A 69,953-nucleotide genomic window follows, 5' to 3' on the forward strand; every position below is an offset into this window, starting at 1 on the left:
GAGAGTGGAGATTAATTTCGACAAGTCGTCAATCACTCCCGACCAAGTACGCTACTTTCTTGTTTCATATTCTCCAGTATTTTTTTCTTCTCAAATGGGAAGTAATTGATGGCTACAACCTTAAATTCATTTGTTTGTGCATCTGTTAACGATAGTTGATGAAAGTGTTCCGGAAAAACTATGATCTTCTGCTCGGAATCTTCACTCCACAAGGCTGGCTCGAGATTACGTATCCTTAACCATCCTTTTATTTGGTATTTTTGAGTTGCTAGCATTGATTTTTTTCGGACCTTTTCTTAATCCAATCCCCTTTAGATATGTAGATGATGGCATGAGGATAGGGAGGGATGATAAGGGCAATATCTTCATATTAGAGAGATCAGGAGAAGGTGAACCTTAGCCTCTCCATGTTAGAACGTGGTCACTTTGGCAGGATTTAGTTGCTTAACAATCAATTTGCTTCAAATATTTTTGAAGCTTACATTAATTTCCTCCCCTTCTGCCATTACAACACAAAATTTGGTCATGATATGGTATCTGGTACAATGCCAAGCAAAAATTACCTTGCCTCTGACTTCAATAAACGTTATGCAGAAATTTTAAAAGAAAAAAGTTCAAAATATGATCCATTTTTAAGATTTTAACATCTCAGTGTAATTAAATGCTTTTATATCTTATTCTCATTATTTTCTATTGTGAAAACGATAATAATAAAGTAAAAGTAAATAAGAAATAATCAAATAATCAATCACACAATAAAAATTTACTTGGTTTGGCAATGTGCCTACATCCATTGAGTTACAGAGGATTCTGTTATGTTTAGGAATCACAAGATACAATAAGAAGTGATTTTTCATTGTTCAAAACAGCCATATTGTACAAAATAAGCATATTTATAAAGTTATATGGTGAAAATCCTAATTTTCAGGTTTTTGCAATATTTGATTGAGTGGAGTGTCGAGCGCGCATCGAGCAAACTCTCTGTCTGAGTTTCACTCGAGCACTAAGTCGAGTGATTGCCAAACAAATTCTTTGCTTGGGCTTCAAGCGAGACTTGAGCGAATTTTCTGTCTGATCTTTGCTCGAGCTGAAAGTCGAGCAAGCTTTTTTTATCTTGGTGCTTCTTGAGTGAAAAACAATGCCAGAAAATGCTTAATTGAAAATTCACTCAAAAAATGGTAACGAATTATTGAGCGGTCATTACAATAAACCAAGCTCCACAAACCCAACAATTCTTCCACTTGGATACTGGTATAGCCAACACATCACCATCTACCCCCAAAACTAATATCCTCTACCTCTATACCTTATAGCCTCTGTCTTCAAGCTAGAAGGTCAACTGAAGTTATTCAGTTTCTCAACAGTAACACCATTTTGTCAACATATCAACAGGCCTGGTTCTTACTTCTACAGATCTTCTCAAGTATCAACATAAAGTAGAGATTGAATGAAATGATACCTTATCTGAATATGCTTAGTCCTAGAATGAATGTAGGATTCTTGGCAAGGAATATGACACTGTAATTATCGCTGTAGAGAGTGCATTTCTAAATCTTCTTACCCAACTCCTCCAAAAAGCTCTATAGCCAAATCATCTCCTTTGAAGCTTTCGATACTGCATCATACTCAGCTTCTGTAGTAGACAATGCAACTGTCTTCTATAAGTTAGAAACCTAAGACACGACAGTACCACCCAGAGTGTATACAAAGCTTGTGGTACTCTTTTTGCTGTCAGTTTCTCCAGCCAAGTTAGCATCAAGATAACCATGTAGCTCTAAACTATCTCTAGTGAAACACAAACATGTTTCTGAGGAGTATTTTAAGTACCTTAGAATCCATTTTAAAGCCTCACAATGTTGTCTTCCTGGGTTGCTCATACTCACAACTCCAACTGCATAGGCAATATTTGGTCTTGTGCAAACCATAGGGTGTGACCACTGGTTTGGTCTTGTCCATATTGAATCTGCTGTGTACTTTTTTCACATATTCTGCTTGTGAAAATCTCAATGTGCCATTGATTCTGTCTTTGACGTTTCTCATGCCAAGGATTTCTTTTGCAGCTTCCAAATCCTTCATTGCAAACTGCCTTGACAGCTGCTTTTTTAGATTATTAATCTCTTCAATGCTAGACCCTGTAATGAGCATATCCTTCACATATCACAATAGAATAATATAGGAATTATCAAAGTACCTAACATAGTAGCAACAGTCTGCTTGACATCTAATGTGCCCTGAACTGCATATGAAATTGTCAAACTTCTTGTACTACCGTCTAGGAGCTTGTTTCAGGCCATATAAACTCTTCTTCAATTTGCAAACTTAACTCTCATTTCCTTATAATATGAATCTCTTAAGCTGGTGCATATATATATCTTCTTCCAAATCCCCACAAGAAAAATGTTTTCACATCTAATTGTTCAAGATGCAAATATTCAGTAGCCCCCATTGCTAGTACTAACCTGATGGTCGAGATCTTCACCACTACAGGAGAGAAGATCTTGGAGTAGTCAATGCCCCTTTTTGTTGAAAACCTTTTACAACAAGTCTTGCCTTGTACCTTTTACTACCATCATGCTCAATTTTCATCTGGTATACCCACTTATTGTGCAACGCCTTCTTCTCTAGTAGAAGTTGTGTCAACTCCCATGTCTGATTCCCTAACTCCCACTTGCACAAATTTTTTATTCTGCAAGGTTTTTCCATAACTTTGGGACTCCCCACCATCTGTTAGCAGAATATAGTTCAAGGTGGGTGAGAATCATTATGGGGGTTGGATAGTCCAGGTATACCTACGAACTGCAACTGTAGGTGTGGACGACTCTAGATCTGACTGCTAAATAATAGGAATGGATGCACTGGGTGTACTCTCCTCGCCACTCATGTCTCTGCTCTGTAGTATAACCTCTGGTAGGTCATCCAGGCTTACGAACTTAGACTCATAAGGAGTCGCATTAGCTATTGTATTGCACCTGTCATTGTACATAACTTTCTCATTAAAAACCATGTTTTTGCTCCTGATGATTTTCTGACTCTGTTCATCCCAAAATCGATAGCTAAATGCCTCATCTCTAAAATCAATAAAACAATATTTTTTAAAATTTTGCCTCAAGCTTGTTACGAGCATCAAAATTAACATGAACATAAGAAACAAAACCAAAAGTTTTGAAATGAGAAAGTTTAACCTCTTTTCTACTCCAAGCCTCCTTAAGCAGCTTGCATTATAATGGAACTGACGGTCCTTGATTGATCAAGAAAAAGGTAGTGCTAACTGCATCTGCCTAGAATGTAGGTGGTAGCACAACATGCATCCTCATGCTTCTAGCAGACTCGTTGATGGTTTTGTTCATGCGCTCAGTAGCATCGTTATGTTGTGCGGTCTTGGGGATGGTCTTCTCTATTCTAATATTGTGAGCTGTGCTATACTCCTTAAACCCTTTATTAATGTATTCTTCACCATTGTTAGACCTCAAGCATTTCAGCTTTAGCACTGTCTCTATCTCAACTAGAGCTTTCCACCTTTTGAACACATCAAACATGTTAGATTTCAATTTCAAAAAATAGACCCATACCTTTATGCTATAGTCATCAATGAATGTGACGCAGTGCCAATAGCCTCCAAGAAATAATACCGAGGAAGGCCCCCACAAGTCTGTATGTACAAGTTTTAGCTTTCTCAATCTAAGGTTCTACCACTCTTCAAGAAACTGGCATTGTTCTACTTCCCCCCTGAGGAGGCTTGGAGTAGAAAAGAGGTTAAACTTTCTCATTTCAAAACTTTTGGTTTTGTTTCTTATGTTCATGTTAATTTTGACGCAGCCTCATGCTTCTAGCACACTAATTGATGGTTTTGTTCATGCGCTCAGTAACATCGTTCTGTTATGGGGTCTTGGGGATGGCCTTCTCTATTCTAATACTGTGAACTGTGCTATACTCCTTAAACCCTTTATTAATGTATTCTTCACCATTGTTAGACCTCAAGCTGAAAACCTCAAGCATTTCAGTTTTAGATCTGTCTCTATCTCAACTAGAGCTTTCCACCTTTTGAACACATCAAACATGTCAAATTTCAATTTCAAAAAATAGACTCATACCTTTCTGCTATAGTCATCAATGAATGTGACATAGTACCAGGAGCCTCCAAGAAATAATAATAAGGAAGGCCCCCACAAGTCTGTGTGTACAAGTTTTAGCTTTCTCAATCTAAGGTTCTACCACTCTTCAAGAAACTGGCATTGTTCTACTTCCCCAGTATACAACTCTCACACATACCTAGATCAATTGACTTTAGTTCTAGTAGCTTGTATTTTGACAATAGTTCTTGCATGCCTTTCTGACTCATATGGCCAAGCCTGTAGTGCCACAACTCTATAATGCTCTCTACTGTATAGAGTACCTATCTTCTTACCCCAAGCTAGCACCATTGCTCCTCTAGTAACCTTCCACGTGCTATCTGAGAATACTATTGAATGGCCACAATCGTCGAGTTTTCCTATAGGGATGAGACTTATCTTTAGCTCAATAATGTGTTTGAGTTTCTGCAAAGTCCACACATTCCTCTTAGAGAGTACAATGTCAACCTCTCTCATTCTCACTAGTTTCAATGCCTCTTCATCAGTCAAGTACACCTTCCTGAAATCACTAGCGATGTAGTTCTACATGATCTCTTAGTGCAAAGAGGTGTGAAAGGAAGTCCCTGAATCTAATATCCAATCATCCACTGAACTGTGAATTGCAAGTAGTAGTGCATCATGTACTTCTTCGGTTACCACGTTTGCACCATCATTCTCCGTCTTCTTTGAATTTTTACAGTTTCTTTTTATGTGACCAGTTTTGCCACAATTCCAGCAAGGCACCTGCTGTCCAAGTCTTGACTTGTTCTTGCCCCGGTTCCTTGATATTGATTTGCCTCTATTTGAGTTCTTGTCATGTGGCCTCCCTTCTGCACGCCTCTTTAGCTAAAATCAAATTACGAATATCATCATATCTTAATTTCATCTCCTCGGCAGAATTACAAACAATCATTTTCATGGCTTCTCAACTATTTGGTAGTGATGCCAATGGTATCAATGCACAAATTCATCATCAAACTCAATTTCAACATAAGATAATTAATTAGTTGGTGATAGTATTGAACTCATTTAAATATTGGGAAACAGACGTATCTTCTGCCATCCATAGATTGAGTAAATTCTTCATTAAGTTCACCTTGCTATTAGTAGACGACTTTTCATACATACCTGATAAAGCTGTCATGATATCCATTGTGGTCTTCTCCCTGATAACGTTATATGCAACTGATAGGTTCAGCCGAATAACCCCCATGACCTATTGATCTAACAGGTTCCAATCAGTATCCTTCATATTATCTGGCTTCTTCTCCAATAGTAGAAGATGGAGTTTCTTTTTATAAAGGTAGTCATTTATCTGCATCCTTCAGCATCCGAAGTCTGTGCCATCAAACTTCTTAATCCCAAATACATTCACTTCTTTCCTAGCCATCGTTCTCTCTCAGACCCAAACTTGGCTTTGATACTAGATGTTACAAAAACGATGACAACAAAATAAAAGTAAATAAGAAATAATCAAACAGTCAATCATACAACACAAATTTACGTGGTTCAGTAACGTGCTTACGTCCACAGAGCTGTAGAGAATTTTATTATATTAAGAAATCGCAAGATACATTTTGGGGAGACTTTTCACTGTTCAAAATGGCCATACTGTACAAAATAAGCATATTTATAGGGTTACACGACGGAAACCCTAATTTCCACTTTCCTACGATATTCTCTTGAGCAGAGTGTCGAGTATGCATCGAGTGAACTCACTGTCTAGATTTCGCTCGAGCGTTGAGTCGAGCAATTGTCGAGCGAACTCAATGTTTGGGCTTCACTCAAACCCACAATTGAGTGAGACTCGAGTAGAATTTTGGTCTGATCTTCACTCGAGCTGAAAGTGGAGCGAATGTCAAATGAACTTTCTATTTTGGCTCTTCTTGATTTAAAAAAAAAAAAAAAAAGAAAGAAAAAAAAACATTACCAAAAATTGCCTTATTGAAAATCCACTAAAAAACTGTAACTAATCATTGTTGGGCCATATAATCAAGTCAGGTCGCCACAATAATAAACTAGGCTCCACAAAGCCAACATTTTCATATTCTTCTCAATACCAATGTGGATTAATTTGACCTTAACATCTGCCTTTAATAAAGCTTGAATTAACTACTTATGTGTAAAGTAAACCTCAAAAAAAAAAAAAAAAAAAAATAGCATTTCCTAGTGTTTGCCTAGATCAGTAGGAGTGATATTGGGTGGGTTTTTCAATATTTATTGTTGTTTAATATGTAAGTTTTTCATGTGGCATTAAATTTTTTCTAACGCTACAAGATTTATTAATGTCTCTAACTTTCTCTCATTATATACCTTAGAGTTCGTCCATAAACTCTAGACGAGGGATTGAGGATTTTAATTTTTTTTTATAAAAAAGAAAAATATAATGATGACATCTAGGAGAGAGGGGTTTAAAGAAATTTAAAGAAGAGATATAATGAATCTTCACAACTTATTTAAATCTCAAAGGGCAAATTATAGTTAAAATTTAGTGTCATCGAGTTATAATTGATCAGTTAAAATGAGTTGGGGTCAAGTCTTGCTGACATTATAATAGAGGATTTATTACAGCAATTTTCTAGATACATGCAAGGTATTGGTGCTTGAATGAGTTGCACAGATCAAAGGTTCCGAAACATCACACTCTTCAGGCTTGAAAGTCTTAGAATACATGATTCACTTTTCATTCTAAGATAGTGATGATGTGGCTCAATGTTATTGGCCTGATGTAATAGTTAGTTACTTAGTTACATTCAGCTTCTCTTCTATAAATATTTTGATGAAAACAGCTGTACGCAACTCAGTTTTATAATACAGAAGAAAAGTTTAGCACGACTCTGCTTTTACTCTTTTCATTGTTCATTTTACTTCAACATTCCATGATTAGATTCAGAATTTATCATGGTATCAGAGATTTTCTTTTATTAATCTAATTCTACGTGGATTCACTTTTCATTCTAAATGACGGATACGGATACGGATTCGCCTTCACCTCGCAGCATGACTCCACCGAATCCGATCGAGGATTCTTACTATTTGCATCATGGAGAAAATCCAGGTCTGATGTTAGTATCACAGCAGCTAAAAGGTGACAATTATCCTACATGGGCGAGGGCTATGTCCAAAGCACTCAGTGCAAAGAACAAGATGGGGTTTGTTAATGGAACCCTAAAGAAACCTGCAAATACTTCAGATCCGAAGTTCTCAGCATGGGAAAGGTGTAATGATATGGTATTATCCTGGTTAATCAATTCAATCACCAAGAATATAGCCTCGAGCATTCTGTATATCGATGTAGCGGCAGATGTTTGGAAGGATTTACAAGAAAGATTTTCGCAAGGGAATCGACCTCAAATTTTCCAATTAAAGAAAGCCATCAGTTCCTTAACTCAAGAGCAACAATCGGTTAGTGATTACTTTACTCAATTAAAAGCATATTGGGATGAATTAGCCAATTATCGCCAATTGCCACAATGCACATGTGGAATATTGAAAAATCTTTTAGAATTTCAGCAAGAAGAGTATATTTTACAATTCTTGATGGGATTAAATGATTCATTGACTAGTATAAGAGGACAGATTCTATTGATGGATCCTTTACCATCCATGAATCGATTTTTTTCCCTTGTTTTACAAGAGGAAAAACAGAGAGAAATCAAGATGAATTCTACACTGAGCTTTGACTCCATTGCTGCTGTGACAACTAAGAACACAAAGAATGTTAACTCATTCAACAAACAATCTGGATCTCGGAAAGATAGACCTGTATGCAGTCATTGTGGATATACGGGTCACACCTCAGACAAATGTTACAGAATCTATGGTTTTCCACCAGGATTTAAATCCAAGAAATTCAATGTTCACTCAGCAAATCACGTATCCTCTTCTACAGTTCAGGAAAGTAATGAGATTCCACAGTTATCATTCACACAAGAGCAATGTCAGCAAATTCTTGCCTTAATCAATCACTCTCCCAAATCAAATTGTCCTAGCTCATCAGTAAACCAAGTCTCCAATTTGGCTGCAGAAATACCTAACTCATATGGTATTCTTCCAACACCAAATGTCAAATATTCTGAAAACCTTTCAGGTAAAATTCCTTCTATCTCTGCCTCTGTCAATTCTCCACATATTCCTTGGATTATTGACACTGGCGCCACTGACCACATGGTCTGCTTTACCAGTTTCTTTTCTTCAATTAATTCTTATGTTTCTTCATTTGTTAAATTGCCAAATAACAATCTTGTTTCAGTTACTCATATAGGAACTGTAACTCTGTCCAAAGACTTGGTATTACACAATGTTCTTTGTGTGCCTTCTTTTTCATTTAACCTCATATCAGCAAGTAAATTGACCAAAGATACTCATTGTTGTCTTGTTTTCATCTCCAAATTCTGCTTTGTACAAGGCCTATCTACATGGAAAACGATTGGAGTGGGTGAAGAAAAAGCTGGTCTATATCATCTCTTGCAGAAACACTCGGTTGGTTCATCATCTATTGCTCTTTCAGTCAATAAAGAATTCGACCTTTGGCATTACAGATTAGGCCACCTTTCTTTGTCTAGGTTACAAATTTTAAATAAATCTATACCAGATATTAAAATTTCCAATTCCTCTCCTGTACTATTTGTCCATTAGCAAAACAGAAATGTCTCCCATTTGAACTCAGTAATAACACTTCTTTGATTCCTTTTCATCTTGTGCAGTGTGATATATGGGGACCTTTTTCAGTTAATTCTTTAGATGGTTCAAAATTCTTTCTAACAATTGTGGATGACTTCTCTAAGTGCACTTGGGTGTATCTTATGAAACAAAAATCTCAAACTAGACAATACCTGCAATCCTTCTTTTGTCTTGTTGAAAATCAATTCAATCTCAAGATTAAATGCATTCAGACTGACAATGGGGCTGAATTCCATATGCCTGAGTATTATCTAGCTAAAGGTGTAATTCATCAAAGGAGTTGTGTTGAAAAACCACAACAAAATGGTGTGGTTGAAAGAAAACATCAGCATTTGCTGAATGTTGCTAGATCTCTTAGATTTCAAGCCTCATTACCATTAAAGTTTTGGGGTGACCGCATTTTAACAGCAACACATTTAATCAACTTAACTCCTACACCTTTATTAGCTAACAAGTCACCATATGAAGTCCTCCATTCTTCTCCTCCTTCATATACTCATCTAAGAGTATTTGGATGTTTATGTTTTGCATCCACTCTTTCCAGAAACAGATCTAAATTTGATCCTCGAGCCAAAAAGTCCATTTTCATAGGATATCCTTATGCTGTGAAAGGCTACAAATTGTATGATCTTGAATCTCATACAACATTTTTATCTCGTGATGTGATATTTCATGAGTCTATTTTCCCTTTTGCATCTATAAATTCAAATCCATCTCATGATATTGATCCTTTTTTAGTATTACCTAATATCATTTCTGAAACATCAATTCCACCTGTTGCAGATAATTTTCTGTTTACAGATTCATCATCTCTTCCTTCAAACACTTCTAATTCTGATTCAAACAATTCTCCTTCATTCCCACCTCCTGCTCCCATTCCTTCCAATCAAATTCCTCCAAGACAGTCCACTAGACAAAGAAGACAACCTAGTTATTTGCAAGACTATCATTGTCAACTTGCTTTGACAAACAACAATCATGCTTTTCTTCACTCTCCTCAATCAGATTTCATGGCAGAAAGTTCTCAAGGTACATGTTATCCTATCTCTAATTTTGTTTCTTATCATAAACTCTCACCTTCTCATAGATGTTTCACATTGTCAATATCTTCCCACACTGAACCAAAGTCATTCTCTCAAGCCATAAAAATACTTGAATGGCAAGAAGCCATGAATGCTGAAATCAGAGCTCTTGAACAAAATAAAACTTGGACTCTTACTTCCTTACATGTAGGAAAGAAACCTATAGGCTGTAAGTGGATCTATCGTATAAAATATAAGGCAGATGGAAGCATTGAGAGGTATAAAGCCAGATTGGTGGCAAAGGGATATACACAAGTTGAAGGATTAGATTTTCAGGAAACTTTTTCTCCTGATGCAAAGCTGACCACAGTGAGGTGTTTGCTAGCTTTGGCTGCTGCTAAAAACTAGTATTTATATCAATTAGATGTAAATAATGCTTTTTTGCATGGTGACCTCAATGAAGAAGTCTACATGGACATACCACCAGGATTTGCAGAAAAAGGAGATTCTCAGGTTTGCAGGCTTACCAAGTCACTTTATGGATTGAGACAAGCCTCACGCCAATGGTTTTCCAAACTTTCCTTTGCTATTATTGAATATGGATTCACTAAGTCCAATTCTGATCATTCACTTTTCATCAAGACAACAGATACTTCTTTCATTGCTTTGTTAGTTTATGTAGATGACATAATACTAGCAAGCAATAACATGGATTCAATCACTGCCTTGAAGTCATTCTTAGATGATAGATTCAAAATCAAAGATCTGGGGGTATTGAAATACTTCTTAGGTCTGGAGGTGGCTAGATCTGACAAAGGGATCACTTTGTGCCAAAGAAAATACACATTAGACATCCTACAAGACTCAGGTTTACTAGCTGCAAAACCTGTCCAGTTTCCCATGGAACAAAACATAAAATTATCTTCATCTGAAGGTGATTTAATTGAAGATGCTTCCAGCTATCGAAGGTTAATTGGTAGGTTGATATATCTTACCATTTCTCGGCCAGACTTGACTTATGCAGTTCAAGTTCTTAGCCAATACATGGATAAACCTCGGCAACCTCACTTAGATGCAGCTAATAGAGTCCTTAGATATTTGAAGGGAACACCTGCACAAGGGTTATTTTTTTCAGCATAATCTGATTTGCATCTCAAGGCTTTTTGTGACTCTGATTGGGCAGGGTGTGTGGATTCTAGAAAATCAGTAACAGGCTTTTGTGTTTTCCTTGGTAATTCACTCATATCTTGGAAATCTAAAAAGCAACAAACCGTGTCAAGATCTTCAACTGAAGCTGAATATAGAGCCATGGCATCCACCACTTGTGAATTGACATGGCTGCTTGCCTTAATGAAAGATTTTCAGATTGATCATCACCAACCTGCTCTGCTATTTTGTGATAATAAAGCTGCTTTACACATTGCAGCAAACCCGGTGTTCCATGAAAGAACAAAACACATCGAAATAGATTGCCACATTGTAAGGGAGAAAATGCTGGACAACATCATCAAACCACTACATGTTGCATCTGCTCATCAATTAAGTGACATTTTTACTAAACCCCTTGGCTGTAACCAGTTTCATAGCTTGCTATCCAAGATGGAAATTTTAGACATCCATTCTCCTTTTTGAGGGGGACTCTTAGAATACATGATTCACTTTTCATTCTAAGATAGTGATGATGTGGCTCAATGTTATTGGCCTGATGTAATAGTTAGTTACTTAGTTACATTCAGCTTCTCTTCTATAAATAGGTTGATGAAAACAGCTGTACGCAACTCAGTTTTATAATACAGAAAAAAAGTTTAGCACGACTCTGCTTTTACTCTTTTCATTGTGCATTTTACTTCAAGATTCCATGATTAGATTCAGAATTTGTCAGAAAGTGCTGAGCCAAAAAGCTTGCGAAACCTCATGCCAAGGCTTAGCTAGAGCGAAAAATTGAGATATTCAGTTTGTATCACAAGACAATTAAAGCTACGTTAATTTGGTCCTCTTGACTGTTTCATTAATACTAAAGAGTATTATACTTACGAAGAACCCGCGACTCCACATGAGTACCTAATTAATTACGTACATGCTAAAAAGATGCAACGTGCATGGCATGTCAAGCCCTCCAACACTACACTACTTTTATTTTTTTAACGAGTAAGTCTTCATCCATGTAAAAGTTATTTAACTTAATATATAATTGATTAATGAAATTAAATGTAGGAATAATATATATATATAGATATTAATTATGCACCCCAAATTTAATATATATTGGTTCAAAGCTGATCGATCGAGCAGCAGCATCAACAAATTCAATCGCAGGCCGGCGCCACCCCCACTTCGACTCCTGATCTCATCAAGACTTGCGAGGAATTAGCTATAGGATCGTTATAATTAGTGCAACTAGATAAGCACACTTCTAGAAGGCCAACGTACGTACGACGCATGTATGCAGGAAATTATGATATCGTTATAGATTTCTTCGTCAAGGAATTCGTACTGTTGTCGATTTGTTTTGGACCAAGTCCACGCCAATATATAATATCGTCGTCAACTCGGCACAATCTGAAAATAATTAATGAACTACATCGATGAGGTAGCCCAAGCTAGGCCAATATAATATAATATGTCACAATTTCTATGGACAGGAGTACTGAAGAATATATATCTTCTATATATAAAAAGTGTGTATGAAACGGAAAATCTTGTTTTAACGGTTTTTCTTGTTTTTCCGTTAAAGTTAACACCGTTTATTTTAACGGTTTGGCACTTAAAATGAAAACATAAATGTTGAGAGAGATAGCATTCAATGTTGTTACATGATTTATTAATCTCAATAATTATAATACTTAATATTTTATATAATAATAGGTAATTAAAGATTAGTTATTATATTTTTCTCTTTCTCCTTAACATATATACGTGTATTAGGTGCATAAGACGTGAATCCCTAAGTATAATATACGTGTATTATACGTTTCATTAACTCAGATTATTGAGTATTCCAAATTTAAAAATCTCATATAATATATAATATAAGTGTGTTTAATCAAAGTGTTTTTTTTCTCCATGGTAGTAGGACGTAGCTTCTGCTAAGTCATATTCCATACGTGGGCTTGCTATGATAGGCACGTGACAAAAGCCGTGACCCTTGAGCTAATCAAGAAAGAGTAAATTCGGCCAACAATTTCAAAATATATTTTATGATTTATATATATGCTATATATAGAAAATATTATACCACGAATTTTATAAAAAGATTATGTTTTAACTTTATATTGTCCCTGATCGACTCAACCAACAGCAAAATAAGAATTTCAATGTTGTCTCTATTGATTGTCTACAGGATGACATAAATTGATGAATTATAATACAAACATCAAACGATACATATTTTGAACTACCGTTTATGTTAGACTTTTATTAAATTTTTCGTATACATCTTTGTTAAAATTATAGATATTATAAACATGTATTGGATTATATGATACTTTGAACTAATTTTTTTATTTTCTCCAATATGCCTTAAATTATTAAGTGACATCAATAATTTTTATAAAATATATATTATTTTTTACAAATAATCATTTCATAAAATTAGACAAACGTGCTTTGCACGTTAATCTCACCTAGTATATATATATATATATGAAAAATATTTATCATTCCCTGTACCAAACATTAATATCTAATTTATTATTTTATTTAAATACATTCGTATTAATGTATAAATATATGTATTTAAATAGAATAATAAAAATAATAAATTATATATTAATTTATAGTGTTAGAATATTAATAATAAGTAGGATTTCTCGTATTATGAACAGTTCCATATGGATTCGACTCCCGTTGGATATAGTTCAATTTTCCCCATAGGATTTAGTCTCCTCTCTATTTTCTTTCTAGGAAATAGAGGTAGTGTTTGAGTGGTGGTGTCTGAGAGGGCTAGCCACCGTAGATTGAGTCTGTGCGATGGAGAAACTTCAGGAGATGTGGGAAACTTTTCAGTTGAATGATGAAGAAGGGGAGGCAATAGAGCTTGAGGAGGAAGGTAGTTCGGAAGTGCAGAGAAAGGGTGAACGCAGTTTGATTGGTAAGATATGGTCGGAGAGGGTGATCGGGAAGAATATAGTCGAAAATACTATGGGCAGGGTGTGGAGGCTAAGTAAACCAGCCATTTTCACAGAAGTGGGACGTAATGTTTTTGTGATTACCTTCGCTACTCATGCTGATAAGAACCGAGTGGAGAGTGGGCGTCCATGGCTGTTTGATGGTAACATTTTTGTTATGAATGTGTTTGATGGGTATACTCCCTTGGGTCACATGTCATTTGATAAGGCAGCAATGTGGGTGCAGTTCCATAATTTACCATTGGCAGGAATGTCTAAGGAGTGTGGGATTAGGCTCGGAAGCTCGCTAGGGGAGGTGGAGGAGGTGGAGGAGGTGGAAGTGGATGTGGATGATGTGGGATGGGGGTCTTTTCTTAGAGTGAGGATCTGTTTGGATCTAACAAAGCCTCTAGCACGAGGTCGTACCATTAAACTGCAAGGAGTTCAAACATGGGTCCCGATTACTTATGAAAAATTGCCACGGTTCTGCCTTGATTGTGGAAGGATTATCCATGGCGAGATGAAGTGTAACTCTGCTGCTGGAATTAAAAGTGATACCAAACAGTTTGGTAGTTGGCTGCGCGCGGATGGAGGAGTACGTAGATTTCCATATAGTCCTCGCCGAGGAGATACCATGGCTGGTAAGAGTAGATCATCGGAGGAAGGCCAGCCGGAGGGGTCGAAGGAGGGAGACAACAGTGCTGTTAATGTGAATCGTAACGGTGCTGATTTTCAGGAACCGTTTGATCAGAATGGCGAATATTCAGGACCTTTTGATTGCGGAGTGAAGAATTCTAATGAGGTGGCAGGAGGCTTGATGGCTGAAGCTGATTTTGTGGGAAGGACTTCGGATCAGATGACTCGTCGCGATTATGGCATTTCAGTTACGCAGGTCTCGGAGGCTGAAGGTAACGGTAATTTGAATGTAATACGTGTGGAGTCTTCTGTGGTGGGCCAGGTGACAGTTGAGGCCTCTCAAGCCCATGTTTCTATTGGTAACCAAGCCCAGTTGCCTGCTGGAACAATACATCCTCCGAGAAGATCTACTCGATCAACCTGGAAAAAACGTGCTAGAGCCACAGGTATGAGTACTTTGTCACAGAATGCTAATACCTGTAGGAAAAGGCAGGCTGATAATGGTGACAAGGCTGTTTACACAAACTTTGTGCATGATAATAAAAAGAAATTAAAACTGGCAGAGATGGATGTAAGAGGGAAAGGAAAGATAGGAGAAAGTATGGTTAAGCAGGTTGGTGAGAATAAGTTGACATTGGCAGAGGCTGTTATACAGCCCTGCCGACCTCAATGATTCTCCTCAGTTGGAACTCCCGTGGGCTTGGGAACCAACAAGGAGTTCGAGCTCTCTCTGATCTAGTCAGGGAGGAAGGTCCCAATGTCTTGTTTTTACAAGAGACCAGGTTACAAGTTAAGGCTATGGAGAACCTGAAGTATAAGCTTGGGTTTGATAATTGTTTGGCAGTAAGTAGTGAGGGGAGGAGTGGTGGTCTTGCCTTGTTGTGGAAGAATGATGTAAGGTTGGCCATTAAGCATTACTCTAAACACCATATTCATGCTAGCATTCAGGATTCTGCAACTGACTATGCTCCTTGGCATTTTACTGGGGTGTATGGCCAGCCTGAAACTAACAGGAGACATGAGACGTGGCAGTTACTTAGATCTATTCAAGTTCCTCGTGATCAGGGCTGGCTTTTGATGGGAGATTTCAATGAAGTACTCAGTGGGAATGAAAAGGTTGGTGGCAGAGTAAGAACTGATAGACAGATACAGGAGTTTCGAGATTTGCTTGATGATTGTGGTTTACTGGATCTGGGTTATATTGGTAATCCATTTACATGGTGTAACAGAAGGGAACCTCAACACAGCATTTGTGAAAGGCTTGATCGAGGTCTTGCCAATCTTGCATGGAAGAATTTATATCCTATGGCAACTGTAAGTCATGGAAGTGTGTCATATTCTGATCATGTGCCCATCATACTACAACTACAAAAGGATAGAGTTCAGAGGAGAGGGCAAAAGTTATTTCGTTTTGAGGCCATGTGGGTGGAAGATAAAGGCTGTAAGCCACTCATTGAGAAGGCTTGGGTTAATATCAATGGGGATAGATCTATGGAGGGAGTCCTCAAACAGATTCAGCAATGTGGTGAACATCTTGCAAAGTGGAATAAGGATTGCTTTGGTAATGTGCAGAAAAAGCTCAGACAGGCAAAGGAAACTTTAAAAAGACTTGAGGCTTCTGATCCAAAGGGTCATAGAATCAATGATTTAAAGAAAGCTCGAATAGATGTTCAAAATTGGTTGGAAAGGCAAGAGATCATGTGGAGACAAAGGTCAAGGGCCCTATGGCTGACTGAAGGTGATAAAAATACCAGTTTTTTTCATCATAAAGCCTCCCAGAGAAAAGCAAAGAATATGATAAAAGGGATTAAAGATGATATGGGTAATTGGAGAGTGAATGAAGATATGGATGAGGTTATACTAAACTACTTCAAGAAGCTGTTTACATCCTCAACACAAAGGGGTAGTATGCAGTTCCTAGAGGCTCTAACAGGTCGAGTTACAGCAGAAATGAAATAACAACTGGAAATGGAGTTTGTGGCAGATGAGGTTGATGTAGCTTTAAAGGAAATGAATCCAACAAAAGCTCCTGGTCCTGATGGGATGGCTCCATTATTTTACCAAAAATATTGGGCCATAATGGGTAGAGATGTTACTAGAGCTGTTTTAGAGGTGTTGAACACTGGAAGTTTTCCTTCATTGCTAAACCACACTTATGTGACATTGATTCCAAAAAAGAAAAAGGCTGAGTTGGTCTCTGATTTCAGGCCAATCAGCCTTTGCAATGTTATTTATAAGTTGGTGTCAAAGGTTCTTGCAAACAGATTAAAGAATATTCTGCCTCAGATAATTTCAGGTTCTCAATGTGCTTTTGTCCCTGGAAGATTAATATCAGATAATGTGTTAATTGCCTATGAGTTAGTGCACTTCTTTCGAAGGAAAAGGAAAGGAAGAAAAGGTTACATGTCCCTAAAGCTTGATATGAGTAAGGCTTATGATCGAATAGAATGGGATTTCTTGGAATCAGTTCTGAAAACTATGGGTTTTGGTGATAAGTGGACTAGTTTACTGATGCTGTGTGTTAAACCAGTCTCTTTGTCTATTTTGGTGAATGGAGAACCTAAAGGCCCAATCTATCCTTCAAGAGGGTTAAGGCAAGGGGATCCCATCTCCCCTTACCTTTTTATTTTCTGTACTGAAGGCCTTATTTCCCTCCTTAAACAAGCTGATGTCAAAGATGTAGTGGAAGGGATCTGTGTATGCAGAGGTGCTCCAAAGATTAACCACCTTATGTTTGCCGATGACAGTGTGTTATTTTGCAGGGCCACAGCACAAACTAATAGAAATATCCTTCATTTATTGGAGGTTTATGAAAAGGCTTCAGGGCAAGTGGTGAACAAAGAAAAAACTTCTATGGTTTTTAGCAAGAATGTCTCCTCCACTAATAAAGCTGAGATTATGCAGTTCTGGGGTGTCCAACAGCAGCAAAATTATGATAAGTATTTGGGATTGCCTCCAATGGTGGGTAGAGGAAAGCATCAAGCTTTTTCTGGGCTGCAAAATAGGGTGTGGACTAAATTACAAGGGTGGAAGGAAAAATTGTTATCTCAAGGGGGTAAGGAAGTACTTATAAAGGCAGCAGCCCTCTCAATTCCAACTTACACCATGAGTTGCTTTAAATTACCTGCCTCTTTGTGTTCAAAGTTGGAAAGTTTGATAGCTAGATTTTGGTGGGGCAGAGAAAAGAGGAAAATAAGATTAGTTGGGTTAGTTGGAGGAAAATGTGTAAGTCTAAGTTGCATGGAGGGATGGGTTTTAAGGATTTAAGAACTTTTAACTTGGCTCTTCTTGCAAAGCAGAGTTGGCGTATCCTTAAAGAAGAAAGTCTGCTGCTTCATCAATTATATAAAGCTAGATATTTCCATTCTACAAGTTTTAAAGAGGCCAAACTAGGAGCAAATCCTTCTTTTGTGTGGAGGGGTATATGGGAAGCTAAGCAATATCTCCTAAAAGGTTGTAAGTGGAGGGTTGGAGATGGTAAGGCCATTAATATATGGTCTGATTTTTGGTTACCAAACCATAAACTGGTGCCTGTCTCGGGTTCCACTACTCAGTCCCAATTAAACTGGAAGGTTTCTGAATTAATTGATGACAGAACTCGAAGTTGGGATGTGGAAAAGGTTAGAAGATGTTTACCTCCAAGGGAAGCTGAAGAGGTGTTGCATATGGTGTTAACCTCTATTAGTAGGCCTGATGAGTTGGTATGGGAACATGAGAAGAGTGGTCAGTTTAGTGTTAGAAGTGCTTATAGACTATTCTTGGCTGATGCTGCCAGGAACCAAGAAGGAGAGGTATCATTTCGAGAAGATCAGACAACAATGTGGAGGAAAATATGGAAAATGCAAGTCCCTACTCGAGTGAAAATTTTTGTATGGAGGGTTTGTAAAGAAGGTTTACCTTCTTTAAAGAATCTGTTAGTTAAAAAGGTGGTGACAGATGCTATGTGTCCATGGTGCAGAATGGAGGAGGAAGATATAAATCATGCTTTGCTTAATTGTGTGACTTTTAAAGATGCATTGTTGGAGCAGCTCAAGTTTCTGCAGGGAGCTTCAGGATTATTGGACTTTGTACAGATTATGCTTCAGCTGGCATTAAGCAAAAAGGAAAAGGAGATGGAATCAATGGCTTTATGCACATGGGGGTTATGGCACAGAAGGAATAAATTTCTCTTTGAGCAGCAAAGATTGTCTCCTCAGCAAGTTATGGATCAAGCTTTTTCACTTCAGCAAGAACAGAAATCAGCTCTAGCAGATCAGAGAAAGGGAGTAAAGCCTGTGTGTAATTGGATAGCTCCACAGGTAGGTGCCTTGAAGCTTAATACTGATGGTGCTATCTTTCAGGACCAGTGCAGCTCGGGAGTAGGAATGGTTCTAAGAGATGAGAAGGGACAGGTGATTTTCACAACCTGTAAACCAGAACATGAAGTAACAGACCCAATGGAGATTGAATTTCTGGCTGTGTTAAGAGGCCTTCAGATTTGCTTACCTCTGGGAATTGCTGAGCTTGAGGTGGAACTAGATTCCCTTCTGGTGGTACAAACTCTTGCTACAGATCAGGATTCTATCTGGGGGAACTTGGTCTTTGAGATCAGAAGGCTCTTGCAAAGATTTCCTAAAGTTTCTATAAAGCATAAGGGTCGGATGGCCAATGCTGTGGCTCATTGTTTAGCTAGACATTCATGGCATATAGATGATCTTGTAATTTGGTGGCATTCTTTTCCTGAGTTTGTTTCTCAAGTTATTAGTCATGATGCTTTGATGTAATGGATGTTTTGATGAATAACACTATGTTTCTTTGGTGATCAAAAAAAAAAAAAAAAAAATTTCCCCATAGGACTTAAACAGCATCACGAGTTTTTCGCAGAAGTTGTGATTATTCTAACTTATATAGAATAGGTTAAAGTTCTATTGGACTCATCCGCCAATTAATTCCAAATTCCAAAGAATTAGCAAGCAATGGTCTTGCATGTTTCAAAGTTCAAACTGTGCCTCAATTTGGACCTAATAATAATAATAATAGATGATGAGGTTAGGACGTCACACTACCCAATTCTAGATGATCAGCTTGGAGCTAGCTACTTTCTAGAAACTCATAATTTATAGTTTAAAGAGAAAAGGAGTCACACTAGAAGAAATATGACTTTTGGTGACTAATTTTATGCATTTTCATCGTTTCATTTTCAGCAAAAAAGAATGAGAATTCGTCATTTTGATCTCCCGGTGAATGGAAAAGTACTGTACGTACATCGTCATAGAAAGTTGTGTATATTCAGTATGTATTGATAATGTACAAGAAGGACAACCTAGTATTTATAGTGTACGTAATAAACTTGGCATGTATAATAAAGAAATACAATCAATATACCTAAACACAAAATATTATAATATATAATATTTATAAAATATTACCATACCTATGTTCAGGCTACGTACCCTTTCTTTGGACCATAACAATAAAATTTCTTAGACCACAATCGGCTATATATATATATATATATATTTCCTAGGCAATGGCTGCCATATTTGACTTGCCCACTTTTTCCGGGTCGTTTTAGATCTGGACAACGTAAAGAGAACGTTTCCCTTCAGTCAGCTAGGACCGATACTTTGTATTTAGGCTTCAACTTGTTTATTGGATCCGAAGTGACACGAGTGGACTAAATGTAATAGTTTTCAAGAAAATTTAGATAATTTACTGTACAGAAAGCCAGGATCACAATATTCTATAGCAAACCTGTACCAATTTTCCAACACTTCAATTTTATATATATAAAAGCCATCAATTCCAAGCCATTGACACAACTTTGGTAAATGAAAATATTGTTATCACACCACTCTTGTCGTCTTCGTGGTGCGTGGGATACAGCCTGCTATTTGTCTCCATATATAGATAAACTAGGTACGTATTGCTTGATTCAGCCTTGAGAGTAACTTGATCATCATGGGGCGCTACAGCACCCATATCATCCTTGCGTTTGCTGCTTTCTTCCTTCAAATCTCATTCTTGTGTTGGGGTGCAACCTCAAGTCTTGGCTGCATAGAAGCTGAGAGACTGGCTCTTCTGAAGTTCAAAGACAGCCTCATCAATGGCAGCCTGAATCGGCTCTCTTCGTGGACAGGCAAAGATTGTTGTACATGGGAAGGAATTGCTTGTAACAATGACGCCAGAAATGTTATCAAGCTTGACCTCCACAATCCGGTTCATGCAGATTCGAATGGATACTTCATTGAAGTTTCCAATCAGTTAAAAGCCAAAGCCGTCAACTCATCCTTGTTGGAGTTGAAATATTTGGAGCACTTGGACTTGAGCTGGAACGATTTCATGGGAAGCCCCATTCCCACTTTCTTTGGTTCATTGCAAAGATTACGATATCTTAATCTGTCTAATGCTCGCTTCAATGGAGTAGTTCCTGATCAACTCGGTATTCTCTCTATGCTGCATGATCTTGATCTTAGTAGCGGTCCAAGTGAATATGAATTTCAGCTCTCAGTCCGTAACCTTCAATGGCTTTCCCATCTTTCATCTTTGCGACGCCTCGACTTGAGCTGGGTGAATCTTCAGAACGCCTCTGACTTGGTTCAGGTACTCAACAAGATTCCCTTGTTGGTTCATTTACGCTTGTCATCATGTGGTCTTGGAAATCATGTTGATCTGTTCCATGATTATGTTAATTCCACGTTTCTTGAGCACTTTGATGTCAGTGTAAACAAACTTCAAGGTCCTATCCCTGATATTATTCAGCACATGAGCGCGCTCAAATTCCTTGATCTTTCAACCAATATACTTGATTCTACAATTCCTCTGTGGTTGGCTGACCTGAAAAGCCTTGTGCATCTCAATGTTGGCTATAATAACTTAAGTGGTGAAATCCCAAATGCTTTGGGAAACCTTGCTTCTCTTCTAGTCCTAGACCTGTCTTTTAATTCGTTTGTGGGAGGCATACCAAGTTCTTTGTGGAATCTTTGTAGCTTGAAAGTGTTAGATTTAACCATGAACAGATTGAATGAAACAATATCAGACCCTTCTAAAGATGCATCTGGATGCATTGGAAGCAGTCTAGAGAAACTGAGTTTGAGATGGAACAAGGTTAGCACTCCTTTACCCGATTGGTTTTCTCGGTTTGAGAATCTAAAAATCCTTGATCTTGCAAACAACTCATTCTATGGTCCGATTCCAGCATCATATGGAAGATTGTCCAACTTGAGAATGTTGGATTTTTCTCACAATCATCTAAATGGAACAGTTCCAGAATCTTTTGGGCAACTTTCTTTGCTTGAGAAATTACTCATGTCAACCAATTCCTTGCGAGGAACCATGTCCGAACTCCACTTTGCTAACCTCTCAAGATTAGAAGAATTAGACATTAGTATCAACTCTCTGGTTCTGCAAGTAAATCCTGACTGGGTCCCCCCATTTCAACTCAATTACATAAACATGAGGTCTTGCATTATTGGGCCTCAATTTCCTGCTTGGCTTCAAATGCAAAAAAGGATCACCACACTATATCTCTCCAACACAAGCATCTCAGATGTTCTGCCTCGGTGGTTTCCCAACCTGAAATTTTCCTATTTGGACCTATCCTTCAACCACATCAGGGGCAGGCTGCCAACATTTTTGAAGCCAGATTCTGTCTACATGAATCTGTACTTGAGTTCAAACAAAATCGAAGGCCCCCTGATAGCTTTTCCTTCTATTTTGAACAGATTGGATCTCACTGACAACTTAATATCAGGTCCAATTCCACAAGATATAGGCAACAGGACACCTACATTGGACAATTTACTCCTCTCTGGCAATCAAATAACTGGTTCTATTCCAGAGTCGTTGTGCAAAATAAATACCCTGCGAGTTCTTGATCTCTCAAAAAACAGGTTATATGGTGATATTCCAGATTGCTGGAGCGATTTCAAGATTTTGGTTGTTCTAGATTTTTCAGCCAACAATCTTTCTGGGGTCATCCCAATCTCATTAGGAAATGCAACATCATTGCAGTCTTTGCACCTGAGCAATAACACTCTCCAGGGAGGGCTGCCATCATCCTTGAAAAATTGTACAAGCATGGTTATTTTAGACTCTGGTGAAAATGGATTATCTGGAAATATACCTAGATGGATTGGAGAGAATATGTTGAGCCTTGAAATTCTTCGTCTACGATCAAATAAATTTGATGGCACTATTCCTTTAGAAATCTGCCGCCTCGCTGAGCTTCAGGTTCTGGACCTCGCGCAGAATAATCTATCAGGAACAATTCCTACTTGTTTTGGCAATTTAAAGGGCATGACAACAGGGGTCAGGACAAGTGATATTGGTATCTATTTATGGTCAACTACGTATGGAGAAAACATGGTTCAGTTCATGAAAGGGAAACAACTCGAGTACACCAAGACGCTGAAGTACCTAATTAATATGGATCTCTCGAGTAATACACTGATGGGAACCATCCCAGAAGAGTTGGCAATCCTTGTACGACTACGTGGCTTGAACTTGTCCAATAATCAGTTGACAGGGAATATGCCTGCCATGATTGGCAACATAAGATCATTAGAATCTCTGGACTTGTCTAGCAACCAGCTTTCTGGCTCAATTCCACCAAGCATGTCTGCCCTGACTTCTCTAAGCCATTTGAACTTGTCCTACAATGACCTGTCAGGAGGAATCCCATCAGGCAATCAGCTGCAAACCTTGGATGATCCTTCCATTTACATTGGAAACTCTGAACTCTGTGGCTTTCCGTTACCGAAGTGTGCAAGCGATGAGCCACCTCCATCTCCCAATGAAGTTGAAGATGAAGGAAATGGATCTGAAATGAAATGGTTTTACATCTCTATGTCTGCAGGGTACGTGACTGGATTGTGGGGAGTTCTTGGTGTCATGCTGTACAAGAAGAATTGGAGAGATGCATATTTCAACTTTGTGGATGATGTCAAAGAGAAGACAATCTCAGCATTTAGAAAAAGGGGGGCCACGCCAAGTAGAAGGTCCAGGAGCAACCACATGGAATGGAGCTGGTAAGCAATTGTATTTACCTGCTGTTCATGGGAGGCTGCACTCTTTCATCCTTTCTATATTTGCTCCAGTGATGATATCTCCCTGATCATTTCTTTGTCAATGATCATTTCTTTGAAGCACATATGTAATTGGCCCGATCTCATGGTTCTTGGATTTTGATGTATAGGTAAGCATTCAGGATGAAGATCCAAGGTGAAGAATTGGAGACCAGGTATCATCTATTAATGAGGTAGTAGCTGCTGTGCTGAAATTCTATGTAAATAGAAATGAATGTATTCCAGCATCACAGTACATAGAAAAGCAGTGTATTGCCTGATTTTGGGAGTGAAGGTCAGGTACACGTTTTGCTCTCGATTAGCATGTACTCAGATATTTCTGTCAGTAAATTATAGTTTCAATATAAATTCAAAATTATCAAATAAAGAATCAGCTTCATGCATGAACAATACGTTCTGTAAGCATCATGATTCATTCTTATCAAGAAGGGAGAGACAGAAAGAAATTGGAAGTTGAGTTGTTTCCAACTCCCTCTCAAAAGGATTTTGAGGTGGATACGTTGCTGCAGACTGCACTTGGGAATTTGTGATTGTGCCAAACTATACGAGAGAGATACATTTTTGCCTCTGAGCTAGCAAAGCAGCGTGACACCTTAACTGACAAAAGCATTGAGACAGAACAATTGAAAGTATGGAGTTTGAAAAGCTTTAGATACTAACAAAATCAATCGATAGGCGTTCTTCTGGGAATGTTCAAACTCTTCTAGAATGTATCACATGGAAGACCTCCAAAAGGACATAATCATTTAAGTCAATTCAGATGCGCTACTAATCTCTCTTTAGGCTATTTAGGTCTGCAGGAACATGGTGTCTTGATAAACACAAATATTATCCTGATCACAGGCTAAAAACTCATGTTTTTAACCTAAATATGACGCATGCATCATGTCATAAATTACGTTAATTTATAAATTCTTTTCTTTTTAATCTCGTTAAGGCTTAATATATCTATTTATTAACTATTACATATTAATATCTATATATATATATATATATGTTATTACAGCTTCTTATGGTTTAGCGTCGGATAAAATCAAAGAACAAAGAATATCAACATGGCCGTATCTTCCATTGTTTGATACATTGATTGGTAGAGAGAGAGAGAGTGTGGAAAATTCTTCTAAACTTTCTCATATGGCTCACATTTTCTCTTCAGAATAAATGGTATTACAGATTCTTCGCTGAAATTTAAAATAAAAAATAAAAAAAAAACAAAAGAAAAAGAAATATTATACTAATAAAAATAAAGATAGAAATTCCCTAGGCGTTCGATGTAGAACGATCACTGGTACTCAACACGAGCAAATGCAGTAGCGCACTGGATCCCAACCCATACATTGCTCCCTAAAACCTCATGAGTCTCCTCCGCCGTGGCTACACAGCCTACACTGGTAACACTACCATACCAGACTACCAGTTCGCCAGCTTGCATCAACCCTACACCCCCAAAATGCCACCCACAAAAACCGCTAACCCACAGCGAATTTACTGAAAAATAAAATTGAAACAGAGAGTGGAAAGAAACATGCTTAGAAGAAGACTCGCGTCCCTCGTCTCCTCCTCAATCCTAATATCTTCATTCGGCACCAAAGCCATTCCCCAATCCCAGCCCCTGCAGTTCTTACAGAGACCTTTGCGTATTTCTAGTGTTAACCGTAATGGGCATCTGGCCTTTGACGGTTTTAGGGCTTACAGCCTTCTGAGCCTGAACGATCTGAGGGATAAGGTGCCCAGGAAGCAGAAGACGAGGAAGGGCCGAGGGATTGGGTCCGGGAAGGGCAAGACGGCTGGGAGGGGTCACAAGGGCCAGAAGGCGAGAGGGTCTGGGAAGCTCGGATTTGAAGGGGGTCAGACCCCGCTTCGCCGGCGGTTGCCTAAGCGTGGCTTCAAGAACCCATTTAGCCTTACTTTTCAGGTACATTTTTAGTATTTGTTTGTTTTAGTTTTCTTTTAACGTTTGTTTGGTTGCTGAGAAAGAGGAGTAATGTGAGAAGTGGAATTTTCGGTGTGTTTAATGATTTCTCTGTTTGGGGGGGATTGACAGTTCGATAGTAAATAACCTTTATTGATATAGGTTGAAAGTACGATGGAGCAGGTAGTTAGTCGAGCTTTTTTTTCCTTCTTTTTCTATAAGATTATCGGACATTATGGTTGTCTTTCTGAGAAAATGGTGGGAAAGCAAGGACACTTGAAAAACTAGCTTTTTTTTCTTTATAGTTTTGTCTCTTTTTGTGGATTTGAGATTTGTATTAATGATGGCATTGGAATTGAACAAAAGATGATAGTGAAAGAAGAAAACAGAAATGAGTGTAGTTGTTGCCTTTGTTTTTCTCTGTCTTTAAGCTCTATCATTGAATTCGTCCTCGAATTTTCAGTTTAAACATGAAAAATAATGAATGTAGATCCAGCTCGTGAAATACTGAAATCCTGATTTGCGGATAATGATTCTTAAAGTAAAGAGAGTGCTCTTGATTTAGTAAATATCACTTATGCTAGTGTTTTTCAGTGGTAGCATACAGTTGGTTGAAAATTTGGTATATGGCATCCTGAGCATTGCCAGTCTATGATATCGAACACCTAGTTACAAGTTAAGAACTGGGAAAAGATGCAAGAAAATCATGAATACTAGTCCCATTGAATACAATAGCCAAAGCCTAGAGAAATAAGGTGTGGAGAAAGAATCAATTTGTCCAAAGAGTGTTCTCAATTTTCAAAGCTCTTTCCATTCCTTTTAAGCCGAATGCATCACATGAGACATAAAGGCATCAAATTCCATACATAAGCAAAATGAGAATTGCCCTAAAGATCACTCCAACAAGCAAAAGCTCCGCAACCCTCTAGGCATAATCCATGCCAATACAGACCTTCAAAAAATCTCATCCCATGACACTCTTGCCACCTTGCAATGAAGTATTAAATGATCCACCAATTTGCCACATTTTTTACACGTATAGCACCAATTCATAACAATAAGCCCACACTTCCTTAGGTTTTCAATGGTCCAGATTTTCCCAGGAGAGGCTGTCCAACCAAAGAAAGCAACCTTGGAAGGCACTTTACTCCAAATGCACTTCCAAGAAAAGAATAATGATACTTAAGCAAGTTATTTGTTGAAAACATGGGAAATAACCCTTTCTAACTTACTACCATTGGAATATGTTAATCTAACCAGAGTCCTCACATCGGTTTCTTGTTCCTAACTCTTGGGTGTGTGTAATGTAAATAGATATGACCTGTGTACTTGGGCTATGCCTTGCATTTTTTACAATATTATTGATTATTTATAGAAAATAGATTGGTCACTTTTTCCACGTTAGTTGATAAAAAAAAAAAAAAAATTGATCAAATTGAACGCTCAAATCCAGCATTTTAATATCCATATTTGTTTTCGGTCAGTATTTTAATAGTCATTTTGAATATGGTATTATTCTATACAATCCACTATTTCCTTCCTCATAGAAATTCACATGCGGGAAACTCTTTGCTGAGGGCTTGTGCACCCCGGGATTAGTCGGGACTTTGTTCTCAAACACATGGTGCCAATCAAAAAAAGAAAGAAAGAAAGAAAGAAAATAAATTCACATGACTGATACTTGTACCCCTTTAAGCATTAGAATCCTCTTTGTAAATTCCATTTTCTTAGTTTTGGAGTTGTTGGAATGTCAGATGTTTTGGTAAGCATAAGAACAATGTGCTATAAGACGGGATTCAGCTTGGCCTCCCGTGGTGCTTTTGGTTTGAGCATGACATTTGAATGCAAAACTTCTCTCTGGCTAGTAGAAAACAGAATAATACTAATAGTGATGATGATAATGGTAATGATCTCAATGTTCAAGGAATCTACATGTAGAGCCTAGGGACCATTATCAACTTCTCCATTCCTGTATTATATAGAATAAGTTGATTTATCTTGATCTTTCTCTTTGAAAAGAGGGTTACAGTAGTGTTTCTTTCAATTCACTTCCTGATAGCTGATTGTGCATAAATGCCAATCTTACAAATCTCTATTTTTTTGGGCAGCCAGTAGGGTTGGGAAAAATTGCCAAACTTATAAATTCGGGGAAGATAGATTCTTCTGAATTAATTACAATGAAAACACTCAAGGTACAGCGACTTCTTCTAGTTTTGAACCATTCCTTTCATTCTCTCTTGCTCTCATTCTGGCTATAACTATTACAATAGGATACAGGGGCAATAGGGAAGCAGATAAAAGATGGAGTAAGATTGATGGGGCGTGGTGCTGAACAAATAAATTGGCCAATTCATCTGGAGGTATTTCTTTATTTCAGGATTTCATCTTTATATACCGACAATGCATTTTCTGTCATATGGCTGAGGCATCAGTGTTGATTTGCTCTTCATTGGTTGATCTGCTGTCATTTGATGTTGCTTTTGTTGGTTGAACAATGCCGACATCAACGTGGTGCGTTGAGAGTGCCTTTGAATCAGTTGACTTGAAAAAAAATGATGTCATCTACACGTACATACGTACATATCTATATGCTACTTTTGCATTGATGCTATATAGGATGGCATCATGGTGTAGAATTCGATGGTTTCATTGCATTTGCATTGTGTTCGGAGAATCATATATCAAATTATTTTTTATATAATTCTCTTTTTCAAATTTGGAAGGACTAGTTATCCCTCGGGGTGGGATTGGAGTGATCTATAGACTTAGACATCTTGGGTTTAACTTGCATTTGGGGTTCCCTGGATTATATAATATAACATTCTGATGGGTGAGGTTCTGTATCTATGGGTTACACCCAAGGGGTAGGTCTGAGGGGTCCTGCCTTATTTTATTTTAGTTTTAGGTATTTGTTTGTGTAAAAGTTTGCAAGCAGGAGTGTTGGCGACTCTTGGGGTTTGACATAATTATTTTGTGTTCTGTTTTTCCGACAAGACATCACATGCTCAAGTTGGGTAACCTTTTTGTAGTTCATTAGGGTATCTTTATGTGCCTTTGTGCGCGCACACAAGTCTGTCAATAAAGTATAAACACTGATGCATTTTATCGTGCATTTTTTGTTAAATCGCATGTAGAGCACTCTGCATGGAAATCCAAAATCATACTTATGTATGAAGTTCACAGGTCTCAAGGGTCACTGTTAGGGCAAAAGAAGCAGTTGAAGCTGCTGGTGGGTCTGTCAGAAGAGTTTATTACAACAAATTAGGCTTCCGAGCACTGCTCAAGCCGGAGTGGTTTGAAAAGAAGGGCAGGTTGTTGCCAAAAGCAGCTAGGCCTCCGCCTAAACAAAGAGATAAAGTTGATAGCATCGGCCGATTGCCTGCCCCAACCAAACCTATACCGTTTTCAGTTGACGAGGACATATCCTCCAGTTCATCTGCATAATAAACCAACCAAAGTTTGTTGGCTCATTTGAGAATTTGTATTTTGATGCTGAGCAGTTAAGTTAGCTAATTTGTTCTTGTCGGATTTTAGATGGAGTCCTTTCAGAATCTTTGCACAGCGCTAGCTTTTGCTCTGCAAACCAAATTCTGATCGAAGACGGGGCAAATATTTTTTGAGCAAATCAACAAAAGCCAAGGAAGCTTGTACTCTGTCATTGCCTACCTTATTTCAAACCTTTTTTTTAAAAAATTTGTATCTTGGACGTTTTGTTGAACACTGGGTCAACGGATCTAGACACATTTGGGTTCTTAGTTTCTTGATTAACTAAAACCAGTTTGAGATATAGAAACTAGAAAGTCTTACTTGAAGCAATTATTTCAGGCAGCTTGGTGCCAATCAATTTAAATTTGCCACCACCAAAAATGCTTCATATCGGTCTGGACTGTCCATTATACTCGGCTATGAGAGCGAAATTCTATTAGCAATCCCACTTTGAGACTACATTCCTCTTTATTAAATGAGAAAATATTATTTTAAGAGAGATATTTTATAATTTTTAAAAATTTTAAAGATAAAATTGTTTAAACATACATTGTAGTCCCTAAATGGAGATTGTATATAGCATTGTTCGGCTTTTTGGTTTTGTAGGGTTTTACCCTGAAGTGATGGATCCCTTCTAGAAATTCTCAGGTGGTCTAAAAGCTTGAACCCAGGCCGAAGAGGGGTTTGGAAAGGGTATTCAATTAGCAATGGATGCCCCTCGATTAGAACCTCTTCTAATTGCGTCGTTGCCCCCAAGTGCAAAGATTAGATCTGCCTTCAACTCGACACGATATCATCTTTGCGCTTGGGGGATGACGAATAGGCAATTAATTTTCAAGTCTTATTGATTTTTCTTCCCAACTGAAGAAAATGTTTGGATATTAAAAGTGTTGGAAAATATTTAAGAATTGTGATAATTTATTTAAGTTTAGTCTCATTTGGTTAGACAGTTTAGATGAGATGAAATTGAAATGTTTTGTTGAAAATTGAATAAAATATTGTTACAATATAATTTTTTAATATTAATTTTGTTTTAGATTTGAAAAAATTGTAATAATTATATGAGATGAAATGAGATGAGATTGTTTGATTTTAAACTAACTAGTTTCTAAACTAAGATGAAAAAAACTCAATAAAAATAATTTTTTAAAAATAAATATTATATTGAATTTTGTGAAATTGAATAGGTAAAGTTAAAAATTTGTTGAAATATAATTTTTAATATTATTTTTGTTTTAAAATTTTTAAAAGTTGTATTGATTTTTCTACTTGAGTAATGATTAAATAAAAATTTTAACATTTGAAATAGAATATTTTTTTTTTAATATTTTAGTGATGTTTAGGAAAAATTTTAGAAATTTTATAGTTAAAATGAATTTATAAAAATTACATGACTGATGTAACGAAAGGAGGAGCATCCGATAAATTTTAGGATATCTTTAAGAATACAATTGTTTTTAAATTATTTTATTCTTGTTTATCAATAATTTATTATTATTGATAAACTATTTTAAATGGGAGTTTAGACTACATTTAAATAGTGATGTAATCTGTTAATAATAAATATTAAAGAGTAGTAAATAGTAATAAAAATAAGTAAAAAATTATAATAAAATATTAAATAATATTAAAATAATCTCACTACTCAAACGTAACGTTAACTTCTAATTTGAATGAGGTTAGTTCAAATTATATCATGCAATAAATATTAAAAATAAAAGATAGTACTAGCAGCTATCTAGCACTTATCGTTAGGCATCTTATTACTATAAATATAAGAATTATTTTTATTTTTATTTTTCTTTTTTTGTAAATAATTTTTTAACATTTTTAATTAATAAGAAAAAAATAAAAAATATATATAATTTGAATAATAATACTTTTTTTAACCATTAAGTAAAAAAAAATTAAAATATGTGAATAACAATATTGAACAATAAATTTGAATAATAATATTGAACAATAAATTTGAGTGTATTCATTAATATTTTCTAAAAGAGTTTTGCTATATATAAGCATAATCACGTGTTAATCTGTATATCAATACTGATTTATTCATATTTAAATTTTAAATTAATATTATTTTTGATAAAATTTATTTTTTAACTAATCACATCACATCAATACATAAATTAATACACAATTATAGTCGTAACTATATTTTTCCTTTCCAAAAACAAATGCAGTATTGAAAAGTAAGCCAACGAATCTAAAACGGTGGATTGCATGTCAAGCTTCCCCTGGCCAATAACACTACTGCTCTGAGTGCTCTCTCTCTCGCTTCAGGTGTGGTCTGTACTCTGTTGGGTCTCTTCCTAAGTTTCCTATTATTTGCTTTGATTTTTATTGGGTTTTAGGGTTTTGTTTCAATGTTTATGGCTGTCTCTTGAGGTTTTAGTTTTCCTGTTAAACCTTACCTGGTAATTTCTTCTCGTTTTGTATGCTAGGGTTTTCTTGGTTTTGTTTTTTTCGTTTTTGTTTGTGGGCTTACAATCTGGGTTTATTCTGTTAAGAACAGAATTTGATTTTTTATTTTTACTTTTCCTTTCCATTGTTTCGTTTGAAGGTCGTATTTGCAGCAATTGGGTCATTTCAGAGTAGTTATCTGATATATATCCCCACGCGTTAATAGAGTCTGATTTCTCATCGATTTGGTGAAAGTTCATCGCATCGTTTGTCTGTTTTCCTTAATTTGATATTTTTCGTTGGGGGTTTTAGGCGTTTTCAGGATATTCTTAAAATCTACTAGAGCTTGTCCCACGTTAATGTTATCTGCGGTTCCTTTGAAAAAAAAATATTAGTTGGTTGATTTGTGTTCTTACTTTTTCCCATCAAACAATTCAAACAAAAGTCTAACACTGCTACTGTCTTCCACCAAAACAATCAACTGACAATAATTAGAATGTGACTAGAATGAAACTTTACACAAAAGTAAGGAAAAAATTAAACCGTCAAGTCCAATGCCAAAACAAGATCTTCCAATAGAGCCTCCCCCGATTCTTGTAACCAATATAATCAATTTGGTGCAGTTTTGGTTTCATGAATCGGGGGAGGCCTGGCATTGGACTTTTCATTTTTTTTCTTTTTTGTGCAAACCCTCTTGCATTCTATTTAGACTTAGAATTGTTTTGGTGGAAGACAGTACTGTGGGACTTCTTTATGAATTAATTGATGGGAAAAAAAATCGCTGCTGCCTTTGGGGTTTCAATTTCATCCAACTGATGTTGAGCTGGTTATGTTCTATCTAAAGTGGAAAATAATGGGGAAGGGGTTCTGTTTTGAAGCCATTGCAGAGGTTGATATCTACAAGTTTGCCCCATGGGATCTTCCAGGTACATGGGAAGAGTCTTACATACATGCTTTTGTTTGCATGATGAACGTATTGTGCTTTTGGGGTGTTTCTTACTGTGGTTTGCCTTTTCCTTCATCAGATAGACCAAGCTCGAGAAGTTGTGATCTTAAATGGTACTTCTTTTGCCCAGTGGAGAAAAACAAATACTCAAATGGGGCTATAATGAATTGTGCAACTGAAGTTGGGTACTGGAAAATCATCGGAAAGGATAGGCCTGTTCATCACAATGAAGAGTTGGTTGGTTTGATAAAAACTTCAATTTTTCACAGTGGAAAAGCACCACAAGGGGAACAAACGAATTGGGTTATGCGTAAGTATGGACTGGAAGATAAGAATATGGCTAATAAAGGAGTTATTCAAGTAATGCTTGGTTATTTGTCACTTATACTCGTTTCTTGGATCAAATTCATATATATATATATAAATATATCTATCTGTGTGTGGTTATACTTCAGAGCCACACGGTTTTAAAAACCAAAGTTGTATCTGATGCACACCCATGCACATAACCACACACACAAATGCACAAGGAAGTTTCCGTCCTACTTAGTTGTTTTAGGCATGCTTCAGAAATTGGAAACTACCTTGTTTTTGGTTGAGGATTAATTACTTGTCAGTTTAACGCCAAGTTGTCTATTCTTTTTTCATCTTAATTGAAATTACCTTGGTTTTGGTTTTGGAATTGACAAAAGGAACTATTTCTAGCCTCTTGCGTTTCAATTGCCCAAATGATATTTTTTTGATAGATTGAAAAAAGGATAAAATGTTGTCCTATCTATTTGGATGCTGCAACTATAGATAATACAGTTTGTTCCTCCCCCCCCCCCCCTCTCTCTCTCCTCTATATATATTCTTAGCAACAATGTTTTTCGCTGCATCATTCAGTCCATTCATTGTGAATGGTTGGGAGACATACCACAGCTGGTTGAAAATCATTATCTCTACTTAAAGGTGGTTCTTGTCGATTGAATTTGTTGTTCTGTGGAACCCAGCATAATATTTTTCATCTCATCCTATCCCATCTCATTTCTTTCTCAAACATCATTAAAAAACAAACACTTTCAAACTAATCATTACAACTTTTTCAAACTAACCTTTACAACTTTCTCAAACTTTCAAATAAAAAACAAAAAATAATTCAACTTTTCTAAATCTTAAAACAAAAATTATATTAAAAAATTATATTCTAACAATATTTTAATTTTATAATATTTTTATTCTACTTTTACTCTCTCATTTCCCAAAATCTAGTAAATATTTAACTCAAATTATCTCACTATTATTCACAAACAATCTTACTAATATTAACAAAATTCTCATCTCATCTCATTTCCTAAGTAACCCCTTATTCCATCCCGCATTATCTATTAACCTTTCCATTTTGTAGATGTTCTTGTGCTCTGCCTAATGCTTTCATCAATAAAATTCTTGCTTACCTATAAAAGAAAATTTGTAAATGTTCCATTTTTCCACGTGCTAAAATGAATGTGTACAGGCATGCGACCTTCCATTGTTGTTCCTAAAAGGTTGCATTCTTTAAAATTTGTGAACCTTTAAGGCTAAGTTTATAGAATTCTTGTTCATTGATAAAAAAAAGTCTTAACTACCCTTTTCCCATCTGAAAATAAAAATGGAGCAACAAATACAATAAAGAAATAATTACATCTTGGCTTTGCCAATATGAAAAATAAATAAAACTAGATGGGAGTATCACATATTAGTTATCTTTTGAATCTTTTGGTGGTGCACTGGTGCTTTTTGTCACTGTCTAGACATTATTTCTAGGTTACTTTTCCTGCATATACAAAACTGATTAATGGTGTTATGGTGCCTATATTTGAATTCATTCTTGTGATGATTTTTATCTGTAGAACACGCATGTGCTTTGTATGATTTTCCAGAAGGATGGCCTAGGCCCTAGGAATGGTGCCCAATACGGCACACCATTTAAGGAGGAAGATTGGAATGATGACAATGAAGTCAACTGTGTAGAAGCTGGCCCTACTCTTTGTTTTTCTACACCAACCTGTGTGCTGCTACTGACTGTAACAGTTTGGCTATCACGTGTACCCTTTTTTGGATGGCACATTTTCTGAGTCATGTTTACCTCAAACTATGGCATCTGACAGCAAGGGTCTTCCAGCAGTTACCACTAATGACAGTGTTATAGAGGAGTTATGTATAGTTCTTGGTGATGTTGGTATTCTTCCAGCAGGGCATGCTGATACTTCGTTAGAGCGATTTGGGATGGGGTAGTGGAGAAGATAGAGAAAAGACTGGCTGGTTGGAAATGGATGTACTTATCGAAAGGGGGTCGACTCACTCTTATTAAGAGCACCCTGACGAACCTTCCCACTTATTTTCTATCTTTGTTCCCATTGCCAGCAGGGGTGGGAAACAAAATTGAGAAACTCTTTAGGGCGTTCCTTTGGGGGGGTATGGGGGAGGAGAAGAAATTTCATCGGGTTAGATGGAAAACAGTTTGTGATCCAGTCGTACAGGGGGGGTTGGGAGTATGTGACTTGAGAACTTTCAATAAAGCTCTTTTGGGGAAATGGTTATGGAGATACCAATCGAAGGGAGATGCATTGTGGAAGGAAATCATTGTCGCTCTCCATGGAGATACTTGGGGCGGTTGTGTTCCAACGAAGGGAGAGGGGGGTATGGTGTGGATTTATGGAAGTTTATAAGGAGGGGGTGGTCTTGTTTCGAGAATCATATTCGATTCGTTGTGGGAGAAGGCAATAGAATCAGTTTTTGGCGGGATGTGTGGTGTGGAGAGCATGCTTTGGAAAAAGCTTTCCCAAACCTTTATAGTATTGTTGCTAATAGAGAGGCTTCGGTTGCGGATATGCGGTCCCTCTATAATGGCACTTTTCAATGGGATGTTCTTTTCAACAGGGACTTTCATAATTGAGAATTATCTTCTATTTCAGATCTTTTCAGCCTTCTATACTCCATGGGGACTCCTATGGCACAGTGTGACCGTGTGAAGTGGAGGTTTAATAATCAGAAGAAATTTACGGTAAAGGAGTATTACAAAATTTTGACCACACAAAACCACCCTCCGTTTCCTTGGAAGAATATTTGGCGGTCGAGTGTACCCTCCAAAATAGCATTCTTCGTCTAGAACGCAGCACTTGGGAAGATCTTGACCACGGATAACTTGAGGAAGAGGGGGTGTGTAATGATGAATTGGTGCTATATGTGCAAAAAGAATGGAGAATCTGTGGATCACCTTCTATTAAATTGTGAAATCACAAGGGAGATATGGGATGGGATTTTCCAAAGGGTCAACATTGCTTGGGTTATGCCTTTGAGGGTAGTGGACAGCTGGGGAGTTGGAGGAAGATACAAGGTTGCCAACAAGTGGCAGCAGTATGGAAGATGATTCCACTATGTATCATGTGGTGTATCTGGTTGGAAAGAAATGCGCGCTGTTTTGAAGACAAGGAACGCACTATGGAGGAGCTAAAGAACTTTTTCTTTCAAACTTAATTGCTTTGGTTCTTTGCTATTGTACTAAATGGGGACAATGTTCATGATTTCTTGTCTTTGATTCCTAGCTCGTAGAATGTTTTTAGGTACCTGATGTATACTTCCTGTATACAAAGGCCATGCCTGTTTTTTTATGATCAATAATATTTATCTTTTACTTATAAAAAAAAAAAAAAAAAAAAAAATTATTGGTGATGATGTCTTATTGAAAAAAAAAAATATATTGGTGATAATGTCCTTTCAAGGCTTGCTTCCTTTATGGAAGACAATACTTTGATCTCGAATGAAGATGACAAAAATAAACTAATGAGGATGATGCCCTTTCAATGCTCGCTTCCTATATGGAAAATAGCACTTTGATCTAGAATGAAGATGACAAAAATAAGGTGCGTAAACTTCTTTGCCATTTTTTTCCTTGTGTTTTTCATCTAGTGTGACATTTTAAAAGTATGACATATTTTCCAATGGTCATTGTCCAGTGTGACATTTTTAAGGTCCAGATGTGGCTTGGGATTTCATTAGAGCGTTACAAATGGTATCCGATTCAGGTTTCAATCCTAGGACTTGTAGAATTGGTGACATCCGATAAAATTGGAACGATATGGCGAAGATTAGCATGGCCCCTACGCAAGTATGACATGTACAAATTGAGAAATGGTATCAAAGTTTATCCCAATCAGAAATGTGGGACTTGCCAAGAATATAAGGGAGGAAGATTGTGGTACCCTACATTGACTGATAAGTGATTAGAGTATGTGGTGCATGGGATATCACATTGTTTAGAAATGAGAAGTTCTTTATATAATAGTTCAAATAGGATTCTAATTATATTATTGATTAGTTCTTTTAGAGTATAGATCCAAATGTGGCTTCGGCTTCCATTGACGTGTTAAACATGGTTATGGAGTAAATGATCAGCTGTACTTCATTTTGATGGATTTGATATTTACAGACTTGGGAGATCTGGGGAACACTTGGACCGATGGAAAATGTATACAGCTTCAATTGTAGGAAGCTTATTTCCTCTGGACTCTGGTTTTTATAAATCTGATCTGGATCAGCCACTGAATTTTCCCATACTTCCCCCACAAGACTCAGTATAATTATTGTACAACAGTGTATTTTGTATTGATCCAATTTTGCTCTACCGTGAAAAATCTGATCGGTTGAAACTTGCCATATTCTAGGATTGTTGGTGGCATTGAGTTTTGATTAACTTCTGTATTTATTAATTTGAGTTGCAGCCAGTAAGCAAGCCTTGCCAGCTTGTATTTCTTTGGATTATGTTCTGTAAAACATAATTGTAATTATATGTTTTAACAACTGATCAAGTTTTCAGGGACTGTTGTAAATAAAATCTTTTGTAGCTATAACCGACCCAACTACAGTACTTCTGGTTTCCTGCAATATGGTGGCCAATTGGAACACAACTAAAAAGAGAATAATCCCCAAGATGCGCTGTGGTTATCTGAACAGCAACATGCCTTATGCGGGCAATTGGAGTATCATTTGCCGTTAAAAAGAGACTTGTTACATGGATGCATGCATTTCCAATTCCCCCATATTTCATCCCATTTTACTCTTCGGTCTATTTATTGCTTGCTTTCTGACTGTACTTCCTACTCTTTTAAAAAGGAAAAAAACCGAATACAAAATCCTTTTGTTTACGTTTGGGCGGCTGGTGGGATCATTTTAGTGGGGACTTAATTATTGATCGCACCTTTAACTTTTAAGAAAAGGAAGGGACAATGTGGTCCAAACTAGTACGATTGGTTCGACATTCAGCTTTATATCTCTTGTGTTAAAAGATGATTTCTATGAAACTTAAAAAATAAATTAAATTTGACACACCCACCTCGTTTTCTTGTCGATATCTATTAAGAGTTGCATCAGTTCTTCTTCCTCTAAAGAATATGATATTTCCCATCACTCTCAATAAGTCGACTTATTTTTTTGTCTTCAAGTCAAATTTATTTTGAAAAAATAATATTTATAATTGTAAAATGTGTAAATATTGTATATTTTTTTTTAAAAAAAAAAAATTGAACTACTACATGATTTATATGAAAAAATTAATTATTTTTTAATAATAAATATCATTTTTTTAAAATAATTATAATATATTTATATATTTTATGACTGCACATATCTTTACTTTTTTTTTATTATCATTATCCTACTTACCTGTCAATCTCAACAACTGGATATTTTTTTGATGAATTTTTGTTTTCGGACGGGCAGGTTTTTATTTTTAGTGTAACTAAAAAAGAATATGAAGGATTTTTAAAAAAAATTATTATTTTTTGTATGTAGTTATTTCTCAAGTTTATCTCAAATGACCAAAAAAATAAAAATAAAAAGACCTCTCACCTAGATTTAAATATATTAATTAATAATTTAAAGAAAAATCCTTCTTTAAGCGATTAGTGAAGATAGAGAGGGTCCTACTAATAAAAAAAATAGATAAGTAAGAAAAATATTTGAAAAAATATATGTTTTGAAATTTCTGTAATTATTGAAAAGATTTTATATTATTTTTTTATTGAATTTTTTAAAAATGGATAAGTAAAATGAAAATTTGTTTTAGAAAGAGATGATTTTTATGTTGGGAAAAACTATACGAGACAGCCCAATTGGGTGATGAAGGCAACCAAAGCTTCCCTGTGGCTGAGTGACTGAGACAGCCGGTGCCTTTATAAAAATTTCCTACTCCACCTTCATAGTCAAAGTTCGAAGTTTCATCTCTGCGAAACCTAAACTCTAAAAGCTCTGAACTGCCGCGCTCTGTGCGACTCGACTTTGAATTCAGATAGAGAATGGCCACGAGTGCAATGGATTTGACGTTTTCCAACCCACTGTCTTCTTTTGCCTCGAAGGCTCAACCAAATCGTTCTCCAAAAGCTAGGGCCTTCACGGTCAGATGTTCCATCCCTCTCTCATCCGACGGTGCCGCTCTCGGTATGCCAATGTTTTCCCCTCCCTGATTCTCTTTGTTTTTATACTTGTATATATATTTGTTATTTAGCGTGCATGTATGTGTGAGTGAGTGTGTTTAGCACTAGTTCTGGTATAAGATCGTTCGATTCATTAAGCTAACTTATTTTATCTTTGCAAATGACTAAATTTTAATTTTGAATGGCTCGACTAGATTCTCACAGTCGTCTGTGAATCTTTCTTGCTTTTTTCTTTTTTTCATTTGTTGGGTTATTGCTTACTCGATAATATTGCGCACATGGGCGTCATGTCTAATCTTTAAGTTAATGTAAAATCTTGGTCTTTTGTTTTTCTTATTTCCATGTCCCGAACCTTTGCTATCTACCATTACTTGCTCTTTTTTTTTTTTTTTTTTTTTTTTTTTTTTTTAAATTATTTATTCCCTTCAGATATATTGATACTGAATTTAAGGAACTTGAGGGTTTCTTCTGTAGGAATCATGGCTAGTGATCCAGGATAATTAAGAAATTTATATATCTACATCGCTCATGGGCACTTAATCCTTCACTATTTGCCATTTGTATGGCAACATAGATTTGGATACTTCCTGTTGGCATCTCAATATGGCTGTTAATATGTTGCTACGTAATAAATAGACCTCATTACAAATCCATTTTTCTTGTTCTCTTATCATGAATCTTAATATTCTTTCCATTCTTTCATTTATCTTTTCAAGCTGATTTTCTAGGAAAAAGATCAATTACACGTTGATCAATTCAGCCATCATTATACATATTTTCATGTGCATGCACATGCTTAATATATTTTAAAGTTGATTCATATCTAATTGTGTGAGCCTTAGGGTTGGCGGAAAGACCCTGGAAGACTTCAGATGCTAGACTTGTGCTTGAAGATGGATCAGTCTGGACAGCCAAGTCATTTGGTGCTTCGGGAACTCAAGTTGGTGAAGTGGTCTTCAATACATCTTTGACAGGGTGAGCTGATTTCTAACTACAGTAAACAAGGGGTTGGGGTTGGGGAGGTGTGTTCCATTCCAATTCGGGTTTGGTGTATTTTGGATTGTTTTTCACAGGCTCTTTGGGTCATTAGGGGCTCTCTAATATGGGCAAGGTGTTTTTCTTGTATATGCTCAATGTACTTGGTTACACCTTTTGATATATATTCCTTTTGATATATATATATATAATATTTTTACTTATAAAAAAAAAAAGCTGATTTCTAAAATCTTTATAACTGGATGAATGATCTTGAATTCTTCTTTTCTAAAGAATTCTCTGCACATAACAACAATAAGATAGCAGGTTATGTTAATGAGTCGTTATTATTTTGTGAGTGTATGTTCACATATATTTCATTTCCCATGGATTCAACATGGCTCAACTCATTGAATTCGACTGCTGATATGCCTATATATTTACCTTTTCCATGGCCTAGAAGAAACTTTCTTACCATTATTGATGGTATTATGATTCCCTGGAAAACCGTTCATTTAGATTTAACGAAATATCACGTGTCCATGTATTTGGTAATAACATGAAGTAGACGAATTTGCATTTACTACTTAAATGTACAGTAAGTAATGAATTTGACATTGATGAAGTAACATGTATCTGAACATATTTTGATTAAAAAAAAAAAAAAAAGGGAAGGCATGCTTCACTTGCGCCTGGAACTCTCCCTAGAAGTGTTCACTTTGTGATCACGTAGCGCTTTTCCTTTGGTGCTTGCTTTAAACTTGTCTAAGCGCACTACACTAGGGAACCTATTAGTAAGGTTCATGAGTTGATAAGTTATGCATGATCACACATGCAGGTACCAAGAGATTCTTACAGACCCTAGTTATGCTGGACAGTTTGTCCTGATGACAAACCCTCATATTGGCAACACTGGTGTAAATTTTGGTGGGTTAAGTTTTTAGTTTAAATCATTACCTACTCTGATGTCTTGGATTCTATTTTAAATCTAATTGATGTATTTCATGTCAGATGATGAGGAATCAAACCAATGCTTCCTTGCTGGTCTAGTCATTAGAAGTTTGAGTATCAGGTGCGCCTTGTTAAGGTTCCTTTGGGAACTTTCGTTAAGGTTCCTTTGGGAACTTTCATGTTAGCAACTTTGTTGATTTACCCATGCTTACTTATTATTCAAAATATATCCCCAGTACTTCAAATTGGAGATGTGCAGAAACACTCGGTGACTATCTAGCAAAAAGAAACATCATGGGCATTTGTAAGTTATTTATAGCAAGAGTCATTTAGTTAGGGGAGAGTTATTGAGTCTCTAATACTTATGAGATGAATAGTTAAAAAAATACCTTTGAGATGCGCCAAGTTTGATTGTTGAGCTATGCTCTCTTTGTAGCTTCTGACTTGACATTTTGATGCTGGGAATTATCCTACAGATGATGTTGACACGCGTGCAATTACCCGAAGATTGAGACAAGATGGAAGCCTTATCGGTGTTTTGAGCACAGAAGATTCAAAATCCGATAAGGAACTATTGCAACTGTCCCGCTCATGGGATATTGTGGGTAAGGATTTCGTGCGGGTTTGTGAATATAAAGGAAATTTTCAAAGCCTAGAGATATTCTAAATAAAGAGTTTTCCTTTTAACTTTGCAGGTGTTGATTTAATAAGTGGTGTTTCATGCAAGACCCCTTATGAATGGATTGATAAAACAAAGTCAGATTGGGAATTTAGCTCCAATGAGAGAGACGTAGATGCCTTACATGTAAGCTTTATATGAGGTTTGTTGAAGTCACTTGCTCATTATTTGGCAATTTCACGCTCACCCCTTTTGTGTTTGTGTGAAATGAAGGTTGTTGCATATGATTTTGGGATCAAGCATAATATACTTAGGCGTTTAGCATCTTATGGCTGTAAGATTACGGTTGTCCCTTCAACATGGCCAGCATTGGAGACTCTAAAGATGAAGCCCAATGGGGTTCTTTTCAGCAATGGCCCTGGAGACCCCTCTGCAGTTCCTTATGCAGTAGAAACAGTGAAAGAAATACTGGGAAAGATTCCTGTTTTTGGAATTTGTATGGGTCATCAGTTGCTTGGTCAAGCATTAGGTGGCAAAACCTTTAAGATGAAGTTTGGTCACCATGGAGGAAATCATCCAGTTCGTAACCTTCGGAGTGGCCATGTTGAGATTAGTTCTCAGGTGTGTTAATTTTCAGTATCCATCTTTCTTTGAAAATTGTGAGGTGGACCCTAACTCCACCCCCTCATTTCCCAACTGCGAACTCACACAATATCTGTGAGAAATCTAAGTTTACAACTAGTTAAAGTGATGAAAGAAAATTTATAAGATAATTTTTTTCGCCATGCATTATTTCTCAACATAAATGTATAATGTGGCAGAATCACAACTATGCTGTTGACGCTGCATCACTTCCAGAGGGTGTGGAAGTAACTCATGTCAATCTTAATGATGGAAGCTGTGCTGGCCTTGCCTACCCGGCACAAAACATCATGTCCCTTCAATACCACCCTGAAGCATCACCTGGACCTCATGATTCAGACTATGGTAATGGAAGTTCCTTTGTTTTTTTTTTTGATACATTTTTTTTTTTTTTTTAAAAACCTGCATATTACCATCCCACTCTCAAACATACTTTCGAACTATGACTTGTGATGAAGACCGCATCCCAAAACCTAACTTTGCTATAAGTTGCTATAAGTTGAAATGCTCTCATCTCATCTCATCTCATCTCAACATCTAAACACTACTTAAATACAACATTTTTCAATTTCAAATATTCAACTTTTTCATCTAATCATTAATTACCTAATCATTACAACTTTCCCAAACTTTCAAACAAAACATAAAAAACAATTCAACTTTTTTAAATCTCAAAACAAAATAATGTTTTAACAATATTTTAATTTTATAATATTTTTATTCAACTTTTTCTCTCCTTTCACAAAACCCCATAAAACACCTTAAAACATCTTTAACTTAAACCACTTTACTACTTTTTACAAACCATTTCACTACTATTAAGAGATTTCTCATCTCATATAATCTCAACATCCAAATGAGGCCTAAATGGGGATAAAATGATGACATCACACTTTATTTAAAATATAGATAACATATCTACTAAAAAATTTAAAAAATATTCAGGGGTCCACCATGGGATCCATGGTCGTGGCTCCTGTTGCCATCAATTCTATTTTTTTAAAAAGAAAAATTGTTAACTATGTTATTTTGTTATCAATTGGGGAGTCGCTATTTTAACACCGCCGCTCCCCCCCCCCCCCCCCCCCCTCCCTCTTTCTCCTCCTCTCCTTAATGTCTCAATTTGACTAAGGGTAACCTGCAACAAAACGTTCAATTTGGGAGGTGAGTTATATCGCATATTAGAGGTATGTTTAAAACCAGGGACCTAGGGGTGGTAGTTGGTGGATAAGGATCCTTTCGTTTTACTTGAAATGAATAGCATCTATTTAGTGCAAAACATTAGGTGGTTTTTGTTATTGTACTTGTCACTCTAATCATTCATAAAAATGCAATAACCAAAATACTTCATACTTGGTACAATATAGATACTATCCATTGCACTTAGTTTATGGGAGAATTTTAGGTGTTTTGGCTGTGTTTGGTTGTTGAACTCATCTCAACCCAATTATTAATGGGATCCACTACTTTTTTAACTTCCCATAAAAAGGTTAAGATCATCTTAATCTACTTCATGCATTTAAATACATATTTCAACTTATTGACATTCAAACACATTTCAATGGAACCAAACATTACTATTCTCAGATTATCTCCGTTTGTTCATTCCCTGAGATCTGCTTTAAAATAGATAATAGTTAATGCACATTTCAAGGAATTCCGTAGTCTGACAGGTGGGAGAGTGCTAGAGGAGATCTTATCAGGGGGATATATCTTATTTGATGCTTCTTTCTATCCTCTATCTATACTGTTCAACAACCATGTGTATACTGACGGTATGAGATTAATCTATCCCGGTATTGACATAAGGTATTTTTCTACAGCTTTTCAGGAATTCATAGAGATGCTAAAGCGGGTAAAACAAAATGCTTAAGCACAATCCGTACCAATGCACATTTATTATAAGCTTGTGAGAGTTCAAAAGGTGGTAGTTTAATCTGACTATGCTACTACTTTCCATGAAGCTAATATGTATTTAATATGGAGAAGACTGGTTGCTTTATTATCGTCAAATTTGTGAGTGATTGTGGAATAGATAAAAATAATGGAAAATGCTCTACTTTGTCCCATGATTTTGTCTCCTCATTTTAACTACTCGTGTATTTTATTTTATTTTTTATTTAATAATTAAGGAAGTGATTATTAGTGAATTGATATAATTTTTTTTTTTTTTAAAAAAAAATCTTTGAAAGAAAAAAGAAAAAAATAAGTGCAAATACACTAGGGGGCACGCTCTACATGCTGGGCAGCTGAGATTTGTACGAGAATGAATATCTTAAGGACATGCCATGTGATGGCCTAAAGGAAAAGAGAAAGGAAAATATGGTGGTTGATCAGGAATGAATATTTACTTCGATTAAAATATGTTCAACTATTTATTATGATAAAACATTTAATTATCTTAAAAGAAAAAACAGAAGGTCCTGAATAAAAGAAAGGAAGCAAAAGAAAACCTAAAAACTACAAGTCTAATTAGTTGCAGAAAGACAGAACAGTAATTATACATGCATCTGTAGTCGAGAATGCCCTTGAATTGCAAACAAGGAAACAAAAATGGTTTTCCAACTTGTGATTCTCTCTCTCTTCTCTTTTTATCTTCTCTTTTCCCCTGGAATGGTTACTTGGGAGTCATTGAAGCACCCCAGCTTCTGACCAACTAGTATCATGGGCTTACCTACTCGTTACTGCCGAATTACTTGTCGTGTGCTATCTGGCGTACCGAGTCCCTCCCCTTGCGGCCCCATCCCAACGTACTGTTGCACTACTAAAACTGAAACAGTGGATGCAAAGTCTGCCGAAGCTAGCAAATCCCCTATTGCACCGAGCTCCGGACACTCACTCCAGTCGGTTAATCCTGCCGTGAGGGGTGATATAATTCCTTTTCCTCTCCCAACAATGAACAGGTCATGAATGTTGTCCATTGACCTTATCACAGCCACTGTCTCCTCCCCATTGCTCACCACCTTCTCGGTATAGACGATGGTTTCATCATTCATGTTTTTCAATTTGAAATCGTTTACAAGCGCTTCATCTAGTTGCTTCTCTCTTTCATCCTCTGTTTCCACTGTTAACATTCCGGGGCCATTGAAGCTGCCACCCTCTAGCTGAGATGCTGCATGCCCATCTACATCCTCACCATGAATGAATCGCACTACTGTAAGGGTTATTCCCTGATGCTCGGACATCCTCGATGCATAGAACAATGCTTCTCTGTCGTCTGGTCCTCCAAAGAACAGCACAGCTACGTTGTGAGAGATCTGGTTTGCAGTCAAGCGCGTGGAGCCGTTTAGGCCTCTGTCAACGAGAACACCAACTGAGCAAGGTGCATTTGCTAGCACATTTTGATTCACCGTTCGAAAGGCCGGGTTTGTAGCTTCCATTCCACCATCAACGGTCTGTTGTTTGTGGAAAGGGATGATTATGAAGGCGACTCTTTTATCTTCTGCTAAATTACAGATGTCTTCGTGCATGGTCGAGTAAGGGGAAATGGCTGTAAGTGGTTGAACAGAGACGCACCCAGCATGCTGCTCGTAGTTCTCAAATGCATTGATGATGTGTTCGGACTGAGCTTGGGTTCGGTTGAGAGCCGGTCGGCCAAATTTCCTGGTGTTATGGACAATGAGCATGGCAGATGCACGGCCAGTGAGTTCAACTAAGTGGAGCACGTAGACGCATATTGGGGACTTTTTGGAGGGGTAAGAGGCTTCGAGGAGGTTGATAATTGTCGGCACATTTCTGGGTGTGTGAATGCAGACTAGCACTCGTAGTTCTCCATCTGGTTTCGAACTCTCTATTGTACGTCGTTTGTATGGCAGCAACTTCCTTGCCGGCCTGTAAATTGTTGTGACAATAGGTGTGATGATTGCTGTCATAACCACAGCTACGGTCACCATGATTGCAAACGACTCATCATCTAACACCTGCATTTATATAATTGTTGTTTGAGAGAGAGAGAAGAGAGAGAGAGAGAGAGAGAGAGTACCTCTTGATCCTTGCCAACATTGAGGACAATCATTTCAACAAGACCCTTTGCATTCATGAGCAAACCAAGAGTGATGCCTTCGCGTATTGGCATCTGGTAGAACATTGAAACGAAGACAGTTCCAGCAATTTTTCCGATACAGGAAAGAGCAATGACGAGCATTAAAATCCCCCAGGTGGATGCTTCCTTTATTGCTGATATATTAGTCTTCAGCCCGCTAATGGCAAAGAAGAGAGGGAGCAAAAGTCCTGAAACAAAATCCTCAAGCTTTTCGATGAGAGTAATTCCAAGCGGTCCGTTTGGAATTACGAGGCCAAAAACGAAAGCTCCAAAAACAGAATGTGTACCAATGGCATCTGTAATGAAGCCTGAGATCATAACCCCAGTTAGAATGAGACATATATAGAAGTCACTGAAATTTTCTCCCTCTGGGGTTTTCCGAATTATCCATGCAATTGCCGGACGGACAACAAAAATGCAAAACGTAACAAAGGCCACGCTTGACAGTATCACCCAGAGGGAAGCCAAAGAAGTAGATTGGTTCTCAGACAAGGCAATTGCTAAAGCTAAGAGCACCCAAGCACACATGTCATTGATAAGAGCAGATGACAAGGCAATACGGCCAAGCTCCGTGTTGATGAGCTTGAGCTCGGCAAGGATTCGAGCCAGTACCGGGAATGCGGTGACAGAGAGGGCAACCCCAAGGAAGAGAATAAAAGTTCCCTGTGTCATACTTTGACCTTTTCGGTCAAGAAAGAAGGAGAAGGCAGTACCAATTAAGAATGGCAAAACCATACCAGCAACAGCAACAAGCATGGCCTTTCTCCCTGTGCGCCGGACTACTGTTATGTCCATCTCTACTCCCACCAGAAACAGAAAATAAAGCAGACCCACATTCGCCATTGTCTCAAGCACCATCACACTTCTTAGAGGAAATATTGCTCTTGCAAATTTAGAGCTCCTCCCAAGCACTGATGGACCTAATATCACTCCACCCTGTTCACATATATAACAACATATATAGGGAAGAATCATCCTTGTTTATGTGATTCTAAAATGCAGATGAAAATATGGCTTCCTATTCCTACTAGCTAGATTCAAACAGGGACTACAGAATGCAATATCTGTTTTTTTTTTTTTTTAAAAAAACAAAATCCGTGATAAAGAGGTAAACGTACCAGAATTTCAGAGACAACGCGAGGTTGGCGAAGGGGTTTGAGGAGAAAAACAAGAACGCGAGTGGTGACAACAACCAGAGTTAATTGTAAGATGAAAAGAGGGAGAGAGAAATCTAAAGGGTTATCGCCCTGCCATACACCATTCGTTGTTATCATGGTTGGTGCATAACAGACAATTGTCTCGTCTGCACTTTTGTTCATTGTTTTCACCAGCTTCTGCGCCATTCTTCTTCTTCTTCTCCGCCACGGTCTCCAATCTTCAAAGCAGCAAAGCAATCAATCACCACTGCAATCACCTCCTCTTATTCCCAAACGTAAGGAATCACCACTTTCTGAAGATATCTATATATATATATACAGTGTGTGTATACATATATATTTATATATTGCTCACACAATTGACGTCGGTGTTGTTATCATCATCATGTCCTAGCGTAAATCTTTTTTCTTCTTTGATATGCAAAACTAGAGCGAAAACTTGAAACAAATAATCACGCTCTTGTTTTGCATGCAGTTAATAGATGAAAGAAGAATTATACTAATTTCTTGTTTCTTGGATTGTTTTGGTTGCTTAATCATCAGGAATGAGAACGTTGGAGGGGCCGGAGATATTCCGACTAGTTAGTTGGCTGCGCACCCCATTTAGGGGGGAGCTCTCTCTTGTATGGACAAAAGTTCAACAGATTGGACTCTATTTTAAGAATGTTTATACTGCCTCTCAACTTAGATCTCTAAGGTTTATGTTCGGCATGTTTACGATCGAGCCAGCTTGACTATCTTTAGCTCCTTTGAAAGAGGACCAGTTGACTTTGACTGTGTCTCCAAGGACAACCAAATCTTATAGAAAACGGGGAGGGGGGAAGAAATTGCCAAACATTGATATATGTATATTTATATGTACTCAAATGAAAGGAATACAGGAAGAAAAGGGTAGTGCAATTTTTCTTTCTTTCACTGGTTTTTCTCTCTCTCTCTCTCTCTCTCTCTCTCTCTCTCTCTCTCTCTCTCTCTCTCTCTCTCTCTCTTTTTTTTTTAAATGGAAATGTGTTTGGACGACATATTCGAACCCTGTCTGAGCCCTCTGAGATCAATAGATACAAGTATACACACGTAAAGAGAGAAAAAGGCCAAATGGGAGTAGAAGTTACACATGCAGTCAAAAATTTCATGATTATTATTTGTGTTCGAGTTTTAAAAAATTATTATATTGGGAAACGGAGGTACCATAACCGATTGTTGCATTTGGGTCTTTAAAAAATAAAAACTTTAAAAATATTCTTAGAAAATTATTTGGGGGTGAACCGAGCCAAATGTAGAGGCTGAGAAATAGCATTTTAATTAGCCGAAAAGGGGGTTTAGATTGCAAATCAGGTTAAACATGTATCATATGCATCAAATCAGAAAGGGAAAAGCTTTAAATCGGACATAGCCGGATTTTGCATTTTTAACACGCAGGAAATTTACATATCTTACAATGAGTGCAAGTTGATAGTAGCGTGTTTCCTTTCTATCTTCCTCTCTCATTCTCCTCAGCTCTACCCTCTCCTCTCCCTTCTCCCTTTCTCTCTCTCTCGTTGTCCTTGCGAAACTCTCTCGATAGATCCCGTCATCGCAATCTCTATCTCTCTCACATTTCGTCAATTTTTTTGTATGAAAAATTATGGTTCAAACATCAAACAAAGATTTTAGTTGGAATAGTGGCACTCCTCTTGGTGCTTATTATCTTTTATCAATTACCAGATAACGTTGTTAGATTTTGTTGAGCTTCCCATAATGAAATAGTAGAATTTATTGCTTGTTTAGACTTGAGTTTCTTATATGCTAGAGGTGAATCAGATTGTTCACTCTGATGCAAAGCGAACGAGAATATCGAACACCTTTCAAGGCTTTGCTTGCATCCCCCTCCCCTCGTTCCCCTCTCTTTTCGACACACTGCACGAAAAAAAAAAAAAGGGAAGAAGAAGAAGAAGAAGAATGAACGTTTAGAGTTGAAGTGTATTGAGATTAGTTCTCAGTATGCATAGCAAGTATTCGATGGAATGCCCAGAAGGAGAGAGAAAATATATTCACACTCTTTTTCACTTGTACATCCGAGTATTGAACATTTACAAACTATTTATAGACTACTGTAGATACATTTCAGACTTCCTCAATGGTAAGATTGGAGGCCACGTCTCCTATACATTTATAGACTATTTCTACTGTTCTGACATGATTCCATTTGTGATGTTTTTCCGTTTCTGTGCAACTGTGCAGGACAAGTTGCTGCCGTGCTCTGTAGTGCAACATTGCCTCTGCCTTGCAACTGATCTGCCATGCTCTGTAGTGCAGTATTGCCTCTGTTGGTGCGACATTGCCTCTGCTGTGCAACACAGCCTGTGTCTTGCAACTTGTTATAGTTTTCTGTTATGAGGGTCTTCTCATCTTCCTTAATAGCCCCCCTCGATGCAAGCGGCACATGTGAAACTGTGAGGTTGGATCGAAGAAAAAGAAAACGAGCTGTAGATAAAGGTTTGGTGAGGATATCAGCCAATTGATCTTTGCTGGAAACAAAAGAAACTGTGAGAGTTTTGTTAGCCACCCTATCCCGAACAAAATAGTAATCCAATTCGACATGCTTAGTTCGCGCATGTAGGACTGGATTAACAGACAAGTAGCACCTAGATTATCATACCAAAGTGTTGGCGGGTTTTCCAAGAAAATACCAAGTTCCATCAAAAGATTTTGTATCCAAAATAGTTCACAAGTGGTGTTGGCCACGGCTTTATATTCAGCTTAGTAGAGGATCTAGCCATTGTTAGTTGCTTTTTAGAACCCCATCCAGGTAACATTTTACAAAATACCCATCTTACGTCATTCGGCATTGTTTTGGTCATTTGACGAGATTTTTCATCAAGGCGAGTCACTTTCATGAACATTTTCCAGTGTCGTGTCTTAGTTTAAGGGAAATAGCTTCAAACACAAAGAAAGAGAGAGATGGGAGAAAAGAGATCAGAGGAAGAGAAGGTATTCGACTGAATTGCCTACATATAGCTCTATTCATCATTTCAAGCCTTCTCACACGTCCGGGTTCCCACCTTTTCCCAATGCAGAAATGTTCACGATTTACTCTTAGATTTTGGGAAATTGGTAAACCATCATAAAGGTACCTTTATGTTTTATAACTTCTATTTGGTAGCCAAGACTTTTAAGTTACTTGGAGTTGGATGACTCCTCGACCAGAAAACTACAGCAGATAGGACCACACTTATCTCTCTTTACTTCTTTTTTTTTTTCCCTTGCAGCAATCAATCATTCCTTAAAGTAGATCCCAAGAATATGCACACAAGATGACGCAAGTTGCATTCCTTAATTGTTGGCTTTCTTTTTTAGTTTATAGCTTTTCTCTCACGCTTTTTCAGATTCTCTTTACTAGAGACCCAGTGAGCTCGAGCTAATGTGAATATCTACGGCCAATGCCATCTTCGGATTCTGCTGATCTCTACCACTGCCACTCCACATTCGCAAACCACAACACATAATTGCTGTATTAACTTTAATCAGCAGCACTCTAAACATATAAAATACATATCTAAGTTCTAATTCATTATTATATAAAATACATATCTTAGGGGAAATTCAAAATTGGGACAAACCGTTCCGTTCAATTAGATCATGCTTGCATAACCATCAACAAAGGAATTACAAAAATACATGTCCACAAACTAATATAGCTTATCCGTTAAATCTAATTTACAATAATAGTAACTTTATAATCTGAGAAACCACATCGAACAACGTCAACTTGTAAAAATATTTTTGCATAATCACTTTATTTTTTATATAATCCATTTATGACTAAAATATTTCCCAAATTCTAATGTTGTGTGGCCTTTTAGCTCACTCTCGTGAAAATTCCAAAATAATAGATATTCCAACTTCCAAGAATATCAACTTTACTTAATTTTGAAGAAACTTCAAGAAAATATTCAAATTTTAAACCACATTGGCTTTAATGCGCTGGGGTCAGGAAACCACAGCCAATAAAGTCGGGCAATAAGTTTTCTGCAGTACTTATAAGATGAACGGCCTGCAATATGTTTTGAAATAACTAGTGCCTCAAGTATGGCAGGGTATTATCATACATTACCAACCCACATAGCATTCAACACAATACAATTAGAATGAGACAAATAAACTATATAGCATTTTTCAATCAGCAAACAAGATTTCTCAACCTAAACGGTTCAAATATTACTGATATTTGTTGAATTTACAAAACTAGATACGACGGACGGGTGAGGAGGAAAACTTATCAAGCTTAACTATAAAAAAGTCCCAAAAGGCCGATACAACTTAAAATGCCACCCACGATAAATAACGTAATGAATGATTTTGAATAAACCCACCAAATTATGCCGGGTTGCGATGAAGTATGAACAACCGAGGTTTGCTTGGCAGCCTTTTTTTGAGGCGCACATGCACGAATACCCAGACAAAGAATTTACATGTGAATGGAAAAACATCAACAACGATTCGCCATAGCGAAAGATTCTTCGCAAGCTTTCAAGCCAGTAATTAAATAAAATTTTCATAGAATGTTTTATGACCGCAAACTGACACTAGCATAAAATTTTCTCATACAATAGCTATTAACATTAATGTTGCAATGGGAAAAAACCGTCAAATATGGTAGGAGAAAAAAATTAAAGAAAAAAACACCACAATCACCCTCCAGCTACAAACATTCTACTGAAGGACATGGTTGAAACACAGATGATGCAAGGGAAGGGACTCTTGAGGACCAGTTTCTGCTCACCACATCCAGAGGACAAGTAGAGGGAAGCCTCTCACGCGCAGATGAAAAGCTAAGATACATCAAGATCAAAATACATACCCTCCTTCGGTGATTCTACCTCGACATGTCTCCACATCAACCAGATTGAGTTCACATGACACATGACACGAAAAGCCAACTAAATGGAAATAAAACTCACCATCAAAGCACCTTTGTAGAATTTAGAAGCACTTCCTGTGGACAATGGATGGACCAGACTCGTCGTACTCACCCTTGGAAATCCACATCTAATACAGAACAAAGCTAGCATGTCAGTCCTACCAAAAACATAAAAACAACAATAAGCAGAAAAGAACTAACAATGGCCAAGTGGCATTCACCTGCTGGAAGGTGCTGAGGGATGCGAGGATTGATCCTCCAATCCAGACACTGTACTTCCTCTCGGGTGGTGCCACAACCTTAATCTTCATGCTGCTTGGGGCAAGAGCAGTGATTTCCTTGCTCATCCGGTCAGCAATACCGGGGAACATGGTTGAACCACCACTAAGAACAATATTTCCATAGAGATCCTTTCTGATATCCACATCACACTTCATGATAGAGTTGTAGGTGGTCTCATGGATTCCAGCAGCTTCCATTCCGATCAGAGATGGCTGGAAGAGGACTTCTGGGCAACGGAACCTCTCAGCTCCAATTGTGATGACTTGACCATCTGGCAGCTCGTAGTTCTTCTCAACAGAGGAGCTGCTCTTTGCGGTCTCAAGTTCCTGTTCATAGTCAAGGGCAACATATGCAAGCTTCTCCTTCATGTCACGGACAATTTCCCGTTCGGCAGTGGTGGTGAACATGTACCCTCTCTCAGTAAGAATCTTCATCAAAGCATCGGTAAGATCACGGCCAGCAAGGTCCAGACGAAGGATGGCGTGTGGGAGGGCATACCCTTCATAAATTGGTACAGTGTGACTCACACCATCACCAGAATCCAGCACAATACCTATGCAAATTCAAGGTTAGAGACCCAACAAGATACTGAGACAGGTGTAGGAAATTTATTTTTGAGAAAGTGATGGAAACCAACCAGTCGTACGACCACTGGCATACAGAGAGAGAACGGCCTGGATAGCAACATACATGGCAGGCACATTGAAGGTCTCAAACATGATTTGAGTCATCTTCTCCCTGTTGGCCTTGGGGTTGAGAGGAGCTTCAGTGAGAAGCACTGGGTGCTCTTCAGGGGCAACACGAAGCTCATTGTAGAATGTGTGATGCCAGATCTTTTCCATGTCATCCCAATTACTGACAATTCCATGCTCGATAGGATATTTCAAAGTCAGGATACCCCTCTTTGATTGGGCTTCATCACCAACATATGCATCTTTCTGGCCCATACCAACCATGACACCAGTGTGTCGGGGTCTGCCAACAATACTGGGGAAGACTGCTCTGGGAGCATCATCACCGGCAAAACCAGCCTGTACACAGCATGTTTTAGATATGTTCGAACATCATTGCTAGAGACAAACAAACAGAATTTGGTCCAGATTGACTAACCTTCACCATTCCAGTTCCATTGTCACAAACGAGGGGCTGGATATCCTCAGCATCGGCCATTTTTTATGAAGCTGCATGAAACATTACGATTTTGAATGTGATAAGATATACATAACATTTTTTTATAAGTAAAAGCAACAGAAACTAAGATATACATAACATTCATACACAAGCATCTTATCCAGCATTATAATTCTAACACAGATCTCCGCAATCTACCTTTACCTTTTCAACACCGTTTTATATCGGTCAACAAACAGAAAACTGAACAAAAAGCTTGCAATATTTCACCTACCATTATAAGGGTAACGTTAATTAATGAGAAAGACAGAAATACAACGGAAAATAAGAATAAAACCCTCCTTGAGTTGATTAGGAAAGTACTTCTCCTATCATTCAGTGTTTAAGATTTACATTTTTTCTTATCGGTAAAAGTGTTTAAGATTTACATAAATTACAACTAATTGATCTAAACCTCATAGTTATACAATATTGGATATGAACGACCGAAAGTATGTTCCAGTATGAAATAGAAGTTAAAAAGGCTAAACAGTAACTGATAGTAAAGAAATGTGATGATACAGAATGAAATCGTTCTCAATGATCTACAAGCTACAGATCTAAGATGATGAAAACCAAATTAAACGATCAAACCAAGCAAGACTACGAAAGCGGCCTGCAAAAATAACAAAATGCAACGATCGGATGAAATATATGATAAAAAAAAGGAGGCTATATTTCAAATTCATCCGAAAACTGAATGCCATGCGTTCACTACTTGTAGATCTCAGCTCTTTAGCCACGAAAAAATTAAATAAATTCCATTTTAAACTAGATCGGCTACGTATATACCCCAGTCAAACTCAACTTCAGCAATCAGGCCGATCTAATCGCACAATCTAACAAGCACCGAAAATTTTAACACCAAACCAAAAGCAACCGAGGTAAAAACAGATCGAGAGGTAGCAACTCAGAAGCAAGAGGCAAGCCACCAAATCTAACGAGAAAACCAAAAAGGAAAGCAGAAATGTAACGGATCGGTGACAGATCGGAGCTCACCTTAGATTTAAGGAAACGGCGAAGAAGTAGATCGATCGAGGACGAAGAAAGAGCAAGCAAAGCAGCAAAGACGAAGGCCCGGCGCTCTCAACCTCTCGCTTTCTATGTCGCAGTTAAGAGGACGAGAGAAAGAGAACGCAGAGACGATGAAAATGGAGGAGAATAAGAAGGGAGAGGTGGAAAAGAAGGGGTATTTATATAAATGTAAGTAGGAGAGAGTGCCAGAGTGGGAGTATCATTTGAAATGCAAATGAAATTTAGACCAAATTTAAATCGCTCAGATAAAAAGAATTTATTTATTTATTTATATTATTCATTGCTTTTAGTTTTAAACAAGGAGGAATCATTTGCACCACGAGTAAAGATAGGGGTGACCTGTGCTGTCTGACAGCCTTTTCTTTTTTTCTGCGCTTTCGCCTCCCTGGATTTTAACTGCTAATAATTTTCATTTTTGCTATTTTCATTTGATTATTGCCGTTGGATCTGTCCTTTTGGATCTTTGCCACGTGGTGAAGATTTGAACCGGCGGAGCAGAGTAAAGGATCGGTTCTGCCGCCAGGATCGGGTCGGATCGGCTGGGTGGCGGCATTCCAATAGTTTTGGACCAAAACCCATTCAAATTTCAAAATCAAAACATTTTTATTTTATTTATATAAACATCGTGGGGTTGCCGTTCTCGACACACCTACCCCTATCACAAAACTTTAATAAGAAGAAAGGACCATAAAAATACACCAAACAGAAAAGGGCCAATGTTAAAATTCATTCAGATTAAAATATACTGCCAATAATTCCTATGAGTAGTTGGCTAAGTGATAAAAGGTCTTGGCGATCTGCTTATGCGATCTACATGAGCTTTCATTATGTTACGAGGGACTAAGATTGAAGATCTAGCTTATGCGATCTGCTTTAAGAAATTATAAATTCTATAAAAATAAATAAATTAAAAAAATATTTTAATTTGTTAATTTTTTTTTTCTATCAATATTAACTGATCAAAAAGGCATTATAATTTATGAGATTACTAATTAATTCTGGTTATTAGGGTGGTCCAAATCAAGCCATGAATATTTAAGGTGAAACTTTCGGATGGGTAGTTGCCAATTGGTGTGGGGAATGGCATATATATAATATATCTGGTATGTTATTTTGTTGGCCAAAGATCATCAGCTGATAACCCTTTAATTGGTTAATTCTATTGCTCAAAGGCGCCGGCTATGGGGGGCAAGTTGGGGCTTACGGATGTTTACAGATTCTACTTTTGAAAATGAAATAGCATATTTCTTAGCATTATTATAAACCATTGGATCCTAGCTAGTCGTCTTGCGTGCATGGAAGGAGCCAGATGACAATGACATGCCCCTTAATATAAACTAGGTTGCGTCCGACGGCCACCCGATGGATGAAGACTCAAACCATTGTAAACCACCCCACTTTTGGAGATGACAGAGACTATAATCGACCCCTTGGTGTCCAAATTCTAATCACCTCGAGATGGCCGTCTAATTAATAGCGGCCCAAACTTAACAAATTTGTGGTGGTCAAAACTTGACTATCATGATCACGTTTTTGCTTAAAGTTGACAGGCAGAAAAATGAAAAGAATGAAATCTTACAACCAAAGGTACTCAAAAAAAAAAAAAAAAGGCGCAAGAAGTTAATCATAAATTTGTAAGTATGATCCATATTTAATATAAATGGGTAGTTGACAAGAATTTTCTTCAAAAAGACTCTTAGCTAGGTCGTTGTAGGGAATTAGGAATGGGCGTGATAAGATTAGTTGTGAGGCTTTAGCACAATTTATTTAGTTCTTTTAATTAATGCAACATGCAGAATCTGTTGATCTTGTCATGATCAATGTATTGATCATCAAGGGTTTCGGGGATGGATCGGAGGCGCGGTACGGAGTCTACTGACCTTCTTCCCCCTTGTTATCTAGCTATCACCTTTACCCTGGCCTACAACTGCATGCACCAGGTCAGCCACTCATGCACCATCTTGGATAAATTTCAGAGCTTCTATTTTACATCATCAAAGAGTATTAATTTCTCAGCTTGTCACTGATTTTGTCGGCTCCACCAGCCTGCATTTTTCGTTGGTTTTGGAACAAAGTCAGAGTACATAATATCGTAGTGTACGTACTCTTTCACGCTGTTGGTTTGAAAAAAAGAAAAGAAAAAAAAAAAGGCTATTTATCAAAGAACAAAAATAATTAAAGAGTTAAAAGTACTTGTACGTAATTGGGTTTTCTCCAAACTACAACGAAACATTCAGATGATTGTAACAATATTATCTCAAAGTCCATTTCCTTCGAATTTCGTAATCAATTTTATAATTCCCATGCATGTGTAAGTAGCTAATTTATAATTACCAATGTTAACACTGTAAAATTAAGGAAAGGTAAGAGCTAGGATAAGGGGTTTCCTTGTTGTGCTTCCAAAAACAAGGATGGGATGGCATGGCAAGAAGCTGGCCGGTTTGGCTTCTTCAATAAAGCTAATAATTCTACTCTCAAATCTTACATCATCTTTTTACAAGAAAGGCATGGATTGATTCAAGTTGATAATGGATATGTCAGACAGACACATGCATGCGTATAATTCAATATGTGCTAGCTAGCTAGGACATGACAAGGTAATTTTCCAGATGGCAGACACACATGCATGAAATCCTTAAAGTTCATCAAAGGCTGATCAAAAAGCGTTGATGGATATATATATATATATATATATATATATATAATAGAACACATATTACATATATATATATATATAGCTTACTCAATCCCCTTGATCTGCCTAATTTTATTACTGAAGTTTGAGGGCATGCAGTTGGAATGGGTATGGTTGGTCTCTAATATATATGATCTCTTCAGTTGTTTGGATATATATATTTAATATCTAATATCACTTTAATTTATTATTAATAAGTACTAATTTGTAGAGCTATTCAACAAAGTTACAAACCATGCAAAACTCGGAAATCGATCTATGACTTGATCTGCATATTTCTTTGAATAATTACTACGTACTTGAATTAATCTTCTTTGTTCAACAAATTAACATGTAAGAACTAAGCGGTAATTCCATGCATCAAAATCATGTTCATAGAATCAAAACTATATAAATTTATATCATACATGTAGGGCCAAATCCATTAATTATGAAGATCAGACAGGTGTACGTGTGATTTTGGACCGGGTTTTCGATCAAGAATTGGAATTAAACCTAATATTTCTCCTCATTAAACATCAGGTTGAGAGCTGTAAGATACAACTCACGATGATGATGATCAGGTCCGTACAATAACTAATTAATTAGCTAGGTGTATTAAAAAACTTAGGTCATGACGTACTGCCATTTATGTAATATATGGAGGCGCCGGAAATGGAATAGATCAACTTGTGGTAATAGATCTTGGTCTTTAGGGGCCCTTTCAATTTAATTTTAATATTTTTCAAGCCGGACATGGGGCCGGCCACCACGCCTTAGCAGCTTTCAGCCCTTCACAGTCTGATCATCATCACGTACGTACCTTATATATTCAAACTTGGACTTGGCCATTTGAATTCTTCCCAAGTAATTAGTTATTTGCAATAATTATATTTATTCTATCTCCAAATTTTCCTAATTAATTTTCCGATCCTTGTATATGTTGCATGGCAATATTATACATATGTCGTTAATGTTATATATATCCGTTCGATCGTCACTAGCTGAATTGACCATAAATATAATACAAATCAGAAGATCAAAGCTGTAGCGCCATTAATTAATCAGCCTGCATGCATATTCACAAGCAAGCAGCGCCACACAGCTTGCTTGGTGAAGAAAAGGGATAATATCCAAAGCAAAGGATCGGCTTAGCTACACATGAAACAGGCCCTTTCATTAACCAGTGGTTGAACAAACTCCAAACCCAACACCCAATATATATATATATATATATATATATATATATATATATATATATATATGTAGTTTTCAATAGAAAGATATTGAGAGTGGGGCATATATGCATGGACAAAGTTTTACGTGGGACCATTAATACCGGCCCCCGATCGATCGAGCATCCCGGCCACTTATATATATAACTTTCAATTAAATCATTTTCTTTTGTGGACATGGGATTTCATGACAGTGAGAGTTTTGATGACCCGGTCTGTCTACCACATGAAAATTATTAGATTTAGTTCAGTCAGCATGCACCCAATTTTGGTTTGAAGTTTTAGAATTTGGACTTAGATCGACCACCTGCAGCTAGGAGATTAATATAACCTAGTTCATGAATATTTTAAACTTGTCGCTTTCTGATCAGTTTGAGACCAAGCCAAACTTGGCAGTGTATGCTAGCTTGGTTGTTGTATGAATTATACTACGTATAATTATTTTTATATACTCTTTACGCATTCAACTGATATGATTTATTAAAATAATTATTTTATTTGCAGAGACCAACATGTATGTGGAGAGTGACAGACCAAAACATGTAATTTTAACTTTTGTGATTATGTTAAAATTAGTGATAACGGTTGAAAATCATGTTTTACTTACATTTAAAATGTGAATTTCTGCTTCATATATATAATAATCTGATGTACTTGGAAAATAATGGACATAATAATACGAGTCTTGCATAAATCAGTAAACTTCTTTGCTAGTGTTATATGTGGTTGCATTAATTTTAGACGTGTATAGATTTTATGATGCCGAATACTTCGGCATCTCCTTCCTGTTCCTGTAAGTAATTGCTGCAATGGGCTGCTCTACTGGCCCATGAACTTCTCCTTTTCCCTCTTTTCCAACTATGCGGGCTTCGTTAATTATCTATTAAGGCCTTTTGACATATTTGTTTTGATATTGGGCGTTCGCATGTTTTTTTTTTTTTTGTTTGAATGGAGGTGCTCGCATGTTCTTTTGAGTTGGTAGCCTCATCATTAATTATAATTATTATTATTTTTTGGATAAGGGGGTTTCCAATTTAATTCTTTTGTTTGGAGTTCAGAGTTTATGCCATCTAGTAAATTCGAAAAATAGTGCACCCATATCTTCTAATTAAAAAATTTATAAGAAAATAGTTTTTAAAAATTCTCTATTCATCGACACAATTTTGTGTTGCTTAAAAATAGTGATTTATTGATTTAAAAGAAAAAAGAAATTGGTATTTGGTGTGTTTTATTGAAATCCATTCACCCACACTATGTGTTTTGGGATTTGTTCCGCATCTTTTCGATTAGGGTGGTGCTAATGTGCTGCCAGCTTTGATATTGGATATGTCTACTAGTAAAAAATTTACTTTTTATTTTTATTTTTTTTTCTTTTTACATTTTTTAAACATATTTAAATATATATTTTTAAAAATACCAATATATTAAAAGACACTTCATTAACTATTAAGTAAATAAAAAATTAAAAAAGAAAGAGTGGTCAAAGACTCAAAATGAGGGGGCAAACTTATAAGATATACTAGTATTTTCCTTTCGATTATTGTTGTGTTTCTTAAGATAAGAAGTTTCTCTTTTATCTCTTTTTGAGGCAATCAAGATAAGAACTTAAGAAACACAGCAAATAAATGTCATTGACCACTTTTCTAAATATAAAGCTTATTTTAGGCCTAGTTTGTTTTTAAAGATGAGATAAAATCTTTTAAGATATGTTGAGATGAGATGAGATAAGATGAGATTAGATGAAATGTATGTTTGTTTTTAGAGATGAGATGAGATTAGTTTGACTTTATTATAGTTAGTAATACGATGCGATCCACAAGTACTTGTAGTACTTTTTATAATATTTTATTTATTTACCAATGTTGCAATTTTTTATTTTATTTTTCTGCTTCCTTTTTTTTTTGTTTTTTTTTTGCTACTTCCTTTATTTATTTATTTATTTACCAATAGTGTATTTTTTTCACTGATTCTTTTTTTTTTTAATTGAGAGAAACCATTTGGTCAATTTTTTTTTAGTTACTTCCTTTGTTTATTTATTTACCAATGATGCATTTTTTTTGTTGCTTCCCTTTTTTTTAACCATTTGGTCAAATGTTTTTGTGTTTTTTTTCCTGCTTATTTTGTTTATTTATTTACCAATGATGATTTTTTTTTCTGCTTCCTTTGTTTATTTATTTACCAATGGTATTTTTTTTTTTGCTTCTTTTTTTTTTTAACCATTTTGTCTTTTTTTTTTTTTGCTACTTCCTTTATTTATTTATTTACCAATGGTGTCATTTTTTTTAGATGAAAACTTGAGATCTTTTGAAATGAAAATCTTAAAAGAAATTTGAAATCTTTTGAGATAAAAATTTGAAAAGAAACTTGAGATCTTTTGAGATGAAAACCTGATAAGAAACTTGAAATCTTTTAAGATGAAAACTAGTAGATTAAAATATGTGTTTGTTTTTGTAAAATTTCTGACAATACAAAAACTTTGAGAAGTTTTCAAAATTTTGATTTTTAGTCGCGAAAACAAACGAGACCTTAAGTTTACGGTTTGCTTGTCTATCTCAAAAGCTACCATTCATTGGTGTTAGTTCTACATTTGCGTGATGTTCTTTTGCATACAAACCTTATACAAAGCAAATATGCAATCTGTGCCAATGGTTTTGTGCAAGTAGAATTTCTCTAGAAGTCTTATACTCCCGTTTAGTTAGGTATTTGAGTTTGAAATATTAGTTCTTCTGTATTTTTCATTCCATACACTAGGACACAAATTCAATCAGTTTGATCCGATGCTTGCATGGCTATCTATGATTTTTCATCTAATATCTACAGATTCATTTTATTTTCATGCACCATATAGCAGGAAAGGTGATTGACTTGAGCCTTTTAGTTCCTGAAGAGATAGATTGGCTAAATAGCTACCATTCATTTTAAGTTTGCGGTTCCCATGGATTGGATCCTTCTATACATATCAAGCATTTATGGCTGTTATAATGATTCTATTGTTGTTGTTTTTATCATCAATTTTTGGGTGATAGGAGGAGGTATTTGATCCTTTTCAAGTATTATAATATACATCAGCATAGTTATTAGGTGGTAATATACATTAGTATTCTTGTACTTGATGAACTTTAAAGCATGTTTGTCTGCAAAGTTATAGATAAAGACAATTATTATTATGACAAAGTTAAAAAAAAAAGCCCGAATATCCCGGCGAATACTTTCAAATCTGGATCTGGATACACAGCCCTAAATTAAGAAGTATAAAATAAATCAGATATGATGACTAGATAAAATATACGTATACCTATCTACTGATTATTTGCTTCTAAATAAAATATCATATATAGATTCTGAAAAAATTCATAGGCCTAACTCATCTTGTAAAACCGATTCAATAAGAGATATTTGTTTATTGCTTATAAACATGCTCAAGACCTTATTCACATGTAATATAAGATTTATTCCTCAACACCCTCTCCCTTATGTGTAGGCCAGTATTTTTTCTGGCCCTTATTACGGTACAAGTAGTGTAGGCCTCCATTCATCTTGTGGCAGGCTCTTATACCTTAAAAAAATTCATGGTTCTAACTCATTTCATAAAATCGGTTAAACAAGATATGTATGTTTATACCAAGACCTTGTACACAAGCAATTTGAGATTTATTTCTCAACAGATTCATAGGTATAACCTAGTCTATATATACCTTGATTGTTGCAAAACAAAGTCTTCATAAAATGCAGTGTTAACCATATATAACATGCCAACCCCAAACAACCTTGTTTGCTAGCTTTTGGTTAAGATCAACCAACCACTAATCACTTGATAAAATGAGCATTGTACACAAAATCTAGTGCAATTGTTAATTACTTGTCGATTTTAATTAAAAGAGCACTTTCTTTGATTCAATTGGTTGTACGGACTCATATCCAAACAACAATATAAAGTTTTGCAGATGAAAAGGTAGAAAAAGGATAATCAGACTGGAATTATGTCAAGAAATAATTATAAATAATTAAATCTATTTGTTTTCATCAATCTAAACTTTCAGGACGAGCAGTGGTTTTACAAGTTATCAAAACATAAGTCTTAAATTTAAATTATGACTCTACACTTTATTCAATTAATTAAATATTTCACATGATTTGTCTACACGTGAAAGAGAGTATTAAAATAAAAATATAAATAATTAAATACATCTCGTCTTATTAACCTAACCTTTTGGAATAATTGATGCTTTCATAAAGAGAGTGACCCCCCGAATAGGAAAACTGTTGTGCCTAAAATTAACAATCAAAAGCTCTTATTTTCTTTAGCTAACATGTTCCCTCTTCCTCCTCTTTATTCTTTATATATTATAGTTTACTAATAAGAAAACTACTATTATCAATTTGAGTCATATTGACTAGTATGGCACATTTGAAATCATTCTCAAGTTATTAACATATGAGATTATTTAAAAGAAAATGTTTGGGGGACTGAGTATGGTGCCCCGAAAGTGATCAATACTGTATTTTTTAAGAAGTAATTTTTAGTGAATTTGTAACTTTTTTTAAATATTTAAAAATGATTAAAAAAATAAAAGAAAATAAAAGTGCATTTACACGTATTGGTACAATGCAGTGGTACCTATCTCGGTACCCTAACATTGTCCTTACTTGAAATATAAAGTAAATGATGAAAGATAATAAAACTTAAAGATAAAGATGTGCATGCATTATTGTACCTTGTGATACAATTGATATTGCCTTATTGTAGGCTGCTTGTGTCAGTACTCCATTTTTATGACTTTTTACTTTTATATGAAGTGATATATGTGCATATAGGCAATGGCGTTAGTGACCATAGCCCAATATTATGAGGCAGCGAGTTTTGTAGATTGGATATCGTGTCAGTGGATTTCTTGTCAGGCTGCTCTTTTTTCTTTTTTCTTTTTTTTTACTGGATCAGCTCTTTGACTTTAGGCCCTAATGAGTCTGCATTGTCACATAGTTATATCTATGTTTTGATTTGTTGTGATTTTGATATCACCTTCCAAAATCCAAGAAAAAAAAAAAACAAATATTTTAACATATATACATCTTTTCATGTTTTATACTTTAATTTAACAATTAATTAAATTTTTAAGACTTTTAATTAGCTTATTAATTTATATAGATAGCCACGTCTGTTTTAAAATGTGCTCATCTGGCTGGTGGAAAATATTATGAAATGGGAGATTTGGATAGTGAGCACTTGAGATGGGATGAGTTAAGTCGAGATAAAAGTTGAAAGTTGAAATAAATATTATTAAAATATTATTTTTTAATATTATTATTATTTTAAAATTTTAAAAAGTTGAATTCACGTATGTTATATAGTCACGCATGTTTATTGTATTTTGTATAAAATTTTTAAAAAATTATAATGATTAGATGAGACCAAATGAAATCCTAGTTTTTATATCCAAACCTAGCCTTACTGGCATTAATCTTATTCGGGAAGCATCTTTTAATACATACTCTAATTATTTACTAGTTTTTTTTTTCTTTCTTTTATGTTTGTTTTTTGGTCCACCATAATGGATGATCACGATAATGACTCACAATTGATATCAATCATGCAAAGACCAGGGAGCAAAATCAGCTCAACTCCCAAACCTAGTCTCCTGCAATCTCATGTACAACAATGAATATAGCAGAGCAATTTTCGGTTTTATTTGTAAATATTTGACAACAATTATTTGCCTTATTTGTAAAAATTAGCAGTGTATAAATAGGTACGCTCTTGTAATACAAATTGATATTCAATACAAACACCAATGTGTTTCAGAATTTTTTATATAGTATTAGAGCCAGGTTTGTTGATGACAATGGAGAGGAAAGTAGAGTTATTGTCAGTGAGGATTAGATCATCAACATAGATAAGAAAATATGTCACTATTTCCTGATGGTTGTATATGAACAAGGAGGGATCAGATGCCGACTTCAGAAAAACCAATGCTACAAAGACAATCATGAAGGACTCAGTACCAGGTCTTTGGGGCTTGTTTCAGTCCATAAATAGATTTCTAAAGATAGCAAACATGATTAGGTTGATAGGCATTAATGAAACCAGTCAATGGAGCTATAAACACGTCCTCAATGAGTGTACCATGGAGGAAAGTGTTGTTAATGTCAAGCTATTTAAGAGGCCACCCTTTCATGATGGTAATAGACAAGATAATGCAAATAGTTGTAGAGTTGATGAAAGTCCTTGGCAACTAGCCTAGCTTTGTAGCGATCGATAGATCCGTTAGGCTTCCTTTTGATATGAAACACCCATTTGGAGCCAACCAAATTTTGATTGGAAGTGAGAGGAACCAATTTCCATGTGCCATGACGAATTAGCACAATAAATTCCTCACTCATGGCTTGACACCAGTGAGGATCTTTGAGTGCCTGATGAACACTGGTGAGTTCTATGGACGATGGCATGGGATGCTTGGTGGTCATAAAGAGATGCTTGGGCTTGTGAATGTTGTTCATAGAGCGGGTCACCATGCCCAAAGTCTGGAATGGTCGAGTTTCAGCAACCTGTTCAATGGCTACAATAGGAGAACTCGTGGATGGGGGATCAGTGGCAATTGAAAGTAATGTAGGGGGGACATCAACATAAGGTTGTGAGGGCATTGGTGGACCAGCTGCATCAAGCAAGGGACTCGAGAGGGCTTGACCATCTGATATTGTCTGGCTTCAATCACTCTTTTGTGAGCTTATGTCAACCTCTCATCCACTCCAAAGCTCTTATGTGACAATATTGGTGCCACACAACTAAGTTTAAACCCATTGCTTCACTCCCAAATGAAACATATTGCCATAGACTTGCATTTTGTGAGGGACTAAGTCAGTAATGGGCTACTTCAAGCTAACTGACTTAATGATAAAAGCACTCTCTCGACAGCAGTTTCAACTTCTGAGACCCAAGATTGGTGTTGCTGATGGGGGCACCATCTTATGGGGGCATAATGGATGATCACGATAATCACTCACAATTTATCTTAATCATGCAAAGATCAGGGAGCAAAATCAGCTCAGCTCCCAAACTTGTCTCCTACAATCTTGTGTACAACAAAGAATATAGCAGAGCAACTTTCAGTTTTATTTGTAAATATTTAACAGCAATTACTTGCCTTATTTGTAAACATTAGCAATGTATAAATAGGTACACTTTTGTAATACAAATCGATATTCAATACAAACACCAATGTGTTTCAAAATTCTCTATACACCAGAGGTCATTAGTTTTTATCTAATTTGATCTCGAGACTACCCTTTTCCCTCCTCCTTAAATGAAGAACTTAAGGACATAAGCATGACACATGCACAGAGATAATTATCAGGCCAATGCATTAATCGATCAGTTGGTTTTAACATAATTTTATTTTATTTTATTTTTTAATTTCATTCGCTACAAAAGGATGTTTTTGGATGCTTGTTGGTCTCCAACCTCTCCTATTTTACCTTAATTTTAGTTTATTTCAGTTGATTGTGCATGATGCACGTAAAATGTCAATGGGGAATATTGATGACAAATAGAAACACAGAAAAAAAAAAAAGAAAAAAAGTTCGGAATCAGAATCATTTCAACTTCTTGAGTGGCTGCAAGATTCTCGGCTTAGTTAATTCCTTTTCATTTCCGCTTTCCATCTCCTTATATCTTTTCATCTCTTTTGTTAACATGTGCATTTTGATCTTTTTAACTCTTTGACATGAGATCGTTTCATCTCTTTTGTAAACATGTGCATTTTGATCTTTTTAACTCTTTGCCATTCTCATGCAGAGACAAGAACATAATATTAAGATGCGGTTTGGATAATGAGTTGAAATGAGATGAGACGAGTTGAGATATTGATAGTTAAAAATTGAATAAAATATTTTTAGAATATTATTATTATTATTATTATTTTAGATTTTAAAAAAGTTGAATTATTTATTATATTTTGTGTAAGAATTTAAAAAAATTATAATAATAAAAGAGATGGTTTTTGAATCCAATCCGCTCTTAAATAAGATAAAAGATTCTTGTTAAGCTTATTGGTTTCTTACAAATTTGCCTCTGCAAAATGAGTAAGCTTGGTCTCTCTCGCTCTCTCTCTTCCCGTGTCCATATATATCCACGGTCCACCGCTACCACAAATTCAAATCCGTCTATGTAACCAGGAATATGGAATCAACAATGATAGGCTTACCATTTACTTAATACCATTTTACTACACTTAGTGTATTTGAAAATTTTATTTATTATTATTTTTTTAAGTATTTTTTTAACATCCATTATTATTAAGAAAAGATTAAAAACTTCACTAATAATCACTTCCTTAACTATTAAATAAAATGATGGTAAAAGGATAGTAGACTATCATTATATATAATTAATTTTGGTAGCTGAATAGGGAAGTTGTGTGGAGAAAGAAAAGGGTTAATAAATTAAATCCGAAAAGAAGAAAAAAAGGGATAATTAAAAGCGGTACTAATGCTGTAGTTCACCCATCACTGTCCAGCAGCAGACCCCATAATGCTGCAATTATAGATGGAATAGTAGGAAGAACCTTGGCTAATAAAAAATATGGCTGCTGGGCAAGTGCGGCTACTCATGGCCCGCAGCGAAACACTACACATGAGTACTATGATACAAAATCTCCCTTTTGGTACATCCTCATTTGATTCGAAATCCATAGTGGTTTCACCCTCAGCCTCCACATCCAATTTATATATGCTCTATTGACTGGATGATCAACATCTTTTCCGTTTGTGTTTATCTTCTTTCCAATCTAAGGCGCATTTGGATTTCTATTGGCAGCTCATTTTTTACTTGAGATGAGCACATTAATTTCCTTTGCAAATGGTTCTGAAATTTGAGACCATGTGGTTGCAGCATGTGTAGGCTCTATACTCTGTGATAATTGCTTGTAATGGCGTTGTTCCTTTAAAGATGGATCTTCTGGGTGATGGAGGGACTTGGGGAATGAATTAAATCAATGCATTGAGGATGATGGTCTGAAGAAAATAAGATGACTGACTTTTTATCTTATAGGGGTATCCACACACACCCTTGACGAAAACTATCATAAGTTTACATTGCTGCATATTGGGAATGCCCTTTGCAATATACCATTATAAATGTAGCTGCAAAAAGCACTAATTTTAAATTTTTGGTGCTTTCTTCTTTCTATATTAAAGAAAGGAAAATACTTCAGTTTGTGACTCAGCAGATTGGCCATCCCATTGCAGGAGGTGTGGAAGTGATTGCCCTCTCAGAGTCCTATAGTTGGCTACTTGGAACTTTGCCTTGTTGAATATGCAGAATTATTGACAGAACCCATTCAAGCTTGGGGTTCATTTAGTTAAATTATCCCTAAACATTGAATGAAATTCTGATTCAAGTTCCAGCTTTTATACTTTCAGAGAGAGTATAAGACAAGCCACAAGTCTATTCTCTACAAATTCACAATTAGGAGGAACACTACACAATGATTTCTTGCCTTTGCTTGTGGCCTGATGAAAGGCTTTAACCAGAAATGAAGACCTTCTAGAGCTAACTATTAAGGCACAGTGCTAAAACTACGCTACCATATCATACAGACAAAGAATATATATCTAATCAAGTCCCCTATAATTACGTATAAAACCTTCGGGTTCAAGTGGTGCGATGCTTACAGTTACACTACTGATTTCTTGCACTGTTGCAGGCGGTCCTGAAGAGCTGGCCCGGCCGCCGCCAACGATTTTTTGGCATGTCTCCATAAGGCAGTGCCTGCATTTTGGGCAGGAGGAGTGTGAACTTAGCCACTTATCGATGCAGCGAGCGTGAAACCCATGGTTGCACTTGGGTAGAAGGCGCAGACGCTCACCCGGCAGGAACTCTGATAGACATATCGCACACTCGGTGTCCAAGCCTGTCAGGTTCAGTTCAGCCGAGAAAGTCACCATCGTGAAAGTCCTGAGGGCCTTTTTCTTGATCCCAGTGTTGGCCGTCCGAGCAGGGATGTTTCCACTGCTGGACTCGGATGCTACTAAATTTGAGCACCTCAATGCACACCTAATGATGGAATTCAACCCCAAGGAGCAAATCAGGGCACACAAGAGGACTGAGAGAACCATGACAACATTTGTATCGAAACTATTGTCACTCGGGTATGTTGGCGGCGACTCGTGTCCATTTCCGGGGGCTGGAGGAGATGCCGTGGTTGGTGGCTGGTAGAGAGGGTTGTGTAGAAGCAATCTTCTCGAGTGAAATTCTGCTGCAAAATCTCGGAGCAGCTGGTTTGAGGGGGAAGTAGAAGCAGACATGTTTGTAGCAAGTGTTTGATATCTTGAGCCTAGATTGTTGGAATGGCTGGATACGACTTCTTGGAGGTAGATGCCAAGGAGGAACTATATATATATATAGGAGAAAAGATTAAAGGGTTGAGTTTACTTTTTTACACAGATTACTGTTAATGTGTAAATAATAAATATCACCAATTTACTGGAGATTGTGAATTGAGCAAATGAGTATATTCTGAGGGTTGTAGCCCCTTGGTAGGGTTTTATCCCTTATTGCATTATTATAGAGAGTGAGATATGCAACCTTGTGGATCCTCCACTGAAACTTTTGGTAGTTTATTAATGGGGGTTTCTAATCACACAAATCGGCCCATCCCACTTTCTGCGAAGCAGAAGGCGACACATGGAACTTGCCTTTCTTGAATCCTATCTCCAAATGCTCCGGGGACCCACTGGCCTTAATCGGATCCCGGAGCTTCTCAGTCGACTGAAGAATGGCACAGAAAATATAAGTGCGGCTTAGATATATGAAGTTTTATCTTATTTTATTTTATTATTATAATTTTTTATTTAGATTTTTACATAAATTCTGATTTAGTCTTGATTCATTATCCAAATGAACCTAAGTGAGTAGCCTTTGTAGAGACTTGTCAAGAGAAAAAGAGTTAGGTTAATTTGGATAGGAAATTTCATCTCATCTCATCTCATATTATTTCACTTCATTTTATTCTCAAACTTTATTCAAATATAAATATTTTTAAATTGATCTTTATAATTTTTTTAAACTAAGCATTACAACATTTTTAAACTTTTAAATAAAAAATAATTCAACATTTTCAAATTTCGAAATAAAAATTATATTAAAAATTTATATTATAATAATATTATTTTAACTTTATAATATTTTTTTATTCAAGATTTTCTCTCTCTTTTTTTAAAACTCAATAAATACTTCTTAACTCAAAATATTTTACTACTTTTCATAAATCATCTTACTGCTATTTATAAAATTATTATCTCATCTCTCTCCAGCATCTTTAAATGTTTGTATTTTCTTTTTCAGTAAGGATACTTGCACAATATTTTATTATTTTTTATAACATATCCAATATTATATTTTAAGATGAAGATATTTTTATAAAATAATCTGAATTTTATAAATTATTTTATCAAAAT

The 69,953-nt window shown here is 36.4% G+C and overlaps 9 protein-coding genes and 1 non-coding gene across 12 annotated transcripts in view; 7 read left to right on the plus strand and 3 right to left on the minus strand.

Moving 5' to 3' along the window:
• LOC122303410 (fibrillin protein 5 homolog) overlaps positions 1–644 on the plus strand; it is a 1,886-nt gene extending 1,242 nt beyond the window's left edge. The window contains exons 5-7 of the mRNA XM_043115188.1: positions 2–46; positions 156–229; positions 316–644. Of these exons, the coding sequence (XP_042971122.1) occupies positions 2–46; positions 156–229; positions 316–400 (204 nt within the window). The 3' untranslated portion in view covers positions 401–644. The remainder of the gene's footprint in view (position 1; positions 47–155; positions 230–315) is intronic.
• Positions 645–13,783: 13,139 nt separating this feature from the next.
• Positions 13,784–15,229, plus strand: LOC122304528. The gene has a single exon (XM_043116801.1). The coding sequence runs from the start codon at positions 13,784–13,786 to the stop codon at positions 15,227–15,229; it is 1,446 nt and encodes a 481-aa protein (XP_042972735.1).
• A 5,106-nt stretch (positions 15,230–20,335) lies between these two features.
• Positions 20,336–23,988, plus strand: LOC122303411 (receptor-like protein EIX2). The gene is made up of 2 exons (XM_043115189.1): positions 20,336–23,564; positions 23,732–23,988. Exons 1-2 carry the CDS (start codon positions 20,497–20,499, stop codon positions 23,733–23,735), a joined length of 3,072 nt encoding a protein of 1,023 aa, XP_042971123.1. The 5' UTR covers positions 20,336–20,496; the 3' UTR covers positions 23,736–23,988.
• A 691-nt stretch (positions 23,989–24,679) lies between these two features.
• Positions 24,680–29,214, plus strand: LOC122303413 (50S ribosomal protein L15-like). Its single transcript, XM_043115190.1, has 4 exons — positions 24,680–25,536; positions 27,642–27,725; positions 27,804–27,893; positions 28,717–29,214. Exons 1-4 carry the CDS (start codon positions 25,147–25,149, stop codon positions 28,975–28,977), a joined length of 825 nt encoding a protein of 274 aa, XP_042971124.1. The 5' UTR covers positions 24,680–25,146; the 3' UTR covers positions 28,978–29,214.
• A 2,005-nt stretch (positions 29,215–31,219) lies between these two features.
• On the plus strand, positions 31,220–37,050 carry LOC122303414 (NAC domain-containing protein 82-like). 2 transcript variants are annotated; one of them, XM_043115191.1, is made up of 4 exons: positions 31,220–32,351; positions 32,451–32,731; positions 34,243–36,255; positions 36,349–37,050. In XM_043115191.1, exons 1-3 carry the CDS (start codon positions 32,255–32,257, stop codon positions 34,465–34,467), a joined length of 603 nt encoding a protein of 200 aa, XP_042971125.1. In that variant the 5' UTR covers positions 31,220–32,254; the 3' UTR covers positions 34,468–36,255; positions 36,349–37,050. The 2 variants fall into 2 exon arrangements, with proteins under 2 accessions (XP_042971125.1, XP_042971126.1); XM_043115192.1 differs by lacking the exon at positions 36,349–37,050 and having other exon boundaries at positions 32,451–32,681; positions 34,243–34,383.
• On the plus strand, positions 36,436–36,538 carry LOC122305943. Its single transcript, XR_006241371.1, has one exon. It is a non-coding gene; the product is annotated as a U6 spliceosomal RNA (small nuclear RNA).
• Positions 37,051–38,495: 1,445 nt separating the features above from the next.
• LOC122303416 (carbamoyl-phosphate synthase small chain, chloroplastic) lies at positions 38,496–44,079 on the plus strand. The gene is made up of 10 exons (XM_043115195.1): positions 38,496–38,827; positions 39,666–39,798; positions 40,637–40,725; positions 40,810–40,870; positions 40,986–41,053; positions 41,226–41,354; positions 41,445–41,554; positions 41,642–41,989; positions 42,190–42,355; positions 43,834–44,079. The coding sequence occupies exons 1-10, from the start codon at positions 38,686–38,688 to the stop codon at positions 43,881–43,883; spliced, it is 1,296 nt and encodes a 431-aa protein (XP_042971129.1). The 5' UTR covers positions 38,496–38,685; the 3' UTR covers positions 43,884–44,079.
• A 293-nt stretch (positions 44,080–44,372) lies between these two features.
• LOC122303415 (cation/H(+) antiporter 15-like) lies at positions 44,373–47,933 on the minus strand. The gene is made up of 3 exons (XM_043115194.1): positions 47,171–47,933; positions 45,993–46,988; positions 44,373–45,930 (listed from the first exon to the last, which is right to left on the minus strand). The coding sequence occupies exons 1-3, from the start codon at positions 47,393–47,395 to the stop codon at positions 44,692–44,694; spliced, it is 2,460 nt and encodes an 819-aa protein (XP_042971128.1). The 5' UTR covers positions 47,396–47,933; the 3' UTR covers positions 44,373–44,691.
• Positions 47,934–51,701: 3,768 nt separating this feature from the next.
• LOC122303417 (actin-7) lies at positions 51,702–54,736 on the minus strand. Of its 2 annotated transcripts, XM_043115197.1 has the most exons (6): positions 54,558–54,736; positions 53,724–53,789; positions 53,499–53,569; positions 53,026–53,419; positions 52,328–52,941; positions 51,702–52,234 (listed from the first exon to the last, which is right to left on the minus strand). In XM_043115197.1, the coding sequence occupies exons 3-6, from the start codon at positions 53,556–53,558 to the stop codon at positions 52,169–52,171; spliced, it is 1,134 nt and encodes a 377-aa protein (XP_042971131.1). In that variant the 5' UTR covers positions 53,559–53,569; positions 53,724–53,789; positions 54,558–54,736; the 3' UTR covers positions 51,702–52,168. The 2 variants fall into 2 exon arrangements, with proteins under 2 accessions (XP_042971131.1, XP_042971130.1); XM_043115196.1 differs by lacking the exon at positions 53,724–53,789.
• Positions 54,737–67,873: 13,137 nt separating this feature from the next.
• On the minus strand, positions 67,874–68,970 carry LOC122305579 (RING-H2 finger protein ATL78). The gene has a single exon (XM_043118173.1). It carries the CDS (start codon positions 68,799–68,801, stop codon positions 68,109–68,111), a length of 693 nt encoding a protein of 230 aa, XP_042974107.1. The 5' UTR covers positions 68,802–68,970; the 3' UTR covers positions 67,874–68,108.
• Positions 68,971–69,953: the final 983 nt, after the last annotated feature.

The sequence above is a fragment of the Carya illinoinensis genome, chromosome 3 (genome assembly GCF_018687715.1).
Source record: "Carya illinoinensis cultivar Pawnee chromosome 3, C.illinoinensisPawnee_v1, whole genome shotgun sequence".
Taxonomy (NCBI): Eukaryota; Viridiplantae; Streptophyta; class Magnoliopsida; order Fagales; family Juglandaceae; genus Carya; species Carya illinoinensis.

Excerpts from the sequence above, each read along its gene's own strand:
- LOC122303411 (XM_043115189.1), top strand. The coding sequence starts at position 20,497 with ATGGGGCGCTACAGCACCCATATCATCCTTGCGTTTGCTGCTTTCTTC.
- LOC122303414 (XM_043115191.1), top strand. The coding sequence starts at position 32,255 with ATGTTCTATCTAAAGTGGAAAATAATGGGGAAGGGGTTCTGTTTTGAA. Across the intron at positions 32,352-32,450 it reads TGCCCCATGGGATCTTCCAG|ATAGACCAAGCTCGAGAAGT; the intron begins GTACATGGGAAG and ends TTCCTTCATCAG. Across the intron at positions 32,732-34,242 it reads CTAATAAAGGAGTTATTCAA|AACACGCATGTGCTTTGTAT; the intron begins GTAATGCTTGGT and ends TTTTATCTGTAG.
- LOC122303413 (XM_043115190.1), top strand. The coding sequence starts at position 25,147 with ATGCTTAGAAGAAGACTCGCGTCCCTCGTCTCCTCCTCAATCCTAATA. Across the intron at positions 25,537-27,641 it reads CATTTAGCCTTACTTTTCAG|CCAGTAGGGTTGGGAAAAAT; the intron begins GTACATTTTTAG and ends TTTTTTGGGCAG. Across the intron at positions 27,894-28,716 it reads ATTGGCCAATTCATCTGGAG|GTCTCAAGGGTCACTGTTAG; the intron begins GTATTTCTTTAT and ends TGAAGTTCACAG.
- LOC122304528 (XM_043116801.1), top strand. The coding sequence starts at position 13,784 with ATGGAGAAACTTCAGGAGATGTGGGAAACTTTTCAGTTGAATGATGAA.
- LOC122303416 (XM_043115195.1), top strand. The coding sequence starts at position 38,686 with ATGGCCACGAGTGCAATGGATTTGACGTTTTCCAACCCACTGTCTTCT. Across the intron at positions 39,799-40,636 it reads TTCAATACATCTTTGACAGG|GTACCAAGAGATTCTTACAG; the intron begins GTGAGCTGATTT and ends TCACACATGCAG. Across the intron at positions 42,356-43,833 it reads ACCTCATGATTCAGACTATG|CTTTTCAGGAATTCATAGAG; the intron begins GTAATGGAAGTT and ends ATTTTTCTACAG.
- LOC122305579 (XM_043118173.1), bottom strand. The coding sequence starts at position 68,801 with ATGTCTGCTTCTACTTCCCCCTCAAACCAGCTGCTCCGAGATTTTGCA.
- LOC122303417 (XM_043115196.1), bottom strand. The coding sequence starts at position 53,558 with ATGGCCGATGCTGAGGATATCCAGCCCCTCGTTTGTGACAATGGAACT. Across the intron at positions 53,420-53,498 it reads ATGGAACTGGAATGGTGAAG|GCTGGTTTTGCCGGTGATGA; the intron begins GTTAGTCAATCT and ends TGCTGTGTACAG. Across the intron at positions 52,942-53,025 it reads TGCCAGTGGTCGTACGACTG|GTATTGTGCTGGATTCTGGT; the intron begins GTTGGTTTCCAT and ends GAATTTGCATAG.
- LOC122303415 (XM_043115194.1), bottom strand. The coding sequence starts at position 47,395 with ATGGCGCAGAAGCTGGTGAAAACAATGAACAAAAGTGCAGACGAGACA. Across the intron at positions 46,989-47,170 it reads GCGTTGTCTCTGAAATTCTG|GGTGGAGTGATATTAGGTCC; the intron begins GTACGTTTACCT and ends ATATGTGAACAG. Across the intron at positions 45,931-45,992 it reads ATGTTGGCAAGGATCAAGAG|GTGTTAGATGATGAGTCGTT; the intron begins GTACTCTCTCTC and ends ATATAAATGCAG.